The 63,620-nt window shown below is 47.2% G+C and overlaps 6 non-coding genes across 6 annotated transcripts; all 6 read right to left on the bottom strand.

Moving 5' to 3' along the window:
• Positions 1-12,628: 12,628 nt before the first annotated feature.
• trnae-cuc (transfer RNA glutamic acid (anticodon CUC)) lies at positions 12,629-12,700 on the bottom strand. The gene has a single exon. It is a non-coding gene; the product is annotated as a tRNA-Glu (tRNA).
• Positions 12,701-21,186: 8,486 nt separating this feature from the next.
• On the bottom strand, positions 21,187-21,258 carry trnae-cuc (transfer RNA glutamic acid (anticodon CUC)). Its single transcript has one exon. It is a non-coding gene; the product is annotated as a tRNA-Glu (tRNA).
• A 5,186-nt stretch (positions 21,259-26,444) lies between these two features.
• trnae-cuc (transfer RNA glutamic acid (anticodon CUC)) lies at positions 26,445-26,516 on the bottom strand. The gene has a single exon. It is a non-coding gene; the product is annotated as a tRNA-Glu (tRNA).
• Positions 26,517-27,762: 1,246 nt separating this feature from the next.
• On the bottom strand, positions 27,763-27,834 carry trnae-cuc (transfer RNA glutamic acid (anticodon CUC)). Its single transcript has one exon. It is a non-coding gene; the product is annotated as a tRNA-Glu (tRNA).
• Positions 27,835-30,398: 2,564 nt separating this feature from the next.
• Positions 30,399-30,470, bottom strand: trnae-cuc (transfer RNA glutamic acid (anticodon CUC)). The gene has a single exon. It is a non-coding gene; the product is annotated as a tRNA-Glu (tRNA).
• A 22,738-nt stretch (positions 30,471-53,208) lies between these two features.
• On the bottom strand, positions 53,209-53,282 carry trnan-guu (transfer RNA asparagine (anticodon GUU)). The gene has a single exon. It is a non-coding gene; the product is annotated as a tRNA-Asn (tRNA).
• Between the last annotated feature and the right edge of the window lie 10,338 nt (positions 53,283-63,620).

Below are 63,620 nucleotides of genomic sequence, written 5' to 3'. Positions count from 1 at the left end.
GCTCAATCTTTGAATGTCATTTCCCCAGGGTAGAGGAAATCCAAAACTGAAGGGGCATAGGATTAGGCTGAGAGGGAAAAGGTTTAAATGGAACCGAACTGGTAACATTTCCATGCAGAGGGTGGTGTATGTATGGAATGAGCTGCCAGAGACAGTGGTCGAGGCTGGAACAATTACAACATTTAAAAGGCATCTGGATAGGAATATGAATAGGAAAGGTTGAGAGAGATATGGGCCAAATGGTGGCAAATGGATCACCAGATTAATTTAGAATATGTGGTTGGCATGCACCGAAAGGCTTGTTTCCCTGCTCTGCAACTCTATGACTCTATTTCTACTTAATCTGAACCAACTTCACAAGACGAGGACTTGGCCATTCCATCTTTACAGCCTATTCTCAACTGTGGCCTAATTGCACAGGTTTCAATGCAAGTTTCAGAAAAATGGCTGCTGCTTTTTAGAAAAATAATTGAATTTGCTTTCAAACTTTACAGATGTTTTTGAAAATATCATTTTAGCGATTCTCAATGTTAAAGATCGGCCATTTTTCACACCGCCCCCTCCCATCTCCCAGGTAGAGTCATCACCATCCGCGCTCTCTCTGTCCTGAGAAGGGCTGATACAGTGAACGAAGAGGGTTCGAGGCACAAGAAAGGATGAGGGTGGGGGTGCGGGTAGAGAAATTGGATGGGGAACAGAGGCTAGGCGGAAGAGAGAGAGAGAAATGGACATGGGGACAGAGCATTGGAGTTAGAGAAACCCTGGGGGTGCACAGGATGGGGAGCAGAGCGTTTGTCAGAGAGAGAGAGAGAATGGGGGCGCAGAGTGTGGGGAGAGAGAATGGACGTGGGTCAGTGGGTGGGGAGAGAATGGAAGGGGGCAGAGGGTGGGGGAGAAAGAGAGCAACAATGAATGTTAGGAGAGGGTGGGGGAGAGAGGGAATGGATGGAGAGCAGAGGGTGGGGGAAGAGAGAGAATGGAGGGGGCAGAGAGTGGGAGGAGAGAGAGAATGAGTGTGGGGAGAGGGACTGGATGGAGGAAGGCAGAGGGTGGATGAGAGACTGGACTGGACAAGGGACAGAGGGTATGGAGATAGAATGGACGGAGGTGCAGAAGGTGGCATGTGTGTGAGAGGGCGGGGGGAAGCTAGGGATAGCGAGAGAGAATAGACTGGGGGCGCTGTGGGCATGATTGGATCTTGATTGAATGGGGAGTTGGTGAATGCGTCCCACCTACTCCCAGCATCCCCTTCTTTCCACATGTGCAGTGCAGATTGTTGTGAATGATGCGAGAGAGAATCTCGAGTGTGAGCGCAGTTACCCTCAGATCCTGGCATCAGCAAACCACTGCCTTTCTGTTTTAAAAACTAAATAAAGATGTGGGCAATATACTGGGAATGGCAAGATGAAACTAAGAAACTGAACCGAGAGTCAGCGCTTTCCGGTGAGGGGAACTGGCCAAAAACAGGAGGATGGAGGGATGAATTCGAGTTGGAATCCATTGAAAGGTGGAGGAATTGGGAGACAGAGATTTCGGGTAGGAGATAGGGAAGGCTGTTCGGTACAAACTAGAATTCTCCGATCCTATTTCCTGCCCTGCACTGACAGCAATGATCTGTTTTCTCAAGGTATTAGCAGAGGAGGATTTGCTGTTCAGGTGTGTACAAGAAATTTACTCAGGGCCTGAATATCAGCAGCGTTTGAATCCAGGAGGGGAAATTATTTCAAACATCAACGTGACTTGAGAAGCCCCGTGATTACACGCAGCCTGCGTGGGAGTGTTCCAGGATTCTGACTGTGCAGACAACTTTAACTCTGTAGCGAAATGTGGACTAGAGTTCTCGCTGTAGACGAGCCCTTCTTTGGATCGTTGAAGCTGCTGAGACGCAATGACCCCTGCACCATGGAAACTCTGTGGAAGCAAATTCAATTCCCCAAACGGGCTGGAGTGTCTGGCATGAAGCTAATCCATTCCTTCAACCCTGGAATGAAGTCAATCGATTCCTTCAATCCAAGACTGTGGGCGGCGCGGCAGCAGCTCAGTGGTTAGCACCGCTGCCTCACAGTGCCAGGGACTTGAGTTTGATCCCACCCTCAGGGTGATTGTCTGTGTGGAGTTTGCATTTTCCTCCCCCCACCCCCACCCTCCCCAATCTCTGGGTGCTCTGGTTTCCTCCCAAGGTCCCAAGATGTGCAGCTTAGAGTGGATTGGGTGTTCTAAATTCAGGGATTAGCCGTGGAGGTTATTGGGTGAGATGCTCTAAGAGGGGTCAGTGTGGATTGTTGGACCAAAGGGCCTGTTTCCACAGTGTAGGGGGTTTGATGATTCCCCCAACGTGTCTGCAGCCTGGCTTCTAGCTGCATCTCTCTGAGCCGAAGGTCCACCAGCATGTGTTTTCCCTAGTTTCCAGCACCCAGAACCTCCAACTTTCTGCAAATCGAAAGGCAAGTCCCACCCTGCCCTCTCCAATGTGTGCTATGTAACTGCTTATTCAGTTTTAGTGGTCCAGCAGAGGCTGGTAGCCAAGTTCGGAACACATGAGGATGGCATCAACCAGGACCTTGGATTCATGTCACATGACAGGTAACCTTACTTCACTGTCACGCTCTCTCACACCCACACAAAGCACACATTCTCACATTCACAGAGATCCCTCTCTGATACACACACATATACACCCTCTCACAGGCTGATACTCTATCACTCACATACTTTATCCAGCACGCACACACTTACACATACTCTCATGCGTGCACACTTGCATATAAGGCTTTGGTGTGATTTTGTATTTGCAAATACATTGTGCGCTTTTTCAGCCAAATACAATCTACAGGCAGTCAATCCATGTGAGATTTTATAAATTCCTACTTTGGAAATAGAACCAGTCTCACTCAAGATTGGGATACAGATCTTAAGTTGTCTCGAGAATGTGTCTTCAAACAAGTTCTGGGATTTACATATTAATGAACCAAAACCTGCAACCCATCCTAAAAGATGAAAGATTTCACAACAATCTAAGTTTGTTCTATATCATTTCTGTTGCATGAAACTGCGACCTTTTGCTATAAATTTTCCTATGATCCTGCTCCACAAACATCTGATGAAGGAGCAGTGTTCCGAAAGTTAGTGCTTCCAAATAAACATGTTGGACTATAACCTGGTGTTGTATGATTTTAAACTTTGTTTCTCGTGAATACATCCCACACCTCCAGGTGCTGCCAGTAAACCTTACAATGTCGATGAAATGATGCAATACCTGTAGAGATGAAAAGTTTACAATTTCTAATGATATTAGCTACTCATTCACTGCTCCTTCTGATACACGATATTGGAAACTTAGTGCAAGAGGTTGAAAGAAATGCGCAGCTTTAAAACAAAAACCTATTGGATCTCATAGCTTTCATTGACAGTCTGAGACTGGGGTTAAGTTCAAGTTACCTTTATTGCCGCCCAACTTTGTTACAGCTTCAGATCTCCCCAGCAAAACAAAAGTGTATGAAAAAAGCTTTTTAAAAAAAAACAGCTCAAAGCTCACACACTCCTCCCAACTCTACTTCCTTTACTGTTGGTCAGCACAGAGTTGTCCCTTCATAATTGGTCCTTGGTACAGCCTTAAGCTGAAGGAAGTGTTGCCTCACTCAGCAATTTCAACCTACACACTGTGTCCATTTAGGTTACTCCCATCATTTTACATGGGGGGCAGTCAAGAGTCAACCATGCTGCTGTGGGTCTGGAGTCAGGTGTACGCCAGACCGGATAAAGGATGCAGTTGAGATGAGTTCCTAAAAGGGACATGAGTGAATTAGATGACAGTTTCTCCCCCCAAAAATGGTTTCATTATTAGATTCAGAACTCCAAATTTCTGACCGAATTACAATCCCACCATCTGCCTCGGCGGGATTCAAACCTCGGGAATCCCCGGAACTGGGTTGTTAGTCCAGTCGATAATGGCACTCAGCCGTCTCTCCTTCAATCCTGCAATGTCACGTGAACTCAATAGACAATAGGTGTAGGAGTAGGCCATTCTGCTCTTCGAGCCTGCATCACCATTCATTATGATCACGGCTGATCATCCTCAATCAGCATCCTGTTCCTGCCTTATCTCCATAACCCTTGATTCCACTATCCTTGAGAGCTCCATCCAACTCTTTCTTAAACGAATCCAGAGACTGGGCCTCCACTGCCCTCTGGGGCAGAGCATTCCACCCACCCACCACTCTCTGGGTGAAGAAGTTTCTCCTCATCTCTGTCCTAAATAGCCTACCCTTCACTTTTAAGCTGTGTCCTCTGGTTCAGGACTCACCCAACAGTGGAAACATGTTTCCTGCCTCCAGAGTGTCAAATCATTAAATCGCTGCAATGCACAAATAGGCCATTTGGCTCATTGAATGCTATCGGTATAGGAGTTGGGAGGTCATGTTGTAGCTGTACAGGACATTGGTTCAGCCACTTTTGGATTATTGCATTCGATTCTGGTCTCCCTACGATAGGATATGAATGATGTTGTGAAACTTGAAAGTGTGCAGAAAAGATTGAAAAGGATGTCGCCAGGGTTGGAGGGTTTGTGGTATAAGGAGAGCCTGAATAGGATGGGGAGTGTCCCTGGAGTGTCGGAGGCTGAGGGGTGATCTTATGGACATTTATAAAATCATGAGGGGCATGGATAGGGTAAATAGGCTAGAGGAAGTGGGGGAGGCTAGTACAATTACAACATTTAAAAGGCATCTGGATGGGTGTGTGAATAGGAAAGGTTTGGTGGGATATGGGCCAAATGCTGGCAAATGGGATACTAGATTTATATAGGACATCTTATCAGCATGGATGTGTTGGATCAAAAAGTCTATTTCCGTGCTGTATATCTCTATGTCTATTTGATAAAAGATGTTTTATTTCTGTTGATGTAAATATTGTTAGGGAGAGAGAATTCCTCAAGTAGGGGATGATAAGAATCCTGGGAGACCCCTAATTCTGTTCTACTATCTAATTAACACACTTTAAGCACCAAATGCGCATTTATGTCTAATTTTGTTTTATTTTTCTTGTTTTATTCCCTGCTCCGATTACTCTCTCAGTCTGGATGGTTGTCAGACTGAGAATATTTGGATTGGGCCTTGATCGACTGAATGTTTTATTGCTCTGGAAGGTGTAAAAGGGGCTCAGCAGAAAGCCAGCTGAGCTGAGAACAGACAACATCTTACTCTGTGGGAACATGGAGAAGAGGACAGAGAAATCAGGACCTGGAATCCGAGCTGACACCAGAGTACCATGTTATTAGTGCTTTGATTAGCAGTGCCAACCCTCTACCTTTACCTCGCTTCCTATTCAACTTGAATGTCACGTACCCCCTCAATATTCAGATCCAATCCTTGTCATCCTGAAGCCATGTCCCTGTAAGGAGTCTCAGATCATAATTATTCTCTTCAATGTGTGCAGACAATTCATTCAGTTTTGTTACATTGCAGCACACATTCAGCCAGACAGTCTTCAGTTTCAATTTTTGTGTTCTGTAGAATCCAGTTTTGATTGATTAGATTAGATTCCCTACAGTGTGGAAACAGGCCCTTCGGCCCAACAAGTCCACACCGACACCCTGAAGAGTAGCCCACCCAGACCCATTTCTTTCTGATTAATGAACCTAACACTATGGACAATTTAGCATGGCCTGACCTGCACATCTTTGGACTGGGACATTTACTTTCCGTGTCCCTTTCTATCATTCTGATGTTCATTTTCCACATCACTACATTGCTCACCTGCCTTGATTCGGATTGGCCATGAAAAATGCATGTTTATACATTCGCAGTAATAGAAGCAGGAGTAGGCCATTTGGTCCATCGAGCTACTACACCATTCATTAAGATCATGGCTCATCTATCCATCCTCTCAGCTCCTCTTACCTGCATTATCCTGACTATCCTAAATTCACCTACCATACAAAATCCCATCAAACTATGTCATGAATATGGCTGCTTCCACTGCTTCCTTGGGCAGAGATTACCATAGATTCACCACTCTCTGGGAAAAGCAGTTCCTTCTCCTCTGTATTAAACCTACTCCCTAATCTTGTGACCTAGTCTCACTCACCGGCAGAAACGACTAGATAGCGTGGGTCTGGGTGGCATGCTCGTCGGATGGGTCAGTGTGGATTTGATGGGATGAATGACCTGCGTCCACGCTGTAGTGATTCTATCATTTATCGCAGTTGTCGTTGCCATGGACCGCAGCATCAGAAACTCCCACCTTCTGCAAATCGAAAGACAAGTCCCAACCTGCCCTCTTGTACGTGTGTTATCTAACTGCTTAATCATTTCTAGTGAATACAGCCCATACCTCCCGCTGCTGCCAGTAACCTTTACAAAGCTGATGAGACAATGCAATGCCTGCAGTACTGAAAATCGTAAGACTTCTAACGATACCAATTACTGATTCACCGCTCCCACTGATGGACAGCATTGGAAATACAATGTTGGAGGCTGAAAGAAATGAGCAGTTTAAAACAAAAACTCACCTAACCCTTCACTAGGCTCCCTGCTCAGCACACTTTACTTCAATCACTTCAACTCCACATTGCAACAAATTCCCACGTTCCACCAATATCCTGAATGTCCTCACTCACTCAGTTGCTGTATCACAAATGGAAGATTTCATTGTAGCTTCTGCTCCCAGTAAGGACAAAACATCTTTGAAAGCTGCTCTGAAAGTCCAGTATTCACAATGACACTTCTGCTTTCCTTCAGTCCAAATTGTCCGTGCTGACCAGATATCCCAAATTAACATAGTCTCATTTGTCAGCACATAACCCATATCCCTCTCAATTCTCCCTATTACCAGATGCCCTTTAAAATGCTTTAATTATACCAGCCTCCACCACTTCCTCTGGCAGCTCTTTCCATACACACAACACCCTCTGCGTAAGAAAGGTGTCTGTAAAGTTCCCTTTAAATGTTTCCCCTCTCACCTCAGACCGATTCCCTCTAGTTTTGGACTCAACTACTCTGGGGAAAAGATTTTAGCTATTCACCCTATCCATGCTCCTTATGAACTTGTGTAAAGTCATCCTCAGCCTCCAATGATCCAGAGAAAACAGCCCAGCCGATTCAGCCTCTCCAGATAGATCAAACCCTCCGACTTTGGCAATAGCCTTGTAAATCTTTTCCAAATCCTTGCAAAAGTTCGTAACACTTTTCCTGTAGCAGGGAAACCAGAACCGAATGCAGTATTCCAAAAGTGGCCTAATCAATGTTCTGTACAGCCGCAACATGACCTCGCAACATCTATATTGAAATGCACTGACCTATAAAAGCAAATATACCAAATACCTTTTTTGCTATCCTGTCTACCTGCGACTCCACTATGAACCAGCACTCCAAGGTATGCTTATTCAACAACACACCCCATTAAATGTGTAGATCCTGCCCTGATCTGCCTTTCCAAAATCCATATTTCAAAACGGGGTTTTCTGCACCTATGTCATATGTCCTCTTGCTGTCCTGGACACAGTGAGAGAATTGGAAGCAGGCACCAGCATTGAACAGTTCATAACTGGATAGAAATATACCTGCATCTAGATGGATAGGCTGGGAACTTTTTCACTGGAGCATCAGAGGTTGGGAGGTGACCTTAGAGAGGATTATAAAATCATGAGAGGTATAAATGAGGTGAACGGCAGGCATTCTTTCCCTAGTGTGGGTGTTTCAAGATTAGGGAGCAAATTTTGAAGGTGAAGAAAGAAATATTTTATCAAGACATGAGGGGCACTTTTTTTTAAAGATAAAGAGTAGATTGTGTGAGGAATCAATGTCCAGAGGAGTTGCTGGATGCAGGTGCAGTTACAATGTTTAAAAGACATTTGGATAAGTACATGAATAGGGACAGTTCGGAGGGATATGGGCCAATCATTGGTAGGTGGGACCAGTTTAGTTTCAGAACACCATCAGCATGGACGTGTTCGACTGAATGGTCTGTTTCTGTGCTGTATGACTCTGTAACTGTTCTGTACTGGTCTTAAAACCATTTTCTTGCCTCCTCCCATAACTTCTTCGTTCTTCAAAGTCACATGAACTCAGCCTTGAATAAATTCAATAACCGACCTCACTGCAGGAAGACATCCCACTTCTGAACTCAATTCCTCTCGCTGATATACCACTTGCTTTGTTCATTGCTTGTTGCACTTTCTGACAACTGGCAGTGACTGGTGTAGAAGGACACTGAGGCCCCTTTGTCTATCCACACCTCACTCCTGATGTAGGGCTGGTGCCCGGAACGTCAACCCTCCTCCTCCTCAGTTGCTGCCTGACCTACTGTGGTTTTCCAGCCCCACAATATTCAACTCTGATACAGCACAGCAGTCCAACGTTGAGCACGTACACCTTAGTCCAACACGGGCACCTCCCGATCACAACAAATATTAAGCGTCCAAATGCGAATACGGGAGACAAATGCCGAAGCTATTTTATTTTGCCGATTTTTTTCCCCTGTGCCTCGACATTTTATTTCTTTTGCATTTTGTCTGGCTGCTCAACGTTTCTGTCCTTTCCCCAGGGTAGAGGTATTCCAAAACTAGAGGGTAAAGGCTTAGGGTGTGGGAGAAAGATTTTAAAAGATCTAAAAGACTAGGAATAGAACATTCACCCCTTACTGAGCGAAAGTGAGGACTGCAGACGCTGGATATTAGAGTCGAGAGTGTGGAGCTGGAAAAGCACAGCAGGTCAGGCAGCATCCGAGGACCAAAAGAATTGATGTTTCGGGCAAAACCCTTCATCAGGAAATAGCCATGGGGAACTGCAGGGCTGTAGCGTAATCGAGTGAGTCTAAGTGGGATGCTGTTGGGAAGGTTAGTGTGAATGGCCTGGAGGGATGATATGGTTCCACTGCCTTAGCCACTTGTATTGTGAGAAATGTAGGAGGAGTGGGTTCCAGTTCGTGGGACATTGACACCAGGCCTGGAGAAGGTGGCATTTGTGCCGTCTCTCTCTTCACATTCTGCCCCCTGTCCATTTTCTCCCCATTCACTGCCCCCTGCCCATTCTCTCTCCTCACACTGCACCCTCTACTCTTCCCCCCAACGCTCTGAACCCCAGTCTGTTCCCCTGTCCATTTCCCTCCTTTCTCCACCATCACCAGCGACCCCCTCATCCCCTGCACCCCCACAATCGTCCTTTCTCGTGCCTCAGCCCTCTTTGATCGCTGTATGAAGTCTTTCTCAGGGGAGAGAGAGAATGGATGGTGATGACTTTACCTGGGAAACACGGCATGTGGGAAATAGTTGATATTTAAAATTGAGAATAACTAAAACCGTATATTCAGAAACTTCGTTAAAGTCGGGAAGAATGTTATTTTTTCCAAAACAAAAGCTGCAAAAATCTTTCTGAAACTTGCATTGATGTATGTGCAGTTAGGCCACAACAAAGGAGAGGCTGTAAGGAGTGAATGAGTGAATAAAAGACAAGTCCAACCTTGCCCTCGAGGAGAAAGTGAGAACTGCAGATGCTGGAGATCAGAGTCGAGAGCGTGGTGTTGGAAAAGCTCAGCAGGTCAGGCAGCATCCAAGGGGCAGGAGAATCGCGTTTCGTGCATAAGCACTTGGCACTCGGCCATCGTTCGTTCAATCCCCCTGCGATGGCGCGTGAACTCACTGGTGCCTCCGCAGGTGGGAGGAGCAGGTGAATCCTTTCCGGCACTTACAGCAGGTGAATGGCCTCTCTCCGGTGTGGAGCCGCTGGTGGGTCAGCAGTGCAGCTGACTGAGTGACCCCTCTCCCGCACATGGGGCACGTGAATGGCTTCTCTCCCTTGTGGACCCACTCGTGCGCCTGCAGATGGCTGATCCGACTGAAGCCCTTCCTGCACACTGAGCAGGTGAATGGCCTCTCCCCTGTGTGAATGAGTCTGTGGGTTTTCAGCACGGATGGGGAAGGGAATCCTTTCCCACCGTCCCCACATTTCCACGTTTTCCCCATTGAAGGAGCTTTCCTTGTGTTACTCTGGGTTTGAAATTACCAGTCTATCCCCACCGTGAGGGGTGAGAGTTTGATTCCCCTAAGCTGAGTAAATGGTTTGAAGCACTTTTCACAGTCAGCGCACTGAATCTCCCTCACTCGGGTGTCTCAGTATTCTTCCTGCCACACCAGTGTCCAAAATCTTTCAAGCAAACATGTCTTCTTGATTGGAATGGCTGCTGATATTCAAGGCCCAATGAATCAAGTGGCTCTGTCAGAAGTTGATGTATCATTTGCTTTCAGATTTCTTTCTGCACATCTTCCTGCAAAGAAAAATCACAAAATAAGTGATCACTGTCAGTACAGTTAAATGAACATAACATAGGTGGCAATTCCTGTAGATTGCCAGATGCCTGCTGATCACATATTATCCAGGCCACAGAAACCTGAAAACTCTCATGCAGCCAGACAGGCTTCGGTATGTATGGAGGAAAACTTCATTTCAGTGACAATAACATGGAACAAACTGCCTACAAAGATGCTGGAAATGGAGCTGAATCAAGGATATGAAAATGAAATGTTAACACTGCTTGAGAAAAGAAAGGCAGTAAAATTGCTGAATGACTTCCTGCTGGCCTATTAAATAAAAAATAATTACAAAAAAGGACGTAACTCCATTATTACATTAGAAGGTGAATAATAATTTCAAACAAACTTTTACAACAGCCAACAATATCAGATATACACCATATAGAATAAAGAACAAAGAAAATTTATAGCCCAGGAACAGGCCCTTCAAGCCTGAGCCGATCCAAATGTACTGTCTAAACCTGTTGGTCAATTCCTAAGTATTGTATCCCTCTACTCCCCACCCACTCATGCATTTATCCAGACGCATCTTGAATGAATCTACCGTGCCTGCCTCTACCACTCTGCTGACAACGCGTTCCAAACGCCCACCATCCTCTGTGTGAACTAAAACTTGTTTTCGCTTTGAATAAGTGCTGCCATTGCCTCGTTCATTGTAATGGTAGTTCTGCCCAATCCCTGAGTCAGGAAGTCGGATCTCGTTTAACGAAGCTGCTTTTTGAGAAAATTGATTATCCGTTTTCGCACAAGATAATGTAAGAAGCTAGGACTCGTTTGGGATTCGAACGCGGGATCTCTTACACGAGCACGCATCAAGAGGCCCGAAGCGCGAATCATACCGCTAGACCAACGAGCCACATTCAACTGCTGCTTTACATTTTTTTTAAATAATATGCCAATCCCTTAAATGCTGCCCAATTCTTTGGGAATCTAACTTTTTAGTTGTGAACATGAGTAAAGGAGCAATCCTTTTCGAGGGTGCAAACTGTACACGTGCCAAACTGAGGGAATACACGAGGAAAATAGCTTTAAGAGAGATGGAAAGTATTTGAGCACCTTTGGAGTGTCTGCTCCCTCCCTGGGTTCCTCCAGTTGCTACAAATGAATAGTGTTTCACCCACCCCTACCTCCCCTCCCCCCTCGCTGCTGGAGGATGGTATATGGAAAGGGTGTGACATTGCTTTGCTCCCAGATATTGCCCAGAGGGAGGAAGTTTCACTGAAACTGACAGGGCTGCATCCGCATTGTGACGTCAACAATGGAGGGCGGGCCGGACAGCTGCCCTGCAGTTGAGGCACGTGTGGAGGGGAGGACACTTTGCAAATCCCACTCTCCTCCAAGTCAATGCAGTTTGAGTTCAAGCAAAGCAAGGGGTTTAAATTTATTTTAGGAAACCACCTTTGTGCCGTGGGAAAACTCCTGCCGCTGGAAATACAGTGCTACAGATTCAAATTAACAGAAGCAGGAGTAGACCATTTGGGAAAGCCTACTTCGTCATTCATTAAGATCACAGCTCCACCAAACTGCACTATCCCGACTAACCGGTATAGCGCATTTCAGAAGAATGGACAGCCCGTAGGCCAGCTAAAAACAGCTCCCCGGACCAGGAATCGGACCCGGGCCGCGGCGGTGAAAGCGCCAAATCCTAACCACTAGACCACCAGGGAGACATAAAGCCGTCCTTGTAGCTCTGCTGAAAATGGCCTCGCTGCCCGGGAATCGAACCCGGGCTGCAGCAGAAAGAAGACATTCACCGGCGCATCCATCAATGTAACTTTTTTGTGTCCATTGCTCCCGATGCGATCTCGAGAACATTGGGGAGACTTAGAGTCAAGTCACATCTGCGGGACTCTCCTGCGCGCCTTTATTGCAAAAAAGCGCGGAGTGGACCCGGAAGCTGGTGTAGCGCAAGCTAACCTGGGTAGGTTTCTCTTCCTATAAAGGCGCGCAGGAGAGTCCCGCAGACGTGACTTGACTCTCCTGTCTCCCCAATGTTATAGAGATCGCATCGGGAGCAATGGACACAAAAACTTACATTGATGGATACAAGAAAAATTAAATTTAAACTGTAAAACACACGTAACCGCGTCTACAAACAGACACTGCCAAGCAGCCCCGACCTGCTCCGTCGAGAGAGTGAAGACTGTTCACTCGTTTGTAGCTGGAGAAGCAATCATCCCAACACATGCAAAGAAATCTGCATCAGGATGCGATTTGAACGAGCTACATCACACTGCAGCACCCAGGTACGGTGAAGATCAATAAACAACTGTAAAGCGCATTTCAGAAGAATGGACAGCCCGGAGGCCAGCTAAAAACAGCTTCCCTGACCGGGAATCGAACCCGGGCCGCGGCGGTGAGAGCGCCAAATCCTAACCACTAGACCACCAGGGAGACATAAAGCCGGCCTTGTAGCTCTGCTGAAAATGGCCTCGCTGCCCGGGAATCGAACCTGGGCTGCAGCAGTAAGAAGACTTTCACCGGCGCATCCATCAATGTAACTTTTTTGTGTCCATTGCTCCCGATGCGATCTCGAGAACATTGGGGAGACTTAGAGTCAAGTCACATCTCCGGGACTCTCCTGCGCGCCTTTATTGCAAAAAAGCGCGGAGTGGACCCGGAAGCTGGTGTAGCGCAAGCTAACCTGGGTAGGTTTCTCTTCCTATAAAGGCACGCAGGAGAGTCCCGCAGACGTGACTTGACTCTCCTGTCTCCCCAATGTTGTAGAGATCGCATCGGGAGCAATGGACACAGAAACTTACATTGATGGATACAAGAAAAATTAAATTTAAACTGTAAAACACACGTAACCGCGTCTACAAACAGACACTGCCAAGCAGCCCCGACCTGCTCCTTTCTCACCCCGACCAAATACACACAGACAACATGTCAAAGTGGTTCATAGGAGGAGAAATGGGGCATTGAAGAGGAGTGAAATGATTGCTTTTGGTCACCGCCACCATTGTCCGAAAAACAGGTTGAAAGGATTCTTAAAAGGTAGGCAAAGAAGTGGAGTGGTATAACACTTCAGACACCGCAAAGTGTCAGACCACTTTCTAGTGGAAGAAAAGACATTTCTTATTTCTAGAAGAATGGGGGAACAAATAGGGAATAAATCTGAATTGGGAGCTCTTTCTTATTAAGGATGTTCCTTCACCACAGTCTTCGTTTAGAGCATAAGTTCTTCATCAGGAATGAAGGTTGGTCCAACTGGGCTGAGAGATAATTGGGAAGGGGATGGGGATGGAGGGGAGGTAGCTGTGAATGAAATAGGTCGATGGAGGTGCTGATTTATCATGAGAGGTAAGACAGGAGGGTGGAGCGAATAGGTGGGAAGCAAGATAAAAATGTAGGACAGCTCAAGAGGCCAATGCCGAGTTGGAAGGTTAGATCTGGGACAAGGCGCGTGGTGTGGGAGTGGGGGTGAGGGGAAATATGGAAACTGGTGAAATCGACATTGATCCCATGTAGTTGGTAGGTCCCAAGGCGGAAGATGAAGTGTTCTTCCTACAAGCGTCAGGTAGCTAGACCTTGGAGGGGGTGCGGCACAGGACTTGCATGTCCTTGACAGAGTGGGAGGGGAAGTTAAAGTATTCAGCCACAGGGCGGTGGGGTCGTTTAGGTTTGGAGTCCTAGAGCTGTTCCCTGAAATGTTCTGCAAGTTGGCATCCAGTCTCCCCAATGTGGCAGAGCAATGGACATATAAATAAATCTTACAAACAAATTGTATAAATTTTAGCATGCCGGAGTTATTATCTTTAATGAAGATAACGAAAATATTAATAAAATTAGTGACTGTTTGAAACGGTTTGTTGGTCAGGCTCAACTCATCCCCTTCAAATGAGACAATGCCATTGATAGCGGTAAACTGCTCTTTTTGCTGTAAAATCACAAGTTATTGATTTATTTTCACAGCTTACTGGTATTCACACCTGCACATTCAATGTCAAACTCTGACATCAGAAATGAAATTACACCATTAATTTTGACTTACAATATTCGAACAAACAAATTAATAGCACACAGTGAATACCAAGTCTGATAAATATGAAATCAAATTTGACCCAAAAAAAATACAATCAAGCTGGGAGATAAGAAATGGGGGAAGGGCAGAAGGCAAGAAATGCAGCATCAAAGAAGGTGTTTCTCCAGGGAGTGTATTTTACCAACTACAGCTGCTAAATATAAACAAACACTCTGACTTGATCCTCCGGTTTTAATGTGAACCAAAGCCCCATACAGTAGGTACCATTTAAATAAGTTAATAGATACAAGCCTTGAGCAAATCCAGCTTCTAGCTGGGCCCCCCTTTTGGAGCTCGGACCTTCCTCCAGCTCCGGGGGGTTGGTGAGCTCCTGGGCTCCAGCTGCCACTGTCACTCCTCCACTGAAGAAGCTTTGGGAAGCAGATGCAAAGGCAAGATACAGAACAGAACACACTTGCCAAGGAAAGCAGCTTATGGAGACATTGAGCAATAGGATCACATGGTTTTGACCCATCGACCTCTGGGTTATGTGCCCAGCACACTCATGCTGCACTACTCTGCTTCGGTGCTCCCAGTCGCTGGATTGTGGATCAGTTTAAAGTCGATCCTATATCTCTGATAACATCGCTACACAAGGCAGTGAAGAAAGGTTTAGGCACACTAACCTTCATCAGTTAAGGAATTGAGTATAGATGTTGGCAAGATATAGTGTAGTTATACAGAACGTTGATAAGGCTGCACCTGGAATATTGTGATCAGTTTTGGTCCCCTTGGTATCGTGTGACTTCTGACATCTTCAACTCTGGGTTTGTGTTGAACTTGATAGGATATTTTGTCCAACTCAGCATGTTCAAACAGTATCGCTTGGAGGGAGTCATTTGAAACATTTGAGGAGGTGAGCTCAACAAGATTGAAGTATTCAAAGTTACTTGGACTCTCTTTTAAACTTACATCAGGACCAGTAGTCAGAGACGCATACAACATGGAAACAGAGCCTTCAGTCCAACTTTTCCATGCTGACCTGATATCCTAAATTAATCTAGTCCCATTTGACAGCACCTGACCCACATACTCTGGAAGCTCATTTCATGTATGTACCACCCTCTGCATGAAGAAGTTGTCCCTTTAATATATTTCGCCTCTCACCCTAAACGAATGCCCTCTAGTTCTGGAGTCCTCCATCCCAGGGAAAATACCTTGTCTTTTACCCTGTCCATCCCTCTCATGAATTTGTAACCTCTATTAGGTCACTCCTCTGCCTCCGATGCTCCAGTGAAAACAGCCCCAGCCTATTCAGACTCTCCCTGTAGCTAAAACCCTCCAAACCCCAGCAACATTCTGTAAATCGTTTCTCATAGAGAAGTCAATGTTTCAGTCCTGAAGAAGGGTTAATACCCAAAATGCTGACTACTCCACATCCTGGTGCTGCCTGGCTTGCTGTATTCTCCCAACCTCCTGCTTGCCTACTTCAGGTTGCAATATGTAGTGCCTCAGTGGTTACCACTGCAGCCTCACAGCACCAGGAACCCAGGTTTGATTCCAGCCAGTTAGGAGTTTGCACATTCTCCCAGTGTCTGCGTGTGTTTTCTCTGGGTGGTCCTGTCCAAACATATGCAGGTCTGAGGTTTGATGAAGGCCTTCCTGCACTTAGAGCAACTGAGCAACCTCTCCCCCCTGTGGATCCACCAGTGGGCCAGCAGGTCAGAAGAAAGAGCAAAGCCCATCCTGCATTCGGGGCAGAAGAACACCTCTCCTCGGTATGGACCCACTGGTGTCTCAGCAGGTGGGAAGAACTGCTGAAAGCCATCTCACACACAGGGCATGAGAACAGCCGTCCCGGGTGTGGACCAGTTGGTGCGTCCGCATGGCAGAGGAATCACTGAAGGCCTTCCCGCACTCACGGCAGCAGAAGGGCCTCTCCTCTCTGCGGACTCATTGGTGGTTCAGAACCCTTTCAAATTTCACAATATCCTTCTGATAGGAGGGAGACCAGAATTGCACACAATATTCCAAAAGTATTCCACAATATTCCAGTGTCCTGTCCAGCCACAACGTAACTTACCAACTCCAATACTCAAGTCAGAGGATTTCGGAATTTTTAAAACTCACAAAATAAAATAGCAAAAAATGGAAGGACAAACCGAATTTTTGAAGTCAACTTGGAAGCATCATTGAGAAATCGGCGGACTGGGTTTATTAGGTACCTGTTCTCCTTAAATACACTATATACATCTTTTTCTTCTGCTCTTCGCAGTTTCTCTGTGCTGCAGTGTGTAGTGGCTCGTTGAAATAATGTCCTGATGCAGCTTAATAGAACATAGAACATAGAAAATTACAGCGCAGTACAGGCCCTTTGGCCCTCGATGTTGCGCCAATCCAAGCCCACCTAACCTACACTAGCCTACTATCCTCCATATGCCTATCCAATGTCCGTTTAAATGCCCATAAAGAGGGAGAGTCCACCACTGCTACTGGCAGGGCATTCCATGAACTCATGACTCGCTGAGTCAAGAAGCTACCCCTAACATCTGTCCTATACCTACCACCCCTTAATTTAAAGCTATGCCCACTCGTAATAGCTGACTCCTTAGGTGGAAAAAGGTTCTCATTGCCAACCCGATCTAAACCCCTAATCATCTTGTACACCTCTATCAAGTCACCCCTAAACCTTCTTGTCTCCAATGAAAAAAGCCCCAAGTGCCTCAGCGTTTCCTCATACGATCTTCCTACCATACCAGGCAAAATCCTGGTAAACCTCCTCTGCACCCGTTCCAGCGCCTCCACACCCTTCCTATAGTATATCGACCAAAACTGCACACAATACTCCAGATGCGGCCGCACCAAAGTCTTATACAACTGCAGCATGACCTCAGGACTCCGGAACTCAATTCCTCTACCAATAAAAGCTAGTACGCCATATGCCTTCTTCACAGAACTATTTAGCTGGGTGGCAACTTTCAGAGATCTGTGTACATGGCCACCAAGCTCCCTCTGCTCATCCACACTACCAAGTATCCAACCATTAGCCCAGTAATCCATCTTCTTGTTACTCTTAACCAAAATTGAACTCCATTTGCCACCTTTCTGACCAGCTCTGCAGCTTAACTATATCTCACTGTAACCTGCCACATTCTTCCTCACTGTCAACAACTCCACTGACTTTCGTATCATCTGCAAACTTGCTCACCCAACCTTCTAGCCCCTCCTCCAGGTCATTTATAAAAATGGCAAACAGCAATGGTCCCAAAACAGATCCTTCCGGAACACCACTAGTAACTGCACTCCAAGATGAACCTTTACCATCAGCTATTACCCTCTGTCTTCTTCCAGCCAGCCAATTCCTAATACAAACCTCCAACGCACCCTCAATGCCATACCTCCGTATTTTCTGCAGTAGCCAACCATGGGGAACCTTATCAAACGCCTTACTAAAATCCATATACACCACATCTACCGCTTTACCCTCGTCCACCTCCTTAGTCACCTTCTCAAAGAATTCAATAAGGTTTGTGAGACAAGACCAGCCCTTCACAAAACCATGCTGACTATCCTTGATCACATTATTCCTATCCAGATGTTCATAAATCCTATCCCTTACAATTTTCTCTAAGACTTTGCCCACAACAGAAGTGAGACTCACTGGCTATAGGAACTAGTGTTACTCCCTACTCCCCTTCTTGAACAAGGGAACCACATTTGCTATCCTCCAGTCTTCTGGCACTATTCCTGTAGACAACGAGATCATAAAAAATCAAGGCCAATGGGTCTGCAATCTCTTCCCTTGCTTCCCAGAGAATGCTAGGATATATGCCATCAGGCCCAGGGGATTTATCTATTTTCACCCTTTCCAGAATTTCCAATACCTCTTCCCTACATACCTCAAAGCCATCCATTAAAATTAATTGTGACTCAATATTCACTTCGGCAACAATGTCCTGTTCCTGAGTGAATACTGATGAAAAGTATTCATTCAGTGTCTCCCCAATCTCTTCGGCCTCCATGTGCAACTTCCCACTACTATCCTTGACTGTACCTATTCCAACCTGAGTCATTCTTTTATTCCTGACATACCTATAGAAAGCCCTTGGGTTGACCCTTATCCTACCAACCAAGGACTTTTCATGTCCCCTCCTTGCTGCTCTTAACTCTCTCTTTAGATCCTCCCTGGCTACCTTATAACTCTCAATCGCCCCAATTGAACCTTCACGCCTAATCTTTACATAGGCCGCCCTCTTCGCTTTAACAAGGGATTCCAATTCATTATTAAACCACGGCTCCCTCACACGACGTTTTCCTCCCTGCCTGACAGGTACATACTTATCAAGGACACTCAATAGTTGCTCCTTGAACAAGCTCCACATATCGATTGCACCCTTCCATTGAAGCCTACTTTTCCAAGCCACGCATCCTAAGTCATGCCTCACCGCATCATAATTTCCCTGCCCCCAGCTATAACTCTTGCCCTGCAGTGCACACGTATCCCTCTCCATCACCAGAGTAAAAATCACCGAATTGTGGTCACTGTCCCCAAAGTGCCCACCTACCTCCAATTCTAATACCTGGCCTGATTCGTTACCCAGAACCAAATCCAGTACGGCCTCACCTCTTGTTGGCCTGTCAACATATTGTGTCAGGAAACCCTCCTGCACACAATAGATAAACACCGACCCATCTAACGTACTCGAGCTTTGGCTTTCCCAGTCAATATCTGGAAAGTTAAAGTCCCCCATAGCAACCACCCTATTACTTTCCCGCTTCTCCTGAATCACCCTCTCAATCCTTTCTTCTACGTCTCTAGGACTATTAGGAGGCCTATAGAAAACTCCAAACAGAGTGTCCTCCCCTTTCCTATTTCTAACTTCAGCCCAACGTACCTCAGATGGCGAGTGTTCTTCCATCGTCCTTTCCACCGCTGTAATACCATCCTTGACAAGCAATGCCACACCTCCCCTTCTCTTACCCCCACCTCTGACCCTACTAAAACATTTAAACCCTGGAACCTGCAACAGCCAATCCTACCCATGTCTCCGTAATAGCCACAACATCGAAATCCCAGGTACCAACCCACGCTGCAAGTTCACCTATCTTATTTTGTATACTTCTCGCATTGAAGTATACTTCAATGTCACATTGTTGTTTAGAGACACCCTCCTTCAAGATTGATGCCAAGCTCCTAATCTCCCTACACTCAAGGTCCTGCACCCTAAAGCTACAGTCTAGGTTCCCATGCGCCTGCAGAGTTAGTTTAAACCCCCTCCCCCAAAGATACCTAGCAAACGTCCCCCCAAGGATACTGGTGCCCCTCAGGTTCAGGTGTAGACTGCCCTGTTTATAGAGGTCCCACCTTCCCCAGAAAGACCCCCAGTTATCCAGATACCGGAATCCCCCCTTCCTGCACCATCCCTGTAGCCAAGCATTTAACTGTTCTCTCTCACTATTCCTCGACTCATTTTCACGTGGCACGGGTAACAAACCAGAGACAACAACTCTGTTTGTTCTAACTCTGAGCTTCCAACCTCGCTCCCTGAAAGCCTGCCTAACATCCTCATTCTTCTTCCTACCTATGTCGTTGGTGCCAATGTGGACCACGACTTCGGGCTGCTCCCTCTCCCCCTTAAGGACTCGGAAAACACGATCAGAGACGTCACTTACCCTTGCACCTGGGAGACAACATACCAATCGTGAGTCTCTCTCGCCCCCACAAAACCGCCTATCGGTGCCACAAAATATCGAGTCCCCAATAATTATTGCTCTGCTCATCGCCAACCTTCCCTTCTGAGCAACGGGAACAGGCTCCATGCCAGGGCCTGAACCCCATTGCTTACCGCTGGTAAGTCTTCCAACATACAAGTATCCAAAATGGTGTACTTGTTCTTGAGGGGAACGACCGCAGGGGGTCGCTGCACTGGCTGCTTTCTCCAAGTTCCCATCACTGTCACCCATCTGTCTGCAATCTGCGATACAAAAAATTAAATTTAAACTGTTACACAAACGTAACCGCGTCTACAAACAGACACTGCCAAACAGCCCTGTCCTGCTCCGCCGAGAGAGTGAGGATTGTTCACTCGTTTGTAGCTGCAGAAACAATCATCCCAACACATGCAAACAAATCCACATCAGGACGCTATTTCTACGAGCTACTTCACTCTGCAGCACCCAGGAACGACGAAGATCAATAAACAACCGTACAGCGCATTTAAGACAATTGGATAGCCCGTCGACCCGCTGAAAACTGCTTCCCTGACCGGGAATCGAACCCGGGCCGCGCCGGTGAGAGCGCCAAATCCTAACCACGAGATTACCAGGGAGACGCAGATTCGCTCCTGTAGCTCTGCTGAAAATTTCCTCTCTGCCCGGGAATCGTACCCGGGCTGCGGCAGTAAGAAGACTTCCACCGATCTCGAGAACATTGGGGAGACTAGAGAGACAAGTCACATCTCCGCGACTCTCCTGCGCGCCTTTATAGGGTAAAAAGCGCGGAGCGGACCCAGAAGCTGGTGTAGCGCAAGCTTCCCTGGGTAGGTTTTTTTCCCTGTAAAGGCGCGCAGGAGAGTCGCGGAGATGTGACTTGACTCTCTAGTCTCCCCAATGTTATAGAGATCGCATCGGGAGCAATAGATACAAAAAATTAAATTTAAACTGTTAAACAAACGTAACCACGTCTACAAACAGACACTGCCAAACAGCCCTGTCCTGCTCCGCCGAGAGAGTGAGGATTGTTCACTCGTTTGGAGCTGCAGAAACAATCATCCCAACACATGCAAACAAATCCACATCAGGATACTATTTCTACGTGCTACTTCACTCTGCAGCACCCAGGAACGACGAAGATCAATAAACAACCGTACAGCGCATTTAAGACAATTGGATAGCCCGTCGACCCGCTGAAAACTGCTTCCCTGACCGGGAATCGAACCCGGGCCGCGCCGGTGAGAGCGCCAAATCCTAACCACTAGATTACCAGGGAGACGCAGATTCGCTCCTGTAGCTCTGCTGAAAATTTCCTCTCTGCCCGGGAATCGTACCCGGGCTGCGGCAGTAAGAAGACTTCCACCGATCTCGAGAACATTGGGGAGACTAGAGAGTCAAGTCACATCTCCGCGACTCTCCTGCGCGCCTTTATAGGGTAAAAAGCGCGGAGCGGACCCAGAAGCTGGTGTAGCGCAAGCTTACCTGGGTAGGTTTTTTTCCCTGTAAAGGCGCGCAGGAGAGTCGCGGAGATGTGACTTGACTCTCTAGTCTCCCCAATGTTATAGAGATCGCATCGGGAGCAATAGATACAAAAAATTAAATTTAAACTGTTAAACAAACGTAACCACGTCTACAAACAGACACTGCCAAACAGCCCTGTCCTGCTCCGCCGAGAGAGTGAGGATTGTTCACTCGTTTGGAGCTGCAGAAACAATCATCCCAACACATGCAAACAAATCCACATCAGGATACTATTTCTACGTGCTACTTCACTCTGCAGCACCCAGGAACGACGAAGATCAATAAACAACCGTACAGCGCATTTAAGACAATTGGATAGCCCGTCGACCCGCTGAAAACTGCTTCCCTGACCGGGAATCGAACCCGGGCCGCGCCGGTGAGAGCGCCAAATCCTAACCACGAGATTACCAGGGAGACGCAGATTCGCTCCTGTAGCTCTGCTGAAAATTTCCTCTCTGCCCGGGAATCGTACCCGGGCTGCGGCAGTAAGAAGACTTCCACCGATCTCGAGAACATTGGGGAGACTAGAGAGACAAGTCACATCTCCGCGACTCTCCTGCGCGCCTTTATAGGGTAAAAAGCGCGGAGCGGACCCAGAAGCTGGTGTAGCGCAAGCTTCCCTGGGTAGGTTTTTTTCCCTGTAAAGGCGCGCAGGAGAGTCGCGGAGATGTGACTTGACTCTCTAGTCTCCCCAATGTTATAGAGATCGCATCGGGAGCAATAGATACAAAAAATTAAATTTAAACTGTTAAACAAACGTAACCACGTCTACAAACAGACACTGCCAAACAGCCCTGTCCTGCTCCGCCGAGAGAGTGAGGATTGTTCACTCGTTTGGAGCTGCAGAAACAATCATCCCAACACATGCAAACAAATCCACATCAGGATACTATTTCTACGTGCTACTTCACTCTGCAGCACCCAGGAACGACGAAGATCAATAAACAACCGTACAGCGCATTTAAGACAATTGGATAGCCCGTCGACCCGCTGAAAACTGCTTCCCTGACCGGGAATCGAACCCGGGCCGCGCCGGTGAGAGCGCCAAATCCTAACCACGAGATTACCAGGGAGACGCAGATTCGCTCCTGTAGCTCTGCTGAAAATTTCCTCTCTGCCCGGGAATCGTACCCGGGCTGCGGCAGTAAGAAGACTTCCACCGATCTCGAGAACATTGGGGAGACTAGAGAGACAAGTCACATCTCCGCGACTCTCCTGCGCGCCTTTATAGGGTAAAAAGCGCGGAGCGGACCCAGAAGCTGGTGTAGCGCAAGCTTCCCTGGGTAGGTTTTTTTCCCTGTAAAGGCGCGCAGGAGAGTCGCGGAGATGTGACTTGACTCTCTAGTCTCCCCAATGTTATAGAGATCGCATCGGGAGCAATAGATACAAAAAATTAAATTTAAACTGTTAAACAAACGTAACCACGTCTACAAACAGACACTGCCAAACAGCCCTGTCCTGCTCCGCCGAGAGAGTGAGGATTGTTCACTCGTTTGGAGCTGCAGAAACAATCATCCCAACACATGCAAACAAATCCACATCAGGATACTATTTCTACGTGCTACTTCACTCTGCAGCACCCAGGAACGACGAAGATCAATAAACAACCGTACAGCGCATTTAAGACAATTGGATAGCCCGTCGACCCGCTGAAAACTGCTTCCCTGACCGGGAATCGAACCCGGGCCGCGCCGGTGAGAGCGCCAAATCCTAACCACGAGATTACCAGGGAGACGCAGATTCGCTCCTGTAGCTCTGCTGAAAATTTCCTCTCTGCCCGGGAATCGTACCCGGGCTGCGGCAGTAAGAAGACTTCCACCGATCTCGAGAACATTGGGGAGACTAGAGAGACAAGTCACATCTCCGCGACTCTCCTGCGCGCCTTTATAGGGTAAAAAGCGCGGAGCGGACCCAGAAGCTGGTGTAGCGCAAGCTTCCCTGGGTAGGTTTTTTTCCCTGTAAAGGCGCGCAGGAGAGTCGCGGAGATGTGACTTGACTCTCTAGTCTCCCCAATGTTATAGAGATCGCATCGGGAGCAATAGATACAAAAAATTAAATTTAAACTGTTAAACAAACGTAACCACGTCTACAAACAGACACTGCCAAACAGCCCTGTCCTGCTCCGCCGAGAGAGTGAGGATTGTTCACTCGTTTGGAGCTGCAGAAACAATCATCCCAACACATGCAAACAAATCCACATCAGGATACTATTTCTACGTGCTACTTCACTCTGCAGCACCCAGGAACGACGAAGATCAATAAACAACCGTACAGCGCATTTAAGACAATTGGATAGCCCGTCGACCCGCTGAAAACTGCTTCCCTGACCGGGAATCGAACCCGGGCCGCGCCGGTGAGAGCGCCAAATCCTAACCACGAGATTACCAGGGAGACGCAGATTCGCTCCTGTAGCTCTGCTGAAAATTTCCTCTCTGCCCGGGAATCGTACCCGGGCTGCGGCAGTAAGAAGACTTCCACCGATCTCGAGAACATTGGGGAGACTAGAGAGACAAGTCACATCTCCGCGACTCTCCTGCGCGCCTTTATAGGGTAAAAAGCGCGGAGCGGACCCAGAAGCTGGTGTAGCGCAAGCTTCCCTGGGTAGGTTTTTTTCCCTGTAAAGGCGCGCAGGAGAGTCGCGGAGATGTGACTTGACTCTCTAGTCTCCCCAATGTTATAGAGATCGCATCGGGAGCAATAGATACAAAAAATTAAATTTAAACTGTTAAACAAACGTAACCACGTCTACAAACAGACACTGCCAAACAGCCCTGTCCTGCTCCGCCGAGAGAGTGAGGATTGTTCACTCGTTTGGAGCTGCAGAAACAATCATCCCAACACATGCAAACAAATCCACATCAGGATACTATTTCTACGTGCTACTTCACTCTGCAGCACCCAGGAACGACGAAGATCAATAAACAACCGTACAGCGCATTTAAGACAATTGGATAGCCCGTCGACCCGCTGAAAACTGCTTCCCTGACCGGGAATCGAACCCGGGCCGCGCCGGTGAGAGCGCCAAATCCTAACCACGAGATTACCAGGGAGACGCAGATTCGCTCCTGTAGCTCTGCTGAAAATTTCCTCTCTGCCCGGGAATCGTACCCGGGCTGCGGCAGTAAGAAGACTTCCACCGATCTCGAGAACATTGGGGAGACTAGAGAGACAAGTCACATCTCCGCGACTCTCCTGCGCGCCTTTATAGGGTAAAAAGCGCGGAGCGGACCCAGAAGCTGGTGTAGCGCAAGCTTCCCTGGGTAGGTTTTTTTCCCTGTAAAGGCGCGCAGGAGAGTCGCGGAGATGTGACTTGACTCTCTAGTCTCCCCAATGTTATAGAGATCGCATCGGGAGCAATAGATACAAAAAATTAAATTTAAACTGTTAAACAAACGTAACCACGTCTACAAACAGACACTGCCAGACAGCCCTGTCCTGCTCCGCCGAGAGAGTGAGGATTGTTCACTCGTTTGGAGCTGCAGAAACAATCATCCCAACACATGCAAACAAATCCACATCAGGATACTATTTCTACGTGCTACTTCACTCTGCAGCACCCAGGAACGACGAAGATCAATAAACAACCGTACAGCGCATTTAAGACAATTGGATAGCCCGTCGACCCGCTGAAAACTGCTTCCCTGACCGGGAATCGAACCCGGGCCGCGCCGGTGAGAGCGCCAAATCCTAACCACGAGATTACCAGGGAGACGCAGATTCGCTCCTGTAGCTCTGCTGAAAATTTCCTCTCTGCCCGGGAATCGTACCCGGGCTGCGGCAGTAAGAAGACTTCCACCGATCTCGAGAACATTGGGGAGACTAGAGAGACAAGTCACATCTCCGCGACTCTCCTGCGCGCCTTTATAGGGTAAAAAGCGCGGAGCGGACCCAGAAGCTGGTGTAGCGCAAGCTTCCCTGGGTAGGTTTTTTTCCCTGTAAAGGCGCGCAGGAGAGTCGCGGAGATGTGACTTGACTCTCTAGTCTCCCCAATGTTATAGAGATCGCATCGGGAGCAATAGATACAAAAAATTAAATTTAAACTGTTAAACAAACGTAACCACGTCTACAAACAGACACTGCCAAACAGCCCTGTCCTGCTCCGCCGAGAGAGTGAGGATTGTTCACTCGTTTGGAGCTGCAGAAACAATCATCCCAACACATGCAAACAAATCCACATCAGGATACTATTTCTACGTGCTACTTCACTCTGCAGCACCCAGGAACGACGAAGATCAATAAACAACCGTACAGCGCATTTAAGACAATTGGATAGCCCGTCGACCCGCTGAAAACTGCTTCCCTGACCGGGAATCGAACCCGGGCCGCGCCGGTGAGAGCGCCAAATCCTAACCACGAGATTACCAGGGAGACGCAGATTCGCTCCTGTAGCTCTGCTGAAAATTTCCTCTCTGCCCGGGAATCGTACCCGGGCTGCGGCAGTAAGAAGACTTCCACCGATCTCGAGAACATTGGGGAGACTAGAGAGACAAGTCACATCTCCGCGACTCTCCTGCGCGCCTTTATAGGGTAAAAAGCGCGGAGCGGACCCAGAAGCTGGTGTAGCGCAAGCTTCCCTGGGTAGGTTTTTTTCCCTGTAAAGGCGCGCAGGAGAGTCGCGGAGATGTGACTTGACTCTCTAGTCTCCCCAATGTTATAGAGATCGCATCGGGAGCAATAGATACAAAAAATTAAATTTAAACTGTTAAACAAACGTAACCACGTCTACAAACAGACACGTCCTGCTCCGCCGAGAGAGTGAGGATTGTTCACTCGTTTGGAGCTGCAGAAACAATCATCCCAACACATGCAAACAAATCCACATCAGGATACTATTTCTACGTGCTACTTCACTCTGCAGCACCCAGGAACGACGAAGATCAATAAACAACCGTACAGCGCATTTAAGACAATTGGATAGCCCGTCGACCCGCTGAAAACTGCTTCCCTGACCGGGAATCGAACCCGGGCCGCGCCGGTGAGAGCGCCAAATCCTAACCACTAGATTACCAGGGAGACGCAGATTCGCTCCTGTAGCTCTGCTGAAAATTTCCTCTCTGCCCGGGAATCGTACCCGGGCTGCGGCAGCAAGAAGACTTCCACCGATCTCGAGAACATTGGGGAGACTAGAGAGACAAGTCACATCTCCGCGACTCTCCTGCGCGCCTTTATAGGGTAAAAAGCGCGGAGCGGACCCAGAAGCTGGTGTAGCGCAAGCTTACCTGGGTAGGTTTTTTTCCCTGTAAAGGCGCGCAGGAGAGTCGCGGAGATGTGACTTGACTCTCTAGTCTCCCCAATGTTATAGAGATCGCATCGGGAGCAATAGATACAAAAAATTAAATTTAAACTGTTACACAAACGTAACCGCGTCTACAAACAGACACTGCCAAACAGCCCTGTCCTGCTCCGCCGAGAGAGTGAGGATTGTTCACTCGTTTGGAGCTGCAGAAACAATCATCCCAACACATGCAAACAAATCCACATCAGGATGCTATTTCTACGAGCTACTTCACTCTGCAGCACCCAGGAACGACGAAGATCAATAAACAACCGTACAGCGCATTTAAGACAATTGGATAGCCCGTCGACCCGCTGAAAACTGCTTCCCTGACCGGGAATCGAACCCGGGCCGCGCCGGTGAGAGCGCCAAATCCTAACCACGAGATTACCAGGGAGACGCAGATTCGCTCCTGTAGCTCTGCTGAAAATTTCCTCTCTGCCCGGGAATCGTACCCGGGCTGCGGCAGTAAGAAGACTTCCACCGATCTCGAGAACATTGGGGAGACTAGAGAGACAAGTCACATCTCCGCGACTCTCCTGCGCGCCTTTATAGGGTAAAAAGCGCGGAGCGGACCCAGAAGCTGGTGTAGCGCAAGCTTCCCTGGGTAGGTTTTTTTCCCTGTAAAGGCGCGCAGGAGAGTCGCGGAGATGTGACTTGACTCTCTAGTCTCCCCAATGTTATAGAGATCGCATCGGGAGCAATAGATACAAAAAATTAAATTTAAACTGTTAAACAAACGTAACCACGTCTACAAACAGACACTGCCAAACAGCCCTGTCCTGCTCCGCCGAGAGAGTGAGGATTGTTCACTCGTTTGGAGCTGCAGAAACAATCATCCCAACACATGCAAACAAATCCACATCAGGATACTATTTCTACGTGCTACTTCACTCTGCAGCACCCAGGAACGACGAAGATCAATAAACAACCGTACAGCGCATTTAAGACAATTGGATAGCCCGTCGACCCGCTGAAAACTGCTTCCCTGACCGGGAATCGAACCCGGGCCGCGCCGGTGAGAGCGCCAAATCCTAACCACTAGATTACCAGGGAGACGCAGATTCGCTCCTGTAGCTCTGCTGAAAATTTCCTCTCTGCCCGGGAATCGTACCCGGGCTGCGGCAGTAAGAAGACTTCCACCGATCTCGAGAACATTGGGGAGACTAGAGAGTCAAGTCACATCTCCGCGACTCTCCTGCGCGCCTTTATAGGGTAAAAAGCGCGGAGCGGACCCAGAAGCTGGTGTAGCGCAAGCTTACCTGGGTAGGTTTTTTTCCCTGTAAAGGCGCGCAGGAGAGTCGCGGAGATGTGACTTGACTCTCTAGTCTCCCCAATGTTATAGAGATCGCATCGGGAGCAATAGATACAAAAAATTAAATTTAAACTGTTAAACAAACGTAACCACGTCTACAAACAGACACTGCCAAACAGCCCTGTCCTGCTCCGCCGAGAGAGTGAGGATTGTTCACTCGTTTGGAGCTGCAGAAACAATCATCCCAACACATGCAAACAAATCCACATCAGGATACTATTTCTACGTGCTACTTCACTCTGCAGCACCCAGGAACGACGAAGATCAATAAACAACCGTACAGCGCATTTAAGACAATTGGATAGCCCGTCGACCCGCTGAAAACTGCTTCCCTGACCGGGAATCGAACCCGGGCCGCGCCGGTGAGAGCGCCAAATCCTAACCACGAGATTACCAGGGAGACGCAGATTCGCTCCTGTAGCTCTGCTGAAAATTTCCTCTCTGCCCGGGAATCGTACCCGGGCTGCGGCAGTAAGAAGACTTCCACCGATCTCGAGAACATTGGGGAGACTAGAGAGACAAGTCACATCTCCGCGACTCTCCTGCGCGCCTTTATAGGGTAAAAAGCGCGGAGCGGACCCAGAAGCTGGTGTAGCGCAAGCTTCCCTGGGTAGGTTTTTTTCCCTGTAAAGGCGCGCAGGAGAGTCGCGGAGATGTGACTTGACTCTCTAGTCTCCCCAATGTTATAGAGATCGCATCGGGAGCAATAGATACAAAAAATTAAATTTAAACTGTTAAACAAACGTAACCACGTCTACAAACAGACACTGCCAAACAGCCCTGTCCTGCTCCGCCGAGAGAGTGAGGATTGTTCACTCGTTTGGAGCTGCAGAAACAATCATCCCAACACATGCAAACAAATCCACATCAGGATACTATTTCTACGTGCTACTTCACTCTGCAGCACCCAGGAACGACGAAGATCAATAAACAACCGTACAGCGCATTTAAGACAATTGGATAGCCCGTCGACCCGCTGAAAACTGCTTCCCTGACCGGGAATCGAACCCGGGCCGCGCCGGTGAGAGCGCCAAATCCTAACCACGAGATTACCAGGGAGACGCAGATTCGCTCCTGTAGCTCTGCTGAAAATTTCCTCTCTGCCCGGGAATCGTACCCGGGCTGCGGCAGTAAGAAGACTTCCACCGATCTCGAGAACATTGGGGAGACTAGAGAGACAAGTCACATCTCCGCGACTCTCCTGCGCGCCTTTATAGGGTAAAAAGCGCGGAGCGGACCCAGAAGCTGGTGTAGCGCAAGCTTCCCTGGGTAGGTTTTTTTCCCTGTAAAGGCGCGCAGGAGAGTCGCGGAGATGTGACTTGACTCTCTAGTCTCCCCAATGTTATAGAGATCGCATCGGGAGCAATAGATACAAAAAATTAAATTTAAACTGTTAAACAAACGTAACCACGTCTACAAACAGACACTGCCAAACAGCCCTGTCCTGCTCCGCCGAGAGAGTGAGGATTGTTCACTCGTTTGGAGCTGCAGAAACAATCATCCCAACACATGCAAACAAATCCACATCAGGATACTATTTCTACGTGCTACTTCACTCTGCAGCACCCAGGAACGACGAAGATCAATAAACAACCGTACAGCGCATTTAAGACAATTGGATAGCCCGTCGACCCGCTGAAAACTGCTTCCCTGACCGGGAATCGAACCCGGGCCGCGCCGGTGAGAGCGCCAAATCCTAACCACGAGATTACCAGGGAGACGCAGATTCGCTCCTGTAGCTCTGCTGAAAATTTCCTCTCTGCCCGGGAATCGTACCCGGGCTGCGGCAGTAAGAAGACTTCCACCGATCTCGAGAACATTGGGGAGACTAGAGAGACAAGTCACATCTCCGCGACTCTCCTGCGCGCCTTTATAGGGTAAAAAGCGCGGAGCGGACCCAGAAGCTGGTGTAGCGCAAGCTTCCCTGGGTAGGTTTTTTTCCCTGTAAAGGCGCGCAGGAGAGTCGCGGAGATGTGACTTGACTCTCTAGTCTCCCCAATGTTATAGAGATCGCATCGGGAGCAATAGATACAAAAAATTAAATTTAAACTGTTAAACAAACGTAACCACGTCTACAAACAGACACTGCCAAACAGCCCTGTCCTGCTCCGCCGAGAGAGTGAGGATTGTTCACTCGTTTGGAGCTGCAGAAACAATCATCCCAACACATGCAAACAAATCCACATCAGGATACTATTTCTACGTGCTACTTCACTCTGCAGCACCCAGGAACGACGAAGATCAATAAACAACCGTACAGCGCATTTAAGACAATTGGATAGCCCGTCGACCCGCTGAAAACTGCTTCCCTGACCGGGAATCGAACCCGGGCCGCGCCGGTGAGAGCGCCAAATCCTAACCACTAGATTACCAGGGAGACGCAGATTCGCTCCTGTAGCTCTGCTGAAAATTTCCTCTCTGCCCGGGAATCGTACCCGGGCTGCGGCAGTAAGAAGACTTCCACCGATCTCGAGAACATTGGGGAGACTAGAGAGTCAAGTCACATCTCCGCGACTCTCCTGCGCGCCTTTATAGGGTAAAAAGCGCGGAGCGGACCCAGAAGCTGGTGTAGCGCAAGCTTACCTGGGTAGGTTTTTTTCCCTGTAAAGGCGCGCAGGAGAGTCGCGGAGATGTGACTTGACTCTCTAGTCTCCCCAATGTTATAGAGATCGCATCGGGAGCAATAGATACAAAAAATTAAATTTAAACTGTTAAACAAACGTAACCACGTCTACAAACAGACACTGCCAAACAGCCCTGTCCTGCTCCGCCGAGAGAGTGAGGATTGTTCACTCGTTTGGAGCTGCAGAAACAATCATCCCAACACATGCAAACAAATCCACATCAGGATACTATTTCTACGTGCTACTTCACTCTGCAGCACCCAGGAACGACGAAGATCAATAAACAACCGTACAGCGCATTTAAGACAATTGGATAGCCCGTCGACCCGCTGAAAACTGCTTCCCTGACCGGGAATCGAACCCGGGCCGCGCCGGTGAGAGCGCCAAATCCTAACCACGAGATTACCAGGGAGACGCAGATTCGCTCCTGTAGCTCTGCTGAAAATTTCCTCTCTGCCCGGGAATCGTACCCGGGCTGCGGCAGTAAGAAGACTTCCACCGATCTCGAGAACATTGGGGAGACTAGAGAGACAAGTCACATCTCCGCGACTCTCCTGCGCGCCTTTATAGGGTAAAAAGCGCGGAGCGGACCCAGAAGCTGGTGTAGCGCAAGCTTCCCTGGGTAGTTTTTTTTCCCTGTAAAGGCGCGCAGGAGAGTCGCGGAGATGTGACTTGACTCTCTAGTCTCCCCAATGTTATAGAGATCGCATCGGGAGCAATAGATACAAAAAATTAAATTTAAACTGTTAAACAAACGTAACCACGTCTACAAACAGACACTGCCAAACAGCCCTGTCCTGCTCCGCCGAGAGAGTGAGGATTGTTCACTCGTTTGGAGCTGCAGAAACAATCATCCCAACACATGCAAACAAATCCACATCAGGATACTATTTCTACGTGCTACTTCACTCTGCAGCACCCAGGAACGACGAAGATCAATAAACAACCGTACAGCGCATTTAAGACAATTGGATAGCCCGTCGACCCGCTGAAAACTGCTTCCCTGACCGGGAATCGAACCCGGGCCGCGCCGGTGAGAGCGCCAAATCCTAACCACGAGATTACCAGGGAGACGCAGATTCGCTCCTGTAGCTCTGCTGAAAATTTCCTCTCTGCCCGGGAATCGTACCCGGGCTGCGGCAGTAAGAAGACTTCCACCGATCTCGAGAACATTGGGGAGACTAGAGAGACAAGTCACATCTCCGCGACTCTCCTGCGCGCCTTTATAGGGTAAAAAGCGCGGAGCGGACCCAGAAGCTGGTGTAGCGCAAGCTTCCCTGGGTAGGTTTTTTTCCCTGTAAAGGCGCGCAGGAGAGTCGCGGAGATGTGACTTGACTCTCTAGTCTCCCCAATGTTATAGAGATCGCATCGGGAGCAATAGATACAAAAAATTAAATTTAAACTGTTAAACAAACGTAACCACGTCTACAAACAGACACTGCCAAACAGCCCTGTCCTGCTCCGCCGAGAGAGTGAGGATTGTTCACTCGTTTGGAGCTGCAGAAACAATCATCCCAACACATGCAAACAAATCCACATCAGGATACTATTTCTACGTGCTACTTCACTCTGCAGCACCCAGGAACGACGAAGATCAATAAACAACCGTACAGCGCATTTAAGACAATTGGATAGCCCGTCGACCCGCTGAAAACTGCTTCCCTGACCGGGAATCGAACCCGGGCCGCGCCGGTGAGAGCGCCAAATCCTAACCACGAGATTACCAGGGAGACGCAGATTCGCTCCTGTAGCTCTGCTGAAAATTTCCTCTCTGCCCGGGAATCGTACCCGGGCTGCGGCAGTAAGAAGACTTCCACCGATCTCGAGAACATTGGGGAGACTAGAGAGACAAGTCACATCTCCGCGACTCTCCTGCGCGCCTTTATAGGGTAAAAAGCGCGGAGCGGACCCAGAAGCTGGTGTAGCGCAAGCTTCCCTGGGTAGGTTTTTTTCCCTGTAAAGGCGCGCAGGAGAGTCGCGGAGATGTGACTTGACTCTCTAGTCTCCCCAATGTTATAGAGATCGCATCGGGAGCAATAGATACAAAAAATTAAATTTAAACTGTTAAACAAACGTAACCACGTCTACAAACAGACACTGCCAAACAGCCCTGTCCTGCTCCGCCGAGAGAGTGAGGATTGTTCACTCGTTTGGAGCTGCAGAAACAATCATCCCAACACATGCAAACAAATCCACATCAGGATACTATTTCTACGTGCTACTTCACTCTGCAGCACCCAGGAACGACGAAGATCAATAAACAACCGTACAGCGCATTTAAGACAATTGGATAGCCCGTCGACCCGCTGAAAACTGCTTCCCTGACCGGGAATCGAACCCGGGCCGCGCCGGTGAGAGCGCCAAATCCTAACCACGAGATTACCAGGGAGACGCAGATTCGCTCCTGTAGCTCTGCTGAAAATTTCCTCTCTGCCCGGGAATCGTACCCGGGCTGCGGCAGTAAGAAGACTTCCACCGATCTCGAGAACATTGGGGAGACTAGAGAGACAAGTCACATCTCCGCGACTCTCCTGCGCGCCTTTATAGGGTAAAAAGCGCGGAGCGGACCCAGAAGCTGGTGTAGCGCAAGCTTCCCTGGGTAGTTTTTTTTCCCTGTAAAGGCGCGCAGGAGAGTCGCGGAGATGTGACTTGACTCTCTAGTCTCCCCAATGTTATAGAGATCGCATCGGGAGCAATAGATACAAAAAATTAAATTTAAACTGTTAAACAAACGTAACCACGTCTACAAACAGACACTGCCAAACAGCCCTGTCCTGCTCCGCCGAGAGAGTGAGGATTGTTCACTCGTTTGGAGCTGCAGAAACAATCATCCCAACACATGCAAACAAATCCACATCAGGATACTATTTCTACGTGCTACTTCACTCTGCAGCACCCAGGAACGACGAAGATCAATAAACAACCGTACAGCGCATTTAAGACAATTGGATAGCCCGTCGACCCGCTGAAAACTGCTTCCCTGACCGGGAATCGAACCCGGGCCGCGCCGGTGAGAGCGCCAAATCCTAACCACGAGATTACCAGGGAGACGCAGATTCGCTCCTGTAGCTCTGCTGAAAATTTCCTCTCTGCCCGGGAATCGTACCCGGGCTGCGGCAGTAAGAAGACTTCCACCGATCTCGAGAACATTGGGGAGACTAGAGAGACAAGTCACATCTCCGCGACTCTCCTGCGCGCCTTTATAGGGTAAAAAGCGCGGAGCGGACCCAGAAGCTGGTGTAGCGCAAGCTTCCCTGGGTAGGTTTTTTTCCCTGTAAAGGCGCGCAGGAGAGTCGCGGAGATGTGACTTGACTCTCTAGTCTCCCCAATGTTATAGAGATCGCATCGGGAGCAATAGATACAAAAAATTAAATTTAAACTGTTAAACAAACGTAACCACGTCTACAAACAGACACTGCCAAACAGCCCTGTCCTGCTCCGCCGAGAGAGTGAGGATTGTTCACTCGTTTGGAGCTGCAGAAACAATCATCCCAACACATGCAAACAAATCCACATCAGGATACTATTTCTACGTGCTACTTCACTCTGCAGCACCCAGGAACGACGAAGATCAATAAACAACCGTACAGCGCATTTAAGACAATTGGATAGCCCGTCGACCCGCTGAAAACTGCTTCCCTGACCGGGAATCGAACCCGGGCCGCGCCGGTGAGAGCGCCAAATCCTAACCACGAGATTACCAGGGAGACGCAGATTCGCTCCTGTAGCTCTGCTGAAAATTTCCTCTCTGCCCGGGAATCGTACCCGGGCTGCGGCAGTAAGAAGACTTCCACCGATCTCGAGAACATTGGGGAGACTAGAGAGACAAGTCACATCTCCGCGACTCTCCTGCGCGCCTTTATAGGGTAAAAAGCGCGGAGCGGACCCAGAAGCTGGTGTAGCGCAAGCTTCCCTGGGTAGGTTTTTTTCCCTGTAAAGGCGCGCAGGAGAGTCGCGGAGATGTGACTTGACTCTCTAGTCTCCCCAATGTTATAGAGATCGCATCGGGAGCAATAGATACAAAAAATTAAATTTAAACTGTTAAACAAACGTAACCACGTCTACAAACAGACACTGCCAAACAGCCCTGTCCTGCTCCGCCGAGAGAGTGAGGATTGTTCACTCGTTTGGAGCTGCAGAAACAATCATCCCAACACATGCAAACAAATCCACATCAGGATACTATTTCTACGTGCTACTTCACTCTGCAGCACCCAGGAACGACGAAGATCAATAAACAACCGTACAGCGCATTTAAGACAATTGGATAGCCCGTCGACCCGCTGAAAACTGCTTCCCTGACCGGGAATCGAACCCGGGCCGCGCCGGTGAGAGCGCCAAATCCTAACCACGAGATTACCAGGGAGACGCAGATTCGCTCCTGTAGCTCTGCTGAAAATTTCCTCTCTGCCCGGGAATCGTACCCGGGCTGCGGCAGTAAGAAGACTTCCACCGATCTCGAGAACATTGGGGAGACTAGAGAGACAAGTCACATCTCCGCGACTCTCCTGCGCGCCTTTATAGGGTAAAAAGCGCGGAGCGGACCCAGAAGCTGGTGTAGCGCAAGCTTCCCTGGGTAGGTTTTTTTCCCTGTAAAGGCGCGCAGGAGAGTCGCGGAGATGTGACTTGACTCTCTAGTCTCCCCAATGTTATAGAGATCGCATCGGGAGCAATAGACACAAAAAATTAAATTTAAACTGTTAAACAAACGTAACCACGTCTACAAACAGACACTGCCAAACAGCCCTGTCCTGCTCCGCCGAGAGAGTGAGGATTGTTCACTCGTTTGGAGCTGCAGAAACAATCATCCCAACACATGCAAACAAATCCACATCAGGATACTATTTCTACGTGCTACTTCACTCTGCAGCACCCAGGAACGACGAAGATCAATAAACAACCGTACAGCGCATTTAAGACAATTGGATAGCCCGTCGACCCGCTGAAAACTGCTTCCCTGACCGGGAATCGAACCCGGGCCGCGCCGGTGAGAGCGCCAAATCCTAACCACGAGATTACCAGGGAGACGCAGATTCGCTCCTGTAGCTCTGCTGAAAATTTCCTCTCTGCCCGGGAATCGTACCCGGGCTGCGGCAGTAAGAAGACTTCCACCGATCTCGAGAACATTGGGGAGACTAGAGAGTCAAGTCACATCTCCGCGACTCTCCTGCGCGCCTTTATAGGGTAAAAAGCGCGGAGCGGACCCAGAAGCTGGTGTAGCGCAAGCTTCCCTGGGTAGGTTTTTTTCCCTGTAAAGGCGCGCAGGAGAGGGACCCCAGGCACTACATGGGTAGTGCCTCCCACCCGCCCTCCTCCTCTAACCTGATAGTATGACCCGTTGTGCTATGCAGGTAAGTGCTGCGTTTTGCTGGTTCTATTCTTTAGAACTAGCATTTTTTAAAAGTTACATTTAGTGGATGGCCGTGAATGCAGTGCAATGTTCCTCTTGCGACATGTTTGAGATGAGGGATGCCATGGTCGTCCCTGCTGATTACACTTGCAGGAAGAGCTCCTCCAAGACTGTGTTCGGGAACTGGAGCCTGGAGTTGGATGAACTTCGAATCATTCGGGAGGCGGAGGGGGTCATAGATCAGAACTTTAGGGAACCAGTAATTCCAAAGATTGCAGACAGATGGGTGACAGTGAGGGGAACTTGGAGAAAGCAGCCAGTGCAGCGACCCCCTGCGGTCGTTCCACTCATGAACAAGTATACCATTTTGGATAATTGTGGGGTGGGGGGGGGGGGGGTGACTTACCAGCGGTAAGCAATGGGGTTCAGGCCTCTGGCACGGAGCCTGTTCCTGTTGCTCAGAAGGGAAGTTTGGAGAAGAGCAGACCAATAGTTATTGGGGACTCGATAGTTTGGTGCACAGATAGGCGGTTTTGTGGGGGCGAGAGAGACTCACGACTGGTATGTTGCCTCCCAGGTGCAAGGGTAAGTGACGTCTCTGATCGTGTTTTCCGGCTCCTTAAGGGGGTGGGGGAGCAGCCTGAAGTCGTAGTCCACGTTGGCCCCAAAGACATAGGTAGGTAGAAGGATGAGGATGTTAGGCAGGCTTTCAGGGAGCTAGGTTGGAAGCTCAGAGTTAGAACAAACAGAGTTGTTGTCTCTGGTTTGTTACCCGTGCCACGTGATAGCGAGTCGAGGAATAGTGAGAGAGAACAGTTAAATGCTTGGCTACAGTGATGGTGCAGGAGCGAGGGATTCCGGTATCTGGATAACTGGGCTTCTTTCTGGGGAAGGTGGGAACTATATAAGCAGGATAGTCTACACCTGAACCTGAGGGGCACCAGTATCCTTCGGGGGATGTTTGCTAGTGCTCTTTTGGGGGGTTTAAACTAACTCTGCAGGGGTATGGGTACCTAGACTGTAGCTTTAGGGTGCAGGACCTTGAGTGTAGGGAGGTTAGGAACATGGCATCAATCTCGAAGGAGGGTGCCTCTAAACAGGAATGTGACTTGAAGTGTATATACTTCAATGCGAGAAGTATACAAAATAATGTAGGTGAACTTGCAGCGTGGGTTGGTACCTGGGATTTCGATGTTGTGGCTATTACGGAGACATGGGTAGAACAGGGACAGGACTGACTGTTGCAGGTTCCAGGGTTTAAATGCTTTAGTAGGGTCAGAGGTGGGGGTAAAAGAGGGGGAGGTGTGGCATTGCTTGTCAAGGATTACAGCTGTGGAAAGGACGATGGATGAAGACTCGCCATTTGAGGAAGTTTGGGCTGAGGTTAGAAATAGTAAAGGTGAGGTCACCCTGTTAGGAGTTTTCTACAGACCTACTAATAGTCCGAGAGACATAGAAGAAAGGATTGCGAGGATGATTCAGGAGAAGAGTGAGAGTAATAGGATGGTTGTTATGGGGGACTTTAACTTTCCAGATATTGACTGGGAAAGCTATAGCTCGAGTACGTTAGCTAGGTCGGTGTTTGTCTAATGGGTTCAGGAGGGTTTCCTGACACAATATGTTGACAGGCCAACAAGAGGTGAGGCCGTACTGGATTTGGTTCTGGGTAACGAATCAGGCCAGGTATTAGAATTGGAGGTAGGTGGGCACTTTGGGGACAGTGACCACAATTCAGTGATTTTTACTCTGGTGATGGAGAGGGATACGTGTGCACTGCAGGGCAAGAGTTATAGCTGGGGGCAGGGAAATTATGATGTGGTGAGTCATGACTTAGGATGCGTGGCTTGGAAAAGTAGGCTTCAAGGGAAGGGCACAATCGATATGTGGAGCTTGTTCAAGGAGCAACTATTGAGTGTCCTTGATAAGTATGTACCTGTCAGGCAGGGAGTAAAGGGTAGTGTAAGGGAGCTGTGGTTTAATAATGAATTGGAATCCCTTGTTAAAGTGAAGAGGGTGGCCGATGTAAAGATGAGGCGTGAAGGTTCAATTGGGGTGATTGAAGTTTATAAGGTAGCCAGGGAGGATCTAAAGAGAGAGTTAAGAACAGCAAGGAGGGGACATGAAAAGTCCTTGGTTGGTAGGATTAGGGAAAACCCAAAGGCTTTCTATAGGTATGTTAGGAATAAAAGAATGACTAGGGTAGGAAAAGGTCCAGTCATGCATAGATATGGGAAGTTGCGCATGGAGGCTGAAGAGATTGGGGAGACACTGAATGAATACTTTTCGTCAGTATTCACTGAGGAACAGGACATTGTTGCGAATGTGAATATTGAGTCACAATTAATTAGAATGGATAGCTTTGAAGTATGTAGGGAAGAGGTATTGGAAATTCTGGAAAGGGTGAAAATATATAGGTCCCCTGGGCCTGATGGCATTTATGCTAGGATTCTCTGGAAAGCAAGGGAGGAGATTGCAGAGCAATTTGCCTTGATTTTTATGTCCTTGTTGTCTACAGGAATAGTGCCAGAAGACTGGAGGATAGCAAATGTGGTTCCCTTGTTCAACCCTGGTCTTTCAATTGATATCCTTCAGAAAAATTAACAAAGTAAGTGTGCTGTTAAATGAACATAGCATAGGCACCAAATTCCTGTAAACTGCCAGATGCCTTCTGATCACACGTTATCCAGGACACCAAAACTGAAAACTGTCATGCAGTCAGCCAGCCTTAAGAATCACCTAAGTGAAGCTTTCCTCCATACACAATGACATAGAACAAAATGCTGTCAAAGATGCTGCAAATGGAGCTGAATCAAGGACATGAAAATGAAATATCAAGGCCGCTTGAGAAAAGAAAGCCATTTAAGTTGCTGAATAACTTCCTTCTATTCTATTAAATGAAAAAGATGACAAGAAATATAGAATGTTATTAGAAGGTGAAACATATTAGCCATTAAACTTTTACAACAGTGAATAATAATAGATATACTCAAAGTGAAGCAACACATATGTACTGTTTATAACAATGTGCTAATCAGTTCCATGAGAAACTACCCCTTTATTTGTGTACGTGAGGAAAGAAGCTCTCCATTTCTAGGGTGCAAATTGTATTCAAATGAATGTGCCAAATTAAGGAAAAAAGTGAAAATACATTTAAGAGGGACAGAGAGCATCTGAGCACCTTTGCAGAGTCTTGTCCCTCCCTGGATTCACTGCAGTTGCAATCAGTGAACAGTTTTCCCCCATCTCTCCCTCCCAAGATGAAGAATGGAAAAGGGGAGACATTGCTTTGCTCCTCGGTGTTGTCTAGAGGAGGGAGTTTAACTCTGAAATTGAATGAAGATAGAGCTTCATTCCGGACTGCAACTTCCTTCCATTGTCCAACATGTGAGTACGGCACTTTCTGAGGAGGGGAGGCTTGTCAGGATAGATGCCAATAAAATGCTTCCTTGTCAGAGAATCTAGAACTCGATGACACAGATTATAAATAAGGGCTTTCCCATATCAGGCAGAGTGAGGAATTTATTCTCTCTTCTTTATTGCAATGCTCCCACACAGAGAGTAATAGCGACAGGCTCTTTGAATGTATTTAAGGCTGAACTGAACTGAATTTTGAGTGACAGGGAATGAAAGGTTATTGAGTACAGGTAGCAAATCAAGTTAACACTACAGCAGGACATGCATGATCTCCTTAATTGGAAACTAAGCCTGATGAATGGCAGTGGCAAGAGATTTAACACGTTCCATGTGTAAGTGGTGCTTCAAACAGTTGTCAAAGCTGGACAGAGACATGGATTCCCACATCATAGAGAAACCGTGGAAATGTGGGGACTGTGGGAAGGAATTCAAAATTCCATCTTTGCTTGAACGTCATTGCCATGGTCACACCGGGGAGCAGCCATTTACCTATTCCATGTGCAGCAAGGGCTTCATTCATTTATCCACCCTGGTGATCCACTGGTAGAGTTTCACGAGGAAAAGACCTTTCATCTGCTTCGTGTGTGGGAAGGAGTTCTTTTATTTATCACCCTGGTGACCCACCAGCCGGCTCACACCGGAGAGAGGCCGTTCGCCTGCTCTAAGTGCATGAACGGATTCACCCAGTCATCCGCCTTGCTGATCCACCAATAGGTCCATACCAGGGAAGAGACCATCCTGCTGCTGTGTCTGCATGAAGGTATTCATTAATTTGTCTGCCCTGCTTATGCATCTTCGAGTTTACACCAGGAAGAGACTGTTCTCCTGCTCCATGTGCAGCAAGGCGTTCATTCATTTATCCACCCTGGTGAACCACCGCAGGTTCACACTGGGGAGAGGTCATTCACTCGGTCCAAGTGTGGGAAGGGATCCACTAACTCCTCTGACCTGCAGACAAACCGGCACATTCACACCAGGGAGAGGGTGTTCACCTGCGTCGTCTGTGGGAAAGGGTTTAGCCATTCATCCATTCTGCTGGCGCACAGGCGCATCCACACTGAGGATAGACCGTTCTCCTGGTCTGTGTATGGTAAGGGATTCACAGATTATTCCAGTTGCAGAGACACCAGCAGGTTCACACTGGGTAAAGGCCTTTCACCTGCTCCAAGTGCGGAAAGGGATTTAGTCAGTCATCCCATCTGCTCAGACACCAATCCAGTCACACCAAGCAGAGCACGTTTGGATTCTTTGTGGGTGTGACTTGTATTAGTATTCAAGAGGAAGGGGAGTATTGCTGAGGCTGGACTGACTGCAGGTAAAGTAGGTGGCGGTGCATGGCTGATAGCATGGAGCATAGGATCCGGAAAGAGAATTGTTGCTGAAGGTTTTGAATTTGTAGGTGCACTGGGTATCCTGATCAGGTTCAAACTGTGTTGGGCTGAACGTGGTCCGGAGTCCGTGTGAGATCAGATGGTTCCATAGGCAGTTCTGAGGAATAGCTGATTTTGATGAAGGGCTTCTGCCTGAACATCGATCCTGATAAAGGGCTTATGCCCAAAACATCGATTCTCCTGCTCCTGGGATGCTGCCTGACCTGCTGTCCTTTTCCAGCAATACACTCTCGACTATTAATACTCAAGAGTGCTTACATTCACTGGTCAGTTGAGCACCTATTAAGACACACTTACTGATTTGGAACATGCAGTGGAGTCGGGAGATGTATACCTGTCATGTTTGACTCTGTGAAGAAATCTATCCCATGGAAAGATTGGCTCCAGTTTGTCCCTTCCCCAGGAGGCTGTCAGGACGATAACATGGGAAACAGAGAATGCTTGTCCAGTACTGAAGGTTGAACAAATTGGGAAAATGAGAGTTTCTGATAATGTCTAACAATCCTGGTGGCTTTTGGAGGTATTTTTGAAATTGTCATGGTCTGTGTGACCCACTGATGTTCCCAGGGCCGGGCCACACCACAAATGGCAGGATGGAGAAGGGAATGCAGACATGGGTTATATCCCTACCATAGAGTCACAGAACCTAACCGCATGGAAACGGACCTTTCCGTCCAACTCATCCACGCTGACCAGTTATCCCAAATTGGTGAGGCCACTTCAGAAATATTGTGTTCAATTCTGGCTTTCTTGCTGTCAGAAGGATGTTAGAGTTGAAAGGGTTCAGAAAAGATGTGCAAGGATGTTGCCAGGCTTGGAGGGTTTGAGCTCTAGGGAGAGTCATAGAGCCTTAGAAACATGGAGATGTACATACGGAAACAGACCATTCATTTCAAATTGTCCATGCTGACTAGACATCCAAACCTAAACTAGTCCCATTTGCCAGCACTTGGCCCATATCTCTCGAACCCTTCCTATTCATATACCCATCCAGATGCCATTTTGAATGTTGTCATTGTAGCAGCCTCCACCACATCCTTTAATAGCGCATTCCATACATGCACCACCCTCTGCGTGAAAAAGTTGCCCCTTAGGTCCCTTTTCTCACCGTAAACTTATGCCTGCTAGTTCTGGACTCCCCCATCCAGGGAAAAAAAATCTTGTCTATTTCCCCTATCCATGCCCCTCATGATTTTATAAACCTGTATAATGTCACCCCTCACCCTCTGACACTCCAGAGAAATTAGCCCTATATTGGTCAGAGCATTGAGTATATGAATTGGGAGGTCTCTGTCCAATGGTCACTTACTGTTCCCTTCAATAATTCTATAATTGGAAGTATATGACATAGCTAAAGGACAAAAATACAACAGATAATTGTATTTGAATCTCAGAGGCTAGCACATTGAATATATCACCATTTAATAACACTCGATATATCTCTGTCCCTTCTCAAGTTCCAGTCCTGATAAATGCCTTGCGGATCTGAAAGCCTTGAGAGACTGAGAGAATCTGAAACCCCTTCTATTTGATTAACTTCCTCTTTTTCCAGCTGCTATATTGAATAGTTTTACACCTCCCCCTCTCATTCCCCGTCTCCAAGCCAGGATGACGAATGGAAAGGGGAGACATTGATTTGTTCGCAGATGTTTCCCAGAGGGAGGGAGTTTCCCTCTGAAACTGGCCTCGACCCGCGTTGTGACGTTCACGATGGAGGGCGGGGCGTCCTGAAGGAGCCAATAGGAATCGCAGCGCCAACCGGTGATGTCGCTGTGTTCTAGGTCCTTTTGGCCAACGGCCCGTACGTCGCACAAAGACATGAACCATACTTGTCGACTGACCAATTGCAAACCCTGGAGAACCAGAAAGGAGTCTGGTCCTCCTGCCAATCAGAGCTCACCTATTGTCTAAATGAGCTCGGGAAGCTGCTACTACTTCTCTGAATAAAGATAGAGCTTCAGCCCAGACTGCAACTTCCTTCCTCTGTCCAACATCTGTGAGTACGGCACTTTCTTTCTACACCCTTCCCATCCTTTTCAATTTCTTTTCTCATTCTGGGGTTAAACTGATATCCCTGCCCTACCTCAGCTCCTCAGAGCACATCTCTGTTATGCTAATTCCAGTATACAGGCGTATCAGACCGGTTCTGAAGCAGGTAAAACCAGGCCAGGTGGAGCCATTTCTGCTCTTCAAGACTGTTTTGAGCGCACTGACTGGTGGGTGTTCAGGGAGATGACAAATGATAGCGATTCCATCAATTTAGAGGAGTACATGGTGTCGGCTATTTCCTACGTTAGCAAGTGTATTGACGGTGTCATTTTGTCCAAGACCATCACTTCTTGCCCCAACCAGAAGCCATGAATGACTGCAAAGGTGTGTGCAGTGCTGAGGACCTGCGATTCTACCTTCATAGCAGATGACAAGGCGGGCCTAACAACAGTGAGGGCCAACCTGACCCGGGCATCAAAGAGTCAAAATGTGCATACACACAAAAAATACACAGCCACTTTCAGGACAGCAGTGATAAACTGAGCGTGTGGAAGGCCATCCAGGCCATCATGACCCACCGAACAGCATTGTCTGGTTGTGCTGGTGGTGCCTCCCCACTGCTGGATGAGTTGAACAACTTTTTATGCATAGTTTGAGGCACACAATTATGTGGCAGCGAGGAACTCCAACTTCCCCGCCCCCACCAACCCACCTCCCAATTCAGTCCCTCACGACCAGATTGTGCAACAGTTTCTTCCCCCAAGCCATCTGACTCCTTAACACTGTATGATTGGACTCTTTTTCTATCTGAAATTTTTTGCACAACTTCGAATTGCTGCTAGAAAAATGTCTATTCTTTATCATTCTTTTATTATGCTGTAACTTGTGTGTTTTCTACTTCTGGTCCCTCGAAGTAGAGGAGATGTCCGAAACACTGGAAGCTGGTGAGAGAGCGTTCTCAAAATTAATCCTGGGAATTGACGTGTTTGCAAATGCTGCAATGTTGAGAAGCTTAGTTGAGCATTCGTTCGAGTTTGGAAGAATGAGAGGAGATCTTGAATAAATATCAGAATCTTAGTGGGCCTGAAAGGTTAGTTGCCAAAAAGGTAGTGTTCATTTTTGGGAGAGTCTCAGACCAGAAGGAATAGCCTCTAATCTTAAGTGTCCGCATACATATGATGGAGATGATGTGGATATCTTCTCTCAGAGGGCAATGAATGACAGGGCTATTGAATTTCTATCACTAAGTATAGTCAAGGCAGATGGTGGGCAGAATTTTAGTCAATAAGTGAATCAATAATAAGGCATGAATGTGGATTTTTGGATTATAATATTAGACATTATGGTAATAAATGGTGGAGCAGATTCAATGGGCTGAATTGTCTATTTTGAATTTCTATCCTGTGCAGATGGTGATGCTTCCTGTAATCTCCTTTTACAGGATATGAGAAAGGGAAGGAATTGCAGCCAGAAATATCAAAACAAGATCTGATAGAGACAATCATCATCAGCCTTTGAATCTCTCAGGATTTATTATTTCTCTGCTGCCCTGTCTGCTTCAAAAGGTTTCAAACATCAGTGAGACTGAGGCACACAGACCTGAGTGAGAGTGTCGCAGTGAACTGACTGTGGGAAGAGCTCTAAGCGGATACACAGCCTGAAATAGCAACATCCCATTTGCAGTGACAAGAGACAGAACACATTCTGTGTGTGAGTGGTCTTTCAACTGATTGTCAAACCTGGAGAGAGACTAGGACTTCCACATGATGGAGAAACCATGGAAATGTGAGGATTGCAGGAAAGAATTCAAATTCCTGTGTCTGCTTGATTCCCATCATCGTGGTCACACCGGGGAGAAGCCATTCACCTGCTTAGTGTATTGGGAAGGCATTCGTTCACCTATCCACCTAGTGACTCACCAGCGGGTTCACACCGGGGAGAAGCCATTAGTTTGCTCAGTGTGTGAGAAGGACTTCACCCATTCAACTTCTCTGCTAACTCACCAGTACATTCACATCAGCGAGAAGCCGTTCTCCTGCTCCACCTTCAGGGAGCACAGATTCCTCTGCCCCGCAGATACACCAGTGTGTTCACACCGGGGAAAAACCATTTACCTGCTCAGTGTGTGGGAAGGCCTTCAGTCGGCCGTCCCATCTGATGAGACACCTCTTCAGCCACACCGAGTAGAGAGATTTTAAACTCTTTATGTAGATGTGACGTGTATTAGTATTCAAGATAGCACACATTCACTGGTCAGTTGAGCATCTATTAAGAGACTCTTAACAATTTGGAACATGCAGTGACATCAGGAGGTATATACCTCAAATGTTTGACTCTTTGAAGAAATCTGAGTTGGAAAGTGTGGCACTATAAGAAGTACAGCAGGTCACGCAGCATCCGAGGGGCAGGAGAGTTGATGTTTCGAGCATAAGCCCTTCATCACATTCCAGTGCCATACTTTTTGACACTGACTTTCTAGTATCTGCAGTCCTCGCCTCCTCTGAGTCTGTGACAAAATCTGCCCCGTGTAAAGATTGGCTCCACTTTCTCCCTTCCCAGTGAGGCTGTCAGGATGATTACATGGGTAAAAGAGAGAGCTCTTCCAGTTCTGAAGTTTGGACAATTAAAATTAGGAAAAATAAAGTTTCTTACTGCGGCTAGCTTATGTGAGAAATGCCTCAAGATATTTGGACATTGTCAGAGTCTGGTGACCAACTGAGATCCATGGTTTGAACCACACAACAAGTGGCAGGATGGAGGGGGGAAACGTAGACATGGGTTATGTCCCGACCATAGAGCCATAAAACTCCACTGCACAGAAACAGACCTTTCAGACCAACACGTCCATGCTGACCAGATGTCCCAAATTGATGAGGCCATTTCTGGAACACTATGTTCAGCTCCAGTCTCTCTGCTTTGGGAAGGATTTAACACTTAAACGATTCAGAAAAAGTTTACAAGGCTGTTGCCAGGGTTGAAGGGTTTGAGGTAAAGAGAGAGGATGAATAGGCTGGGACTGGTTTTCTCTGAAGCATCAAAAGTTGAGGAGTGACCTTATAGAGGTTAATAAATCATGAATGGTATGGATAGGGTGAATACTGATGTTGTTTCCCCAGTGTGGGCAAGTCCAAACCCACCCCACACCCTCGCCCCCAGATAAGGAATGGAAAGAGGGAGACATTGCTTTGTTCCCAGATCTTGCCCAGAGGGAGGGAGTCTCCCTTTGAAACAGGTAGATAAGATAGTGAAGAACACGTTTGGTATGCCTTCCTTTTTTGGTCAGAGCATTCAGTGTAGGTGTCGGGAGGTCGTGTTGCGGCTGTAAAGGATGTTGGTTAGGCCACTTTTGGAATATTGCATGCAATTCTGGTCTCCTTCCTATTGGAAGAATGTTATAAAACTTGAAAGGGTGCAGAAAAGGTTTACAAGAATGTTGCCAAGGTTGGAGGATTTGAGCTATATTGAAAGGCTGAAATGTCTGGGGCTGTTTTCTCTAGAGCGTAGGAGGCTGTGGGGTGACCTTATAGGGGATTATAAAATAAGGGGCATGGGTAGGATAGAAATATTGGAACACAGACTTTAACCTCATACTTTCAATGCATTATCTGAGCTGAGATGGCACCTATTGTTAAAGCTATCTTGAGAATGTAACTTTTAAAAAGTTGTGGGATTTACATATGAAGGAACCAAAACTAAATGTGATCTTTTGAATTGGTGGAGGTAAAAGACATCTGATTCACTCATATCCTTTTTAGGGAAGGAAATTGCCGTTGTGGGAAAGGATTCACTCAGTTGCCCTAGCTGCATTCTTTACCCAGTCTGGCCTACATGTGACTTCAGACCCACAGCAGTATGGTTGACTCTTGATTGTCCCTCCTCCCCCGGGGAGAAATCTTCCGTCTTCAGATCTTCAAATAATCTGTAAAAAGAGATTACAAAGATCATCACTGTCAGTCCAGGTTAGAAATTCCAAACAAGCAATTCTACTTTCCGCAAAAGATTCTTTTCTTTTTCCAAAAAATTTAAAGCACCATCCCACCCTCTCTCACCCCTCTATTCTCACTCCGCTCAAACTAATTCTCCTGACGGTACTGATTCAGGAACTTACAGAGACCGAAAAGTGAAAACATCAAGATAGACACCTCTGAATTTTGGCTACATCTACCTGAAAGCTAGCATCTTTCACGACATCTAGGAGTGAGTAAGTCTGCTTTTGGGAAGCAAAAAAAAATGTCAATTCAGGATGAACATTCAATGCAGCTTCTTGAGAAACCCCCAGACATGAAATGGTTAACATCTGGGGAGGTGGACGTGGGGAGCTGGAGGAAATGAGATATCAAGGCATTGGCACCGACACCAGACAGAAACTGAACATATAGGCATGGCAAACATTACGAGCAAGCCAGAGTCATAGAGATACACAGCACAAAAACAGGTCCTTCGGTCTAACTCATCTGTGCCGACCAGATAGCCTAAATTAATCTCGTCTCATTTACCAGTACTTGGCCCATATCCCTCTGAACTCTTCCTATTCATATACCCATCCAACTGCCTTTTAAATGTTATAATTGGAACTACACCCATCACTTCCTCCGGCAGATCATTCCTTACACTTGCCTCCCTCACACCAAACATATTAGCCTCCTGTTCTGGACTTCTCCCATCCCCGGGAAATGACCTTGTCTATTTACCCTATGCTTGCCTCTCATGATTCGATAAACATCTGTAAGGTCAACCCCAGCCTCTGGTATACCGGGGAAACAGCTCAAGTAATGCACTACGTTTAGTTGTAGCTTCACACTCACCGAACCTTCCTCCCGTGTAAAACACTGTTTCCCTCCCCCCACACTATCCATGGGAAAAGCCAAGAGCTCTGAGATTCTGGAGTTGGGGGAATGCCACGTAGAATTCCTACAATGTGGAAATACGCCATTCAGCCCAACAAGTCCACACTGCCTGTCCAAAGTGTAACCCATCCAGACACATTCCTCTATCCCATTATTCCACATTTACTCCTGACTAATGCACACTGAGGGCCCGTTTAGTTCGGCCAATTCACCAGAACATTTTTAGATTTTGGGAGTAAACCAGAGCTCCCGGAGGAAACCCACGCAGACACGGCGGGGAGAATGTGCAGACTCCAAACAAACAGTCGCCCCAAACCTGGAATCGAACACGGGTCCTTGGTACTATGAGGCAGTGCTAATCACTGAGCTATCGTGCTACTACTGTGGGCAGAACGAGATGGGGACAGGGGCCTCTGTTAATTGTACCACACAGTGGATTGTTGAGTAAGGATAAATCTCACGGGATCTCGGGAGAGCTAACCAACTGGGTACAAAATTTAGAAGCGCGTTGTTGTAGATGCTGGAATGCTTCTTGAAAACAACCAATGCTGGAGATCACAGTTGGTCAGGCAGCGCTGTGCTACTCTATGACTGGATAGTGTGGATGTGGAGATGATGTTTCCACTCGGAGAAGGGATGCCAAGTCATTGAGGGCATTTAATACAGAGATAGGTTCTTGATTAGGAAGGGGTCAAGGGTTATGAGGAGACGGCAGCAGAATGGGATGGAGAAACATATCAGCCGTGATCGACTGATGGAGCAGACTCGATGGGCCAAATGGCCTCATCCTGCTCCTGTATATTATTGTCTTAAAGCTGGGCAGATGACTTAAGGGGTTCTCACAAACTATTTCAGAATCCTGAAGAGGAGTTGTTGGACTCGAAACTTTAACTCTGCTTTCTCTCCACAGATGCTTCCAGTCCTGCTGAGTTTTTCCAGTGTTCTCAGTTTTTGTTTCAGATTTCCATCATCCACAGTTCTTTGTCTTATTTATCACAGTCATTTCTTGCCCTTCCCAAGTGTTTGGAACTTCATCTCCCTGATCTACAAACTGTTCACTTACCGTAGAAATGACCACTACCTCCTTATCAGAGTAGATCACTTTGTTGCAAAATGATTGCCCAATTCTGTGACCAAAATAATTGCATTCGTAATTACTTACACCAGGGACTCTCAATATCTCAGGCAAGAACACAGCCAGATTGTTTCAGACAGTACATTTATGTGATTTGATACAATTCCTTATTCCCTACTTTACCAGGATGTTGCTGGGAATGGAGGGTTTGAGTTAAGAAGAAGCTGGGACATTTTTCCAACGGAGCCTAGCAAGTTGACAGATAACTTTATAGAGGTTTTTAAAATCAGGAGAGGTATAGATAAGGTGTCATTTTCAGGAGGCTCAGAATATTTTATTGCCCCAGAAGGTGTAAAAGGGGGTCAAAGCTTCAGCAGAAATCAAGCAGAGCTGAGAACAGACAACATCCAGCTCTGTGGGAACAGGGAGATCAGCTGACAGAGAAATCAGGACCTGAAATCCGAGCTGACATCAGACTACCGTGTTATCAGTGCTTTGATTAGCAGTGCCCATCCTCTACCGTTACTGAGCTTCCCACTCGTCTTGAATGCCACGTATCCCCTCGATATTCCGGATCCAATCCTTATCATTCTGAAGCTATATCTCTGTAAGGAGTCTCAGATCAGAATTATTCTCTTCAACATGTGCAGTCAATTAATTCGCTTTTGTTACAATGCAGCACACATTCACATACTGAGCTTTTAGTTTTAATTTTTGCAATGGTTAGAATCCAGTTTTGATTGCTAGTACATTTATTCTCCTTATCCCTTTCTCTCATTCTCTGATGTTTATTTTCCACATCACTCCATTTCTCACCGGCCTTGATTTGGATTGGCCATGTTAAATTGCCCAGTGTCCAGGGTTGTGCAGGTTAGGTGGGTTAGACATGGGAAACGCAGGGTTATCGTTTCAAAGTAATAGAAACAGTAGGCCATTTGGCCCATCGACCCTGCTTCGCCATTCATTAAAATCATGGCTGATCTATCAATCACCTCAGCTCCTCCTACTTGCATTATCCTAACTACACTTAATTCCCCTACCACGCAAAAACCCATGCAACAGTGTCTTAATGAAGCTGCTTTTACTGCTTCCTTGGGCGCAGAATTCCATAGATGCACCGACCTCTTGGAAAACCAGCTCCTCCTCATTTCTGTCCGAATTCTACTCCCCCCTAATCTTGCAGCCTAGTCTCAACAGCCAGCAGAAAAGACCTGATGGGATGGTGATGGTGGAATGGTTGGGAGGATGTCTGGTTGGTGTATTTTTGGAGGGCTCCGTGTGGACTCGATGGCCGGAATGGCCTGCTTCCACACTGTAGGGATTCAATGGTATACTGCAGCTATGTTTGCCCCAGATCACAGCACCCAGAATGCCCCATCTTCCACAAAGCGAAATACAATTCCCACCCTGCCGTCTTGTATGTGTACTATCTAAATGCTTAATCATTTCTAGTGAATACAGCCCACACCTCCCACTGCTGCCAGCGACCTTTATAATGCTGATGAACCTGCAGTACTGAAAATAGTAAGGCTTCTAACGATACCAGTTACTGATTCACTGCACCTTCTGATTGACAGCATTGGAAATACAATGTTGGAGCCTGACAGAAATGAACAGTTTAAACAAAAACCGACCTAACCCTTCACTAGGCTTCTCGCTCAGCACACTGTACTTACTGCCGGCAAACCTTAAAACACTACATCCCCACAGTGCAATGAATTCCCACTTTCTAACAAAGTCCTGGATGTCACTCACTCAGCTGCAACTTACAAAAAAAAAGAATATTTATGCTCCTCGTAAGGGCAAAACATCTTTGAAAGCTGCTTCTGAAAGTCCACTCTTCACAGCGACATTTTTGCTTTCACCAAAGATCATTAGAGTCATGCAGCACGAAAACAGACCCTTCTTCCAACTCGTCTGTGCCAACCAGATATCCAAAATTAATCTCGTCCCATTTGCCAGCATTTGGCCCATAACCCTCTAAACCCTTCTTATTCATATACTCATCCAGATGCCTTTAAATATTGTAATTGTACCAGCCTCCACCATTTCCTCTGGCAGCTTGTTCCATGCACACATCATCCTCTACATGAAAATGCTACACCTCAGGTCCCTTTAAAGTCTTCCACCCCCCCTCCCCTCACCTCAAACTTATACTCTCTACTTTAGCACTCCCATATCCTGGGGAAAAGATCTCCGTTATTCACCATATACATGCCCCTTATTAACTTCGAATGGTCACAGACGCTCCAGGGAATACAGCCCCAGCCGATTCAGCCTCTCGCTGTAGCTCAAACCCTCTAACTCTGGCAACAACTTCCTAAATCTTTTCCGAACCCTTTCACTTTTCATAACACCTTTCCGACAGCAGGGAAACCAGAACAAAAGTGGCCTTTCCAGTGTCCTGTGCATCCACAACGTTACCTCCAAACTCCTATAACTCAGTGTTCTGACCAAGAAAGGAAAGCGTACCAACGCCTTCCTTGCTATCCTATCTACTTGCAACTCCACTTTCAAGGAACTATGAACCTGCTTTGCAAGGTTTCTTTGTTCATCAACACTCCCCAGGAATTTACCATTAACCACATAGGTCCTGCCCTGATTTGCTTCATCAAAATGCCACAGCTCATATTTGTCTAAATTAAACTCCATCCGCCACTCTTTGGCCCATCGGCTCATCTGATCAATTACAATTTATGTCAAACTTTCTTTCCTCTCTTATTCCCTCAAAGCTGAAAATCTCCATCCTACACACTCTCCCTCCATTCTCACTTTGTTGAACCTAATCCCTGCTGTCCTCATCCTGAAGGGTCTGGTTCATGCTGAGTAACAGGACCACACTCAGGGGGGATCTAACTGAAACGTACAGAATATTGAACATCCTGGACAGAGTGGACATTGGGAAGATGTTTTCATTGGGAGGAGAGACTAATCCCCATGGGCATAGCCTCAGCATAAAGGGAGAATGGGGATTAGGAGAAATTTCTTTAGCCAGAGAGTGGTGAATCTATGGAATTAATTGTCACAGAAAACTGTGGAGCCAGGTCACTGAGTATGTTTAACACTGGGATGGAGTATCAGAGGTTGAGAGTTGTGGGGAGAAATTGGGAGAATGGGGCTGAGAAACGCAACAGCCAGGATTAATTGGGAGCAGGAGTAAACCACATGATCTTTCCAGCCTGCACCAGCATTGAACACTTCATAACTGGATATGAATATACCTCCATATAGGGTGGATACGCTGGAACCTTTCTCACTGGAACATAAGAGATTGAGAGGTGACCGTATAGAGAATTATAAAATCATGATGGATACGGATGAGGTGAACTACAGGTGTCCTTTCCCTCAGCTGGGGGTTTCAAGAACAGGGAAGCAAATATTTTGAGGTTAGTAGAGAAATATTTTATAAAGACAGGACATGGATTTTTTTAAGAGAGTGGTCTGAGTGCAGAATGAATGTCCAGAGGAAGTCATAGAGTCATAGAGATGTACAGCACAGAAACAGACTGTTTGGTCCAACTTGTCCATGCCGACCAACTATCCCAACCCAATCTAGTCCCACCTGACAGCGCACGGCCCAACATCCCTCCAAACCCTTTCTATGCATATACCTCACCAAATGCCTTTTAAATGTTGCAATCGTACTGGACTTCACCAATTCCTCTGGCAGTTCATTCAATAAACGTACCATCCTCTGCGTGAAGAAGTTGTCCCTTAGATCTCTTTTGTATCTTTTCCCTCTAACGCTAAACCCATGCTCTCTCGTTCTGGATTCCGCCACCCCAAGGAAAAGACTATGTCTATTTATCCTACCCGTGCCCCTCATGATATTATACATGCACAGTTACAACGTTTAAAAGATATTTGGATAAGTACATGAATATGAAAGGTTCGAACGTTTATGGGCCAAACACTGGTAGGTGGGACGAACTTAGTTTGATAATATACTCAGCATGGACAAGTTGGATGAAGGGTCTGTTCAGTTTTGTCTGACTCTGTGACTGATCTGTACTGGTCTTAAAACCATTTTCTTACCTCCCCCAACAACCATCCACTTCTTTGTTGTTCAAAACTCAGATGAACTTTGCCTTTAATATGTTCAATGACCCCACCTCTGACCTCAATTCCTCTTCGTAATTTACCACTTGCCTTGCTCATTGCCTGCTGCATCTGCCCGACAACTGTCATTGACTGGTGTGGAGGGACTCTGAGACCCCTTTGTACATCCATACATCATTCCTGAAGAAGGGCCTGTACCCGAAATGTTCACTGTCCTGCTCCTCAGATGCTGCCTGACCTATGAAAAATATGGCTTTTCCAGTGCCATATTTTTCGACTTTCACCTCTGGTCCTCACTTTCTCCAAATTCCAATATATCACCATTTAAACAATGCACTGATTTTTTTTAAAAAAAGGCAGGCACTCCGTCCCTGGGTGGTCTCGAACCACCAACCTTCCGGTTAACAGCCGAACGCGCTGACCAATTGCGCCACAGAGACTAGTTGCAGCACCAGCCGCCCACTCTCTTCGAGGAAGCTACTATTCAATTCATAATTCAACCTGCCCCGCCCAGAATTACCATTGTCTTCTATCAGTTTTACTTTTCCTTAATAAAGCCTTGGACATTCATTGTGGAGACCTGGGGACAGTCTGATCCCACCATCTGCAGGCACATCCATGTCACGAGGAACGAGCCCTCCTACACCGGGGTCATCGCCCTCCGAGCCTTTCAGTGTTTTGCCTCTTCCCGAATTTTCTCATTGGCCCCGAGCCACATTGCGGCACTGCACTTGCCATGTGTTTGCCAGTTGAGACACAGACCTGGACCAACTTCGGGAAGAGGCAAATCACTGAGTTCTGAACAAAAACCGTAGCACACTCAAAACGTCGGCTCTGTTTACCTTTCCACAGATGCTGCTCGACCCGTTGGCTTTCTGCAGTATTCGCTGTGCTTGTTCTACACAAATGCTGCTTTCCATGAAAGAACTTCAAACCCTGTCCTCTGGTAACTGACCCTGGTCAGTGGTAATAGGTTCTTCTGATCATTAACCTGCCCAGTCCCACCACTTCTTCTCCCATCATTACCAACAGCCCCTAGAAATCTCCAGTTAACCTTCTTTGCTCCAAAGAGAACATTCCCAAATTGGGAATGTCTCCACAAAATGTAAACTCCTCATCCCTGGACATGATGCAAGTGTTACAATAGGGAAGAGGTTTTGGCAAAATATTGTCAGTTAGCAGGTGGAATAATTTTCAGGAAGTAAAACAGAAATCCCAGTCTCCAGCTTTGTGAACCTTTAGAAACTCTGGGAAGTGGAATTAGAGGAGAATGAAGGATGAACTGTCCGACTGAGCAGAGACAGTCCAGACACCGTCCCCTTGTTTAAGAGGCCGGGAGATTGACTCTGATATTCTCGGGACATGAACTGATCTGAGACATTGAAAGAATTCTCTGCACTTCAGGAATTCAAACCCCTTCACAGCTGGGGGTCAATGAGAAAATTCGGTAAGAGGCAAAACACTGAAAGGCTCGGAGGGCGATGGCCCCGGTGTAGGCGGGCTAGTTCCTCGTGACATGGATGTGCCTGCAGATGGTGGGATCAGACTATCCCCGGTGTCTTCACAATGAATGTCCAAGGCTTTATTATGGAAAAGTAAAACTGTTAGAAGACAATGGCAATTCTGGGCGGGGCAGGCTGAATTATGAATTAAATAGTAGCTTCCTCAAAGAGACTGCGGGGCTGGTGCCCCGTCCTGTCTCTGTGGCTCCATAAGTCCGCGCATTCGCCTATTAATCGCAAGGCTGATGGTTCGAGAGCTGGAGTGTTTGTTTTTCTCGCTCCTACCGCTGCGAATTTCGCGTTTTTAATGGTGTCAGGAAAATGTTTCCCAAACGGAAATCTTCTCCACTGAGGAAGCACAAAGGGGTTTCTGAATTGATTGAATTTCTAACGTAAATTTCTAACGGATGCTGAGACAGAAAGAGAAACTGCTGGAGAAACTCAGCAGGATTGGCTGGACCTGAAGAAGGAACAAAAAGTTCTGAAATGTTGTCTCTGATTCTCTTTCCACAGATGCTCCCTGGCCTGCTGAGTTGCTTCTGCAATTTCTGTTTTTGTGTTTAACTGAACGTCCATTTCATCTTTTGGGATGAAACACACAGACTCGCCATTTGCAGATACCTGTGAAGTGATTGGATTCAAACAAACTCTGCAATGATTCACTCTTTCTCAACTCCACAGGCAGAGAGACCTGGGAAATGAAGCTGTCAGTGTGGTTCTATATTCGTGGGCCGAGTGGTTAATGCGATGGACTTGAAATCCATTGCGGTTTCCCCACGCAGGTGTGAACCCTGCCGACTACAGTTGAGAAACGTCGTCAAAAGGAAAGAGAGATTGCTCCACGGTTTTTTTAAAGATGCAAATCAGTGGAGGGGTTGAAATATTTCAATCACATTGGGGCTGGTCAGGAATCAGCAACCCACCGCCTGTCAGGGTGGAACAAGCAGATACCCACAGAGCTGCTTTTGAGGCTATGAGCCAAGTTTGGAAATGAGACGAGAGCAGTGAGGGGCGTGAAGTCGTGATCGAAATGAAGCAGGCACCTGAGGATTAATCTGTTTTATTTCCCAGTGAAAGATACTGCTTCACAAAGTTGGGACTATGGAAAGCATTCTGTTTGAAGCCGGCATTCGGTTTGAATTCCTGATCTGCAGGAACGAGACTCTTTTCACTGTCTCGCTTCAGTAAATGTCCCTGAGAACATCAGAGTCACGTCACAGCGCTGTCAGAGGAGGGGAAGCTGAAAGAGCTCCACACGCTGCTCATTCACACATTTCACTTTCCCCAAATCACTGCCCCAACCACTGCGGCTCCTGGGAGTGGAAAGGGAAGAAACACCAAAACACAGTCTCAGCTTTGTAAGTCTTCAGGAAATAAGAAAGCTGTTCATCCCTTTGGATCTTCTGTCCTGGCCTGACAGCGTTGATTTTAAATGGCTGTCCAGTCAGTGCCGATTCGTTTGGGCTGAAAAAATCTTCCTTATCTCATCCCAGCATTACTTGCCGCAGGGAACTGTGCGGCAGAGTTCATGTATATATTTCCTTGTATGGTATTTTGTAAATAACATTCGTTTGCTGGTTGTTTGCATCGGGTATTTCAGGTTCATGAGCCTCTGTTTAATGCTGAGAGGGTTGAGTTGTCTGGACATCATTTCACAGATGTATTTAATGTAAGGTAATGTGCTAGGGTTTCTGCAGACGTTGTGTCAGTTTGTTGAAGTGAAATCGGCACACTGGGTTTATTGGGTAGGCAAAAGTGAGGACTGGAGATGCTGGAAACCAGAGTTTAGATCAGAGTGGTGCTGGAAAAGCACAGCAGGTCAGACAGCTTCCGAGGAACAGGAAAATCGACGTTCCGGGCGAAATCCCTTCATCAGGAATAGAGGCAGGACGCTTCCAGGGATGGCGAGATAAATTGGGGGGTGCTGGGCCGAAGGTAGCAAAGAGCACAATAGGTGAATGGGGGTGGGGGTGGGGGTGACAGATCAGAGAGGAGGGTGGAGCGGATAGGTGGGAAGGGAGATTGGCAGGTAGGACAGGTCATGAGGACAGCGCTGAGCTGTAAGGTTGGAACTGAAGTAAGGTGGGGGGGGGGGGGAAATGACGAAACTGGTGATGTCTATATTGATGTCCTGGGGTTGAATTTATCCGAGACGGAAGATGGGGCGTTCTTCCTCCAGGCATCGGGTGGGGATGGAGCGGCGATGAAGGAGGCCCAGGACCTGCATGTCCTCGGCAGAGTGGGGAGGGGGGGGTGAAATGTTGGACCATAGGGCGATGGGGTTGATTGTTGCGGGTAGACTGTGGATGTTCCCTCAAGCGCTGTGACTTGACTCTGGGAGGAGTCTCCAGTCTTCCCCGTGTAGAGGAGACCGCATCGGGAGCAATGGATACAAGAAATGACATTGGTGGAAGCCTTCTCACAACCGTGGCCCGGGTTCGATTTTCGGACAGAAAAGCAATCTTCAGTAGAGCTGTCGGCCAACATCCGTATATCCCTGGTGGGCTAGTGGTTAGGATTCGGCGCTTTCACCGCTGCGGCCCGGGTTCAATTCCCGGTCAGGGAAACAAGTTTCAGTTGATTCTTTGGCTACCCATTGTCCTGAAATGCGCTGTTCAATTACTTATTGGTTTTGGCAGTTGCTGGGTGCTGCCGTGTGTCATGGCTCTTTGAAATAGTGTCCTGATTCAGTTTGTTTGTATGTGGAGGGGTGATTGATTCTGTAGCTAAGTACTTCGTTCGCGTGCGCTGTTTTCCTGTAGACGCTGTTTTGAATTTACCATTGACTGATCGTTCTAGTTTGACATCTAGAAACGGTACTTTGTTGTTGTTCTCCTCTTTTGTGACTTTTATGCCAGTAAGGAGATTGTTGATGGTGTTGTAAGTTTCCTCTAATTTGTTTCATTTTTTCATGACAAAAGTGTCATCACTGTAGCGGACCCAAAGTTTGGGTTGGGTCGTTGGAAGGACTGTTTGTTCGAGTCTGCATTATTGCTTCTGCTCCGAATCCTGATACTGGTGGTTTATTGGTTATTTTCTTTATTTGTTTAAAGGGCTTGTTACTGAATAGGAAGTGGGAGGAAAGGCACAGCTCCACGAGCTTGACAGTGTTATCTTTGCTTATGAAGTTGGTGCTGTGTTTGTGTCTTTGGTTCTTCGAGTAGTGTCTTCAGTTTTCTTTGGCCGCATTGATGTTAATGGATGTGAACAGGGCTGTTTTGTCAAAGGATAGCATTATTCCATCCTCTTCTATCTTAGGGTCTTTGATGTTCAGGAATTCTTGGATGGAGTAAATGGAGTGGCGTGAATCTTTGACTTGCTGTTTTAGTCTTCAGTGTAGGCCTTTGAATAGTCCGTATATTGGTGTTCCAAGTGGTGAGACTATGGCCTGAGGTGGGGCTCCTGGTTTGAAGAGGAGAAGAACAACAACAAAGTGCTATTCTTAGATGTCACAGTAGAGCGAACAGTCAATGGGGAACTTCAAACTAGCGTCTACAGAAAAACAACACAGACAAACCAAATTCTTAACTACAGAAGCAATCATCCCAACACCCACAAACGAAGCTGCATCAGGACATTATTTCAACGAGCCACTACACACTGCAGCACAGAGAAATTAGGAAGAGTACAGGAGAAATACGTATATAGTGTATTTAAGGAGAACGGGTACCCAATAAACCCAGTCCGCCGATTTCTCAGTGATGTTTCCAAGCTGACTCTCAAAACGTCGGTTTGTCCTCCATTCTTTCCTGTTTGTTTTTGTGGGTTTTGAGAACTTTCCCAATCCTCTGACTGAGTATTGGAGTTGGGAAGTTATGTTGTGGCTGGACAGGACATTGGTTAGACCACTTTGGGAATATTGTGTGCAATTCTGGTCTTCCTCCTATCAGAAGGATATTGTGAAATTTGAAAGGGTTCTGAAGCATCAATGGGTCCACAGAGGTGAAGAGTCCCTTCTGCTGCCCTGAGTGTGGGAAGGCCTTCAATGATTCCTCTGCCCTGCTGACGCACCAGTTGGTCCACACCGGGGAAGGCTGTTCTCCGGCCCCAAGTGCGAGATGGCCTTCAGCAGGTGATCCCACCTGCTGAGACACCAATGGGTCCACAACGAGGAGAGGCCGTTCTTCTGCCCCGAGTGCAGGAAGGGCTTTGCTCTTTCCTCCGACCCATTGACATTGGTCAGATGTCGTTCAGTTGCCCTCAGTACAGGAAGACTTTCAGCAATTCCATGGCCCTGTTGAGGCACCAGTGCGTCCACACCGTGGACAAGCCGTTCTCCTGCCCCGAATGTGGGAAGGGATTTGCCCGCTCCTCCACACTGCTGAAGCACCAGCTGATCCACACATGGTGGGAGGGAGGGTGGGGTGGGGAGGCCATTCTGCTGCCCTGAGTGCGGGAAGGCCTTCAGCAATTCCTCCTCCCTGCTGAAGCATCAGTGTGTCCACACTGTGGAGATGCCCTTCAGTTGCCCGAGTGTGGGAAGAGGTTCATGTTTTCCTGCAACTTGCAGAAGCACCTGAGCGGGCACCAGCGCTCCCAGCAATCAGATCCCACCGGTGACGCTGCCTTGGGGCACCCCCCAGGACTGAATCTCCTGCCAGCTCTGACACTGGGTGCAGTGGGAGAGTAGGTGGGCTGTTTTTGTTTTCTGATGGACTGCAATTGCCTCCCCCACCCCCCACAGCCACAACCCCATGGTGGCTCAGGGTGTGCACTGCTGCCTCATGACACCAGGAACCCAGGAATAATTCCACCCTTGGGGATCTGTGCGCAATTTATGGAGGGTAGGAAAATGGATCTGAGTCGGTTAGTCTTTGGAAGATCAATGCAGATGTGTTGGGCTGAAGGACCTGTTTCCACATTGTAGGAGTTCTACGATCCTCTGAGCTTTGCTTTCAGTGGACACTGCTGCTCATTGAGCCAGGGATGTACATTACCAATGAAATGATCCAGAGAATCCTAAGAGTGCAAGACCATTGGAGCAGAAGTTAGCCCATTTGGCCCGTTGAGTCAACTCTGCCATTCGTTAGTGACAAAAGTAGTGCAGATGAGATTAGCTACAGTGTGGAAACAGGCCATTCGTCCCAACAAGTCCACACCAACCCTCCGAAGAGTAACCCATCCAGACCCATTTCTCTCTTACTAATGTACCTAACTCTATGGGCAATTAAGCATGGCCCATCCACATGACCTGCACATCTTTGGTTTATGGAAGAAAACAGGACCAGCCAAAGAAAAGCCACGCAGACACTGGGAGAATGTGCGAACTCCTCACAGACAGTCACCCAAGGCTGAAAACAAACCTGGGTCCCCGGTGCTGTGAGGCTGCAGTTGTAACCACTGAGCCACGACATATTGCAACCCGAAGTAGGCAAACAGGAGGTTGGGAGAATACAGCAAGCCAGGCAGCACCAGGATGTGGAGTAGTCAGCGTTTTGGGCATTAACCCTTCTTCAGGACTGAAACGTTGACTTCTCTATGAGAAATGACTTACGGGAATGTTGCTGGGGGTTGGAGGGTTTGAGCTACAGGGAGAGGCTGAATAGGCTGGGGCTGTTTTCACTGGAGCATCGGAGGCAGAGGAGTGACCTAATAGAGGTTACAAAATTATGAGGGGCATGGACAGTGTAATAAACAAGGTCCTTTCCCTGGGATGGGGGAGTCCAGAACCAGAGAGCAGACATTTAGGGTGAAAGGCGAAATTAAAGGGACAACTTCTTCATGCAGAGGGTGGTACATATATGAAATGAGCTGCCAGAGTATATGGGTCAGGTGCTGTCAAATGGGACTAGATTAATTTAGGGTATTCAGGTCAGTATGGACAAGTTGGACCAAAGGGTTTGTTTCCATGCTGTACGTGTCTCTGACTACTAGTCCTGATGTAAGTTTAAAATAGAGTCCAAGTAACATTGAATTTTTCAGTCTTGTTGAGCTCACCTCCTGAAAAGTTTCAAATGACTCCCTCCGAACGATACTGTTTAAAAATGCTGAGTTGGACAAAGTATCCCATCAAGTTCAACACGAACCCAGAGTTGAAGAAGTCAGAAGTCAGAACACCAAGGGGACCAAACCTGATCACAATATTCCAGGTGCAGCCTCATCAACGTCCTGTATAACTACAACATAACTTGCCAACATCTAAACTCAATTCCCTCACTGATGAAGGCCGGTGTGCTGAACCTTTTCTTCACTGCCTTGTGTACTGGTGTTGTCAGAGATATAGGACCTACTTTAAACTGATCCACAATCCAGCTGCTGGGTGCTCAGAAGCAGAGTAGTGCTGCGTGAGTGTGCTGGGCAGATAACCCAGAGGTCGATGGGTCAAAACCCTGTGATGCTGTTGCTCAATGTCTCTGTAAGCTGCTTTCATTTGCAAAGGTGCTCTGTTCTGTATCTTGCCTTTACACCTGCTTCCCAAGGATTCTTCAGTGGCGGAGTGGCAGTGGCAGCAATCCCCCGGAGCTGGAGGAAGGCCCGAGCTCCAAGAAGCGGGGGGTAAGGCTGGATTTGCTCAAGACTTGTATCTATTAGCTCGTTTTAATGGAACCTACTGTATAGGGCTATGGTTTACATTAAAACCGGAGGATCATGTCAGAGTGTTTGTTTATATTTCGCAGCTGTAGTTGGTAAAATACACTCCCTGGAGGAGCACCTTCTATGATGCTGCATTTCTTGCCTTCTGCCCTTCCCCCATTTCTTATCTCCCAGCTTGATTTTATTTTTTTTGGTCAAATTGAATTTCATATGAATCAGACTTGGTATTCACTGTGTGCTATTAATTTGTTTGTTCGAATACTGTAAGTCAAAATTAATGCTGTAATTTCATTTCTGATGTCAGAGTTTGACATTGAATGTGCAGGTGTGAATACCAGCAAGTTGTGGAAATAAATCAAGAACTTGTGGTTTTTAACAAAAAGAGCAGTTCACTGATATTCATGGCATTGTCTCATTTGGGTGTGATGATTCAAATCTGACCAACAAACCGTTTCATGCAGTCACCCAATTTAATTAAAGTTTTCTTTAATTTAGTTAAAGAAAATAACTCTGGCAGGCGAAGATCTATGCAATCTATTTATAAGATTATGTCCATTGCTCGCAATATGGTCTCATCCACATTGGGGAAACTGGATGCCAACTAGCAGAACGTTTCAGGGAACACCTCTGGGATACTGAAACTGAACGACCGACCGCCCTGTGCTGAACACTTTAACTCCCCCTCCCATTCCGCCAAGGACATGCAAGTTCTGGGCTTCCTCCACTGCCAAACTCTTGCTACACGACGCTTGTAGGAAAAACCCCTCATCTTCTGCCTTGGGACCATCCAACTACATGGGATCAATGTAGATTTAATCAGTTTCCTCATTTCCTCTCCCCCACTTGTCCCAGATCCATCCTTCGAATTCGACACCAACCTCTTGACCTGTCATACCTGTCCACCTTGTTTCTCACCTATTTGCTCCACCCTCATCTCTGACCTATCACCATCAATCCCTACCTCCATCTACCTATTGCACTCCCAGCTGCATTTCCCCAAGCCTCACTTCCTTCCCATTTATCCATCAGCCCTCCTGGGGCACCCTTTATTCCTGATGAAGAGCTTCCGCTCTAAGCCAAGACTGTGATGAAGCAACATCTTCAAAAAATAGGAAATAGCTCTCAAGTCAGATTTCATTTCGTCTTCTGTTTCCCAGTTCTTTCAGAAATAAGAAATGTCTTTTTCTTCCACTAGAAAATGATCTTTCACTTTGCGCTGTCTGAAGTGTTATGCCATACCATTACTTCAGCCACCTTTTAAGAATCCTTTCAACCTGTTTTTCTAACAATTGTGAAGGTGACCAAAAGCGAGCATTTCACTCCTCCTCAATGTCCCATTTCTCCTCCTATGAGCCATTTTGTCATGTTGTCTATGTTACAAGCAGCCGAGTGCACTTGGTTTCTGAATTGAAATTTGGCCATTGAAGTGAACAGGATTAATATTTATCGATGGCTAGCTGCATTTGCACTAACTGTAATTATCCACCAATACCATGTCTTTTGTTCCACCAAAACTGGAAACAATGATCTGTGTTTATATTGCAGTCGGATGTAGAAAATCATCCCAGCGATCTTCACGTTATTATAGTTTACTGAGGCCATAACAGCAAAGTGTGGCAGTTTGATGTGACTAAAACTTGGATGGAAAGAATGTAGATTGATGAGAAGTCAAAATGGCAGAGTCTCTGGCCACAATCGATCTGTCTGGCTTGGTTATATGAGTGGCGGCTCTTCAAGAGCAACTTCCACTCCATCACTTCAACCAGCAAGAGCAGATAAGTGTGAAAACAACATTCCAACTGTGACATACACGCATTACTTCGATGTTATTGATAAAAATCCTGGAACTCGCTCCTGAACCTTTATTATAGACCACATCATATTTGTGAAGCAATTTAAGAGGCAGCTCACCACCACTTTTTCAAGGACAGTTTGGGAAGATTTGCTGGCAGAGCCAATGATATGCACATGATATTGGAGACAGTCTAATCGTATGGACAGGTGATTGGCTAACCAATGATACAGTCGGGGTCAGGGGCATGTTCAGGATTGGAACCTGTCACTAGCAGCGTGCCACAGGGATCAGTGCTGGGGCCAAAATTATTTACAATATGGATATGAATCACATATCTAAGTCAAGTGAATGTACTATTGCCAAGACTGCAGTAGAGACAGCTGATTGGAATGCAGGTGGTGAGGATGACATGGAGTGGGATATCGACAGGTTAAGCAAATGATGGAATAGAATGTGGGAAAATGAGGTTTTGCACTTTGCCTGAAGGAAAAGTGCTGGATGTTAAATGGAGAAATCTGCTGAATAGGAGGATTTGGAAGCTCGCATCCATGACCACTTCATCCAAGTTCAGTGAGTAATAGGGAAGGCAAATGGGATGTTGGTTTTTAAATGGAGTATAAAAGTAGGGAGGTTATAGCGAACCTAAATCAGACACCAATTAGGGCACAACTGAATACTGGGAAGAGTTTTGGGACTTTCAGCTAAGGAAAGATATACTGGCATTGGAGGCAGTCCAGAGAAGGTTGACCAGGATGATATCAGGGATGGAAATAATGTCATATGAGGAGAAATGAATAGGTTGGACCTGTTGTTAATAGAAGTTAGAAGATTTCGAGGTAACCATCTTGTCACAAACAAGATTCTGAGGAGACGTGACAGGCTAGATGTGGGAAAGTTTACCCTTGTGGGTGAGTTTAGAACCGAAGAAAATAACCTGCAAATAAGGG

The sequence above is a fragment of the Hemiscyllium ocellatum genome (genome assembly GCF_020745735.1).
Source record: "Hemiscyllium ocellatum isolate sHemOce1 chromosome 27 unlocalized genomic scaffold, sHemOce1.pat.X.cur. SUPER_27_unloc_36, whole genome shotgun sequence".
Lineage (NCBI taxonomy): Eukaryota > Metazoa > Chordata > Chondrichthyes > Orectolobiformes > Hemiscylliidae > Hemiscyllium > Hemiscyllium ocellatum.
This window is presented reverse-complemented; position numbering and strand designations above follow the sequence as displayed.